Raw genomic sequence first — 71481 nt, 5'->3', positions numbered from 1 at the left:
AAACAAAGAAATTTTTTTTTTTTTTGAAAGGAAGAAAAACAAGGGAAATCAGATCAAGACAAACTGGGTCCAATCTGGTTTTGGTCCAGTGGGGTATTTAGGCATTAACTTGGGTTTAATTGTAATTTGTAAGTTCTTTTTTTCAGGGTTAGGTACGTAGGCTACTGGACTGGGAATTAAGTTTCCTTGTTAATTATCTTACTTGAGAGGTTTGGAAAGCTTGCTCTTTCCACTAGATAATTATCTTATTTGAGTGAACTGGTAGTAAGGATCGCAGATGGAATGAGCACCAAAAGAGAAAGGATCTTACATTGAAAATCAGATAGGTTTCCCCCGGTTTTCTATCATGAAGAAGAAGGTGGTCAGTCCTCTTAATGAATTTGCATTGCTTCTTATATTTGGAACTTTTCCACCAGAGGTCATAGGCTCATAGCATCCCAAAATTTAGGGATTTGGAACAGGAATTGCATTAAACTCTCTTTCATTAAATCATTAGAATAATAATAAAAAAAAGACCCTTTAACTTCATGATTTGAAAACAAGAAATCCCAACAGGAGATAAATTTCTCCACCCCAATAACATGCTATAGCCTAATCGAGCAGTACATTAATATATCAGCTGAAACTTGCACGCAAACTGTGGGACTGTCTCCACAAGTTCTTCAACTCCTCTTACCCTAAGAAGGAACTTTAGGTCATATTATACAAATTCTCAACATCCTTAAACCAAAGAGACCAAGAAATCATGTCTACACCATAAGGATCAAATTGCAGCTCTTTCTGCTGTAAACTGTCTAGAGTGATAACCTTATAAGAATCGGGATCCATGCAAAGGTGGCAATTTTTTGAACAGTGCTACTTCCAGACTTTGCTGATTCCAGAGATCTTCTTCCACTTAACCATTGAGCAGCTTAGTGAGAAACCGAAACAAGCAACTGTGGAACAATCTCTAGAACCAACAAACCAAATCCTGGTCCCCAATCTGAATTTCACCACAGTAAAGTAAGACCCTCTAGAACCAACAAACCAAATCCTGGTCCCCAATCTGAATTTCACCACAGTAAAGTAAGACCAGTAGGTTCTAAAATTCCAGAATCTCCCTGGATAATAAAATCCCTTAAACCATAAAGACCCAAAATGACCTTTACCTCTCTAATTTCAAAACAACCAGCAATTCTACTGTTTTAGATACCTTTCCATAAACTCCCATAACCTAACAACCTTTACTCCCGAAATTCCACTTCATCTCTTATTCCTAACCTCTTAGAGGTGTTTCCTATGAAATCATTCATGCCCAACATCTACCCTCTGATTTTCTTCTTTTCTAGCAAGCCAAGCAAATATGCATTCTTTCTTTCGGAAAATGATATCCCATCTCACTTAGGGTTACACTTACTTACATAACAATTTTAGTAGGTTTACTCAATGAAATATTCACCCATTACAAGAGGCTAAATATAGAGTATCATAATTCTTGTGGATCAACATAATCATGACTCCTTTTCCTGCATCAGCCTTTACACTGATGGAATCAAACGAAATAAACCATTACCATTCTCATGTCATCTAACCCTCTCCCATTCTGGAAAGGTAATAGCCAGGATCCGCTGAACTATATTATAATTCCTTCCAACACTAACTACTTTGCATCACCAAACCCCCCCCCCCCCCAAAAAAAAATAAATAATAATAACAATAATAATAAAATAAAATAAAATGAAAAGAGAGAGAAAGAAACAGAAGAAAGAAAACAACCCACATATTACGTCAATAAACTACATTAAATAGTTATTACCGAACCTCCCATTGCCACTATAAAGAAGTGCCATATAAAAAAGCTCAACATCCCTAACAACATACAGTGCAGGGTTAATTAAGTGAGGCATGTACATGAGTTAAAATCCACAAACTTGAATTGACTTAACATGGATAGACATTCACCACAGGTAAAGAACCAAATCAATTCGTTGGGATGCATCTTGAGAAATAGATATGGAATGGAATATCTCCCTCTATTATAAGTGAGCCTTAAAAAAAAAAAAAAAAAAAAAAAAAAAAACCCCACAAGCACACACCTCATGGAATTACATAGCATCAGCTCCACCAGAAATTCAAATCAAGGAGGTGTAGAATATGTGTAATATGTATACCTTAATTTCTGTTCCTGAGTACAGAAAAAGGTAGCCATTTTTACCTGGCTTGTGGTTGTACCAACAGCTAGCAGAACAATAGCCATCCACTGCAGATTAGACAGTTTCCTCTTCAGGAACAGCCTAAAAGAATAAACAAAAAATTCTGCTAGTTTATAAAAGCATAGATCAACTTCAAGAAGTAAGAACATGGAAGTACTACAACAGAGACCTTAGATACAGTGGTTGAAAATTTTAAAAACAAAACTATCAGATATATTATGGTCCAGAGAGAGGCATCACCTGAATAATATCCCAGTTGTGACAATCTTCAGATTACCCATTATTTGATATGTCGATGTATCCACATATGTAAGCGTAGCAAATTGAACATTGTTGTGGACTAAGTATATAATGGAAGGAATTGGGAATAAACGCATGCTTTTCCATTCCGTGGTCATCCTTGGAAGAGATGATGACTTGCACTCCCTCCAAAGAAGAAAAGAAGAAACCAGTAGCTGTATTTTTTTTACAATGATATAGAAATGTCAGTCAGGTTGAGGGGATTTTTTTATTTTTTTATTTTTTTTTTGTAGTATAGCTGCTAAGGCATTCAGGCCCCTAGGTCACCTAGGCTCCCTTCTTGGTATGGGCCTTCCATTAAGGCCCCTTCCAACATCTTGGATTGCCTAGACAGTGTGAAAACTATACTTTTTAGTACTAAGCACACCAACTCTTTTATTTGACACATTTGTCATGAAGTCAAGTTAGTACATAAACAAGCTAAGGAGAACAGCAACGGCAGTCCTGTTTACCTGATTAATGCATGGCAGATTGACAGGAGATGTACCTTAAAAACTTCAGCAAGAAAAGGAACAGTCGCATAGTCATACTTGTATCCCCCATCACTTTGTGAGAGTGTAGTCAAAATTCCCTGCAGTAATCCAGGGGGAGTAAACAAAAATAAATGTAAACATCGAGAATAATATGTCCAAGTGGAAAACAAATACTTTATTTTCCCCCCTGCCTTTACCATCAATCACACAATTCCCATTGTACAGACTATAAGATTTTATATTGGTTCTTCAGAGAATATCGCTCAACTCTTTTCAGGTTATAGATTTCTAGTTCTTAGCCAACCCCATTAATTTGGGCCAAGGCTGAATTTGTCATTGCTTCTGCATTATAGTTCTTTTTCTTAATTTATCCCTTGATTGCCAGCAATTTCAATCAAATCAGCTGCAAGTTTCCTCCTAAAAAAGATAAATTCTAGTTCTATTCCTTAGTAAGTATTGGCACATGCTAGGACAACTCAAATCACAAATATCCTCTTACTTGGGATCACTACATTTATCCATGTTAATGTAAAGGCCAATAATTGCAGTTATAGCCTCAACTGCACACCTGGTAATGGTGGCAGTATGTTATCCATTCTGTTTGAAGAACTTTGAAACTGGCCACAGCCATCATGGAACCAAATGTCAAGTATTTTGGTCACAGTTAACTAATATCTGTGTTTTAACCAGGGGCAAACATTTTAGTGATTTCAGTCATAATTAACTAAAGAAAAATTATAAATTACAGAATAGGATAGGAAGTGTGATTAATTACTTAAAGTTCATCTTCCTTTCTAAGACCAAAATTTTGCCTCCTTGGACGTTCAGCATCTGCATCCCAATAGTAGGGGAAAAAAAAAAGAAAGAAAGAAGAAGGAGGATTCTCGTTCTTGTCCTGGAATGTAGTGCGAAACTATGGAATGTTGATCAGTTTTCCATATTTTGTGCTCTCAGTGATCAATAGACTGACCTCAACATATAGAATGCGCATTTCACAATCAAGAATAAGTAAATTAACTATGAACTTTATTGAAAATATCCATGATAGATTAAATTAGATGAACTGCTTAAATAAAGAGGATTGCATACAATTTAACGGAAAATAGGTTAGAAAACAGAGATAAAGTTCAGAGATTAATGTTCGAGCGCTCAACTCTCGCGTACGATACATCAAATAGAAAAACAACATCGTCCGCGTTTACAGTAACTTTGAAATTAAGAAAACAATGAAACAACGATTTTCACTATAAAATAGCCATAAATCAACTGAAACGATGAATTATTCCATAAATTTTCACGGAAATGTGGCGATCTAAACAGTCACATGAGCAAGACAACAAAGATCTAAAGGAAACAAAAGTCCTGATCAGGTGAACGCCGTAAAAAATTCTACTGGCAATAGATATCAGAACTTGCTTGGAAGTGCATCACTGACCTGAGAACTTGTAAGGATGGTGAGAAGCCCAGCAACGAAGTACCAGTGCATTTTGCTTGCTCAAGCTGCATCTCACAGTCTCGAATGAGACATTTCCGATTTATTATTAGTTCGCAATTTTAAAATATTGATTGATTGATCGATCGATGAACTAGCAGATCTCAGGCTTCGGGTGGAAATAGCCGTCGATATAGCATCGCAGCTATGGAAAGGATCAAAAGGTTACATGACCACATGATCGCATGACTAGTGGTCGCGTGCGGGTCCTCTTTTCAATGTAACAAGTAACAACATTTTTACCAAAATAAAAAGTAACAACATTGAGCCATTTCTACAAAAAAAAAAAAAAAATTTGAGAGATAAGATCGATTCTTTTCCGTCATGGGCTGGGCCAATCATGCCCCCAAAGAAAAAATAGGCCCATTGTGGGGAGAAACCCAAGAAAGCCCACTATCAAGAAATCTATGCTCATCTACTGAGATTGTGGGCTGGTTCATTCATAAAAGAGCACGTTTGGGTTCTATGAGGCCCAAACTGTCAAACCCAATAGCCCAACCGAACTTTATCAAATTAAGCCCAAAATCAAGGTCAACTTAATTGGACTTATAGTCGTAGGGACCATTTATTTCTAACCAGGTGGTCCAACTTCAGATTTTGACCGGTCAGTTCCTGAACCGATTTATACGGACCGGCATTTTGGCAAGGATTTAACTGCCGGTCCTTCACCGTTATCTGCCTTAGCAATATAGCATGGTTCTTGGCCACTTGTTTTTAAATAGCCAAAACGGCAAACCAAGTTCATGCTGTCTTTTATCATTTCATGGTAGCCACTCAAAAAAAAGATCAAATAAACAAAGCCAGTTTCATGCTTACCAATACTTCGTGCAGGGATTCCACGAATCTGAAACCGACCAAATTAGATTTGATCCTCCTATGTGCTTGTGACTTGTCTCGTATTTTTTTCACCATATAAAATATAATAGAGGTGTGTAACTCGTAACCCACCTATGAATGCTAATAAAATGAATTAGAAATGAGATTCTCATTAAATCGTATGTGGGCCCCATTTTTATTTCATAGTGAAAAAGCTCGAGGTAAACATATACATCTCTCTTGATAGATAGAAAATCCAGACTCAAACACCCACATCCAAAGTGAACCAAGTAACGCTAATGCAGTTGGTTGGGTGGGCTTCATGAGGGTGTCATTGGTCAGTTTCGGTCGGTTCATTGACGATTTGATGCAAAAACTAAGTCCAATTAAAACCGGATCAAGAACCAGTTCATCTTCGTTGTGGTTTTTCCATCACTTTGATGAACCATAGAGAAAAATAATGCCCTTAAGTCCATACAAAAAGTCAGAAATTGCGAATAAAAGAAAGATTTCACCAAAAAGAGAATAAAAGAAGTGGATTAAAAGTTGAAACTCTTTATTACAGTATTATTGACAAATTCTTGAGAATGACGCGTTGGACGACGAAACGCGTAGAGTCTGGTCGTTACAAGACTGGAAGATGAGTAGACGTTACGGTTTAAAAACTGAAATTCCAAACTCGTAACTCGCGGGAACTTCTTTAAAGACCAAAACCATGTAAAAACAGAGAATAGTTCAACAACCATCCCTGCAAATAGTGCAATGTGATGAAAGTGACACGTGTTTTTTTTTTCAGATTCTTGGAACTGAAATTCCCAGAACAAGGGAGAGAGAAAACCCTCCATCCATTAGGAAATCTATTGGTTCTGTAGTTTATTGATTCATTAACTTCAGAGATCAAATTACCTTCTCTTTTTGATCGTTTCAGGAGTCTCTGGTCGCGTCTTTTGGGTCTCCCTGGTGGGTTCTTGATGGTCTTCCACTCTTCGCAAGAATTTGAAGGTGGGTTCCATTTTTTGTTTTCTATGTTGGCAAAGCACCATTGCAATTGTATGATCAGATTGACGTCGTGGTGTTTTCTTCATTATCAATTATTGGGCTTTCACTTGCTATCTCTCTTCTTAATCCTCTGTTCCATTCAAGGATCCATATATTAGAAATTCGTGTAACTATCTGGTTTTCCTGTTCTGGGTATGGATCAATTCAAGCAGATCGGGAAGGTTTTAGGGAGTATGAACGCTCTCATGGTATTTCAAAATGACATCCGGATTAACCAGCGACAGTGCTTTTTGCTGTTTGATATCTTCACTCTTGCGTTCCAAGCGATTGCAGAGGAGATCAAGCAAAACCTCAGATTTGAAGAGAAGCATACCAAATGGAAGGCCCTTGAGAACCCACTGAGAGAGCTTCACCGTGTCTTCAAAGAAGGGGAACTCTATGTTCAGCAGTGCATGGACAACAAGGATCGCCTGTCCAGAGTCATCTCTCTGTCACAAAACACTGAATGCGTTGAATACCATATCCACAACCTGCTCTGCTGCATCCCAATTGTCATTGAAGCTATAGAAACTGCAGGAGAAATCTCAGGGTGTGATCAGGATGACATCCTGAAGAAGAAGGTTGTCTTGACAAAGAAGTATGGGAGGGAATGGATGGACCCAAAACTCTTCAAATGGAATTTTGGGAAGCTTTACCTGGTTTCTCAAGATATATGCACTAGATTGGATACAGTTTGGAAGGAGGATAGGTGGCTTCTATTAGAAGCCATCAGAGAAAGGAGAAGGTCAGAGTCTGTAGCCAAGCAAGAGCAACGTTTCATGGAACTTCTACTCAAGAACTTCGATACGAACAAAGCCTCCAATGGGAATCTCTACCCAAGCTCAATATTGGTGGGTTCAAAGGACTACCAAGTTAGGAGAAGACTAGGGAGTGGGAGCCAATTCAAGGAAGTCCTGTGGTTTGGTGAAAGCTTCGCTGTAAGACAATTCTTCGGAGAGATTGAGCCAGCAATTCCAGAGATATCTCTTCTCTCATCCCTCTGCCACCCTAACATATTGCAATACCTTTGTGGGTTCACAGACGAGGAAAAGAAAGAGTGTTACCTAGTTATGGAGCTGATGAATAAGGACCTCAATGGCTACATCAAAGAGCTTAGTGGCCCAAGGAAGAGGGTTCCCTTTTCTGTTCCTGTAGCAGTCGATCTAATGCTTCAGATAGCTAGGGGAATGGAGTATCTCCACTCTCACAAGATATACCACGGAGATTTAAATCCGTCCAACATCCTAGTTCGATCAAGGAATTCACCAGATGGATACGTGCAGGCAAAAATCTCAGGATTTGGCCTATCCTCTTTTAAGAATTTCAACCATCGATCCTCCTCAAATCAAAATGAGGCACCATTCATCTGGTATGCCCCAGAGGTTCTATCAGACCAAGAACAACAAGAGGGAACCTCCAGTACCAAGTATGCTGAAAAGGCCGATGTTTACAGCTTTGGGATGGTTTGCTTTGAGCTTTTAACAGGGAAGGTTCCATTTGAAGATGCACATCTCCAGGGAGACAAGATGAGCAGAAACATAAGGGCAGGGGAGAGGCCACTCTTCCCATTCTCTTCACCAAGATATCTCACTAACTTGACCAAAAAATGTTGGCATACCGACCCAACTCAGCGTCTAAGTTTCTCATCCATCTGTAGGATCCTCCGCTACATCAAGCGGTTTTTAGTGTTGAACCCTGACCATAGCCAGCCTGACCCTCCAATGCCACCTGTTGAATACTGTGATATAGAAGCCTGGTTCTCCAAGAAGTTTTCTGTAGAAGGGAACTCTGACCCACCATCGGTATCACATATCCCATTTGAGATTTTTGCTTATAAGGCGATGGAGAAGGAGAGAATCAGTGTGAATCTTAGAGACAGAAGTTCAGAATCTGGCAGTGAGGGCACTTCAGTTTGTGGAGATGAGAATGCAGCTTTGGTGGATGATCCACTACCAGCAGCTCCAGAGAAAAAAAACCCAGTTGGTTCTGAGCATACCAACAAGAAACTCTCACTGGTAAAGAAGACTACTGATGCGAAGGCCAACAAACTACCAGGTTATCTTCACCTTCCTTAATTTAATTCAATTTCCTGCCTCTCTCCTAGCATTCTATATTATGATGGTTTTCTCCAATTATCTCAGATAATACCTTAAACCAAATTATTGGATTTGAAGGTAACTATGTCAATCACTAGAATTCACAAAATATTTCACACCAGAAACGAAGGGAAATTGCAAAAATATTTGATTTTGGTCAGCAACTTCTTTATGGAATGTGGAATTCTACACATTATAATATTGAATGGGAATGAAGAAATTACACCATAAATGAGAATGTATGATGCCACAAAATGTATAGTCTCAGTTGAACCACCTGAGTCACTGTCTATTTTAAATTCTGAAAATGTGCATTTACAACATGAAGGTAGATGATTACAAACAAAGATTATCTCAACTTGTCTTGTCTTTGTTGGAATTTGTACTCGTGACAAAGTTGAGGACATACTGATAAGATCATTATAATGAACTAAGCAATGAAAATTATGACACTAATACTCTACTCTACAAATGCCAAGGATATATAGGCAAATTTCTCAAGATATTTCTGAATTCCAGAGAACTTCATTATCATCTTGTCTAACACCATAGTTTGTGCATTTTACTTTTCTATCAGGAACACCAAAAAGGCGTGCACTAAGACTACCTCCACAAATGACCCTTAGTCGCAGTCTGAGGATAAATTCTGAGGGCCAGCTTTCAGCAGTGGTGAGTCCAAACAGGCGGAGAATATGCGGTCATGCTTCAGATTCTGAGTTAGTTTAGGTCCACATGGCACCATCCTTCCCCTTCTAGCACATCTTCACACAGGGTGGTGGTTTGCCAGCGTCTAGCACAGATGAGCTTGAAAATGGTGTAACTTTCAAGCTGGGCTGCTAACGTTGGTATTCCTGTCAAAAAGTTCAGTATGGTCACACTACTGTACCTGAAAGCAGAAGGGATTCATCAAGGCCTTGATTGTGGCTTGTTTTGCATCCCCCCTCCTTTAAAACACACACACGCACACACACACAGAGGCCCCAGAAAGGAGGACATACTGATAGTCAATGTTCTGGAATCTTCTACCTACTCTGTATGAGTCTTGGTTTCCTTTTCACCCGGGGGAAGTTGTGGATTTGGATTTGGCCTGAAACTCTTGTTATGATCAGTTAGCAGGGGAGGATTTTGTAGCCACATCCACAATACAGATTAGGAAGACTTTTTTCTTCTTTCTTTCTTTCTTTCTTTCTTTTTTTTTTTTTTTATTTTTTATTTATTTATTTATTTTAATTTATCACTCTTTGCTTGATAAGATCAAAATTTTTACACTCTGTAAAATTAGATGTAATATGCAGTATACTTCCAATACTCTGCTTGTGTCCAAGTAAGATCATGTGTAATATGGATCATACTTCCAATGCTCTGCTTGTGTCCAAGTAAGATCATTTAAAAGGAAAAGTTTTAGTAATACCCCTTTTTATATTGATTTTACATTATTGATTTTACATTACAGCATTCCATATACATTGGTTTTTCCCCAATCAGGAACATGTAGATGCCCATAATAGTGTCGATCTCATGCAAACCCAAGAACCCACCTGTGTGCATGGAACTGCACATTTGAATGATATAGTCTATCTAAAGAAATGCGAATAATAACATTACGGATCAAATGCGAATAATAACATTACGGATCAAATGGAAATACATTTAGATGAACTTTAAATTTGGAAGCACTAACAATGAATATAGAAACTGAGGAAAGCAATAATATCAGAGTACAATGTACAATATGAAGAATTATCAACTAATCCCCACTCCCTTCTTTCAAAACCCCAACCCTACTCCACAAAAAGAAAATGTGATTGTATAGTACAGATACTCTTGACAAGGGATTATTAGTTCAGCAATAATTTACATTGGTATACTTTATATTGTAACGTACTGTTACAGGTGAAAACTTGTTAGATAAGCTTTTCTTTCTCAGAGAAATGGAATACCATAAGAATACTGATTAGGAAGATTGGCCATGTACTCATCACAACACCTTAAACTCCAACCATGCACCATTGAGCAATACAGAAACAAAAAAGATTTTGGAATTATTCAGTGATCTTTTCCCGGTTCCACCACTAGACCTGTTCTCCAAGCCTCAACAGAATCTTGGGAATCCTCTCTGGTTTCAGCAGCAATTGTTTTTGGTCTGTGAGACTCAAGTACTTCCTGGTGGTTGAAGATACTTATCAATCATGCATCTCTCTTCGTAGTTCCTTCAAATTCTTTATTTTCTTACAAAGCTCATCAAAAGGTGTTCAACTAAATCAGCAGCCCTTTTTGCATGATGAGGAAGAGAAGCCTTACACCTCATTCTGTTGACAGTTAACTGCTGGAGTTAATCAACCGTCCATGGCTTCAGGTGAAGTCGGAGAGACAAATTCCAGGGCTCAGTCTCTCCTGATTGGGGTCTTCATCTTACGATGACTTCTTTCAGTCCACTAATATTTACACCCACTCAATGATCCAACGAATCTTTGAGACCACAAATCTGTGCACCTTCAGCTTCAGAACGGCAAATCTTTCCTTGGTTGAACATACATTGTTAACCACTTCTCACACCATTTGTAACAGTTTTATACTTCCACTGGAGCTTGCAGCTACAACCGTATTAGACTTTCCTCTCCAACAGACACTGGAAACAAACTGTCCACTGTCATCAGCAGTCTCTTTCCCAGTGATGGGATCAAAGGAGCCAAACTTGTGAGAAGTGATGGGCATAGACAAAGATCTATGATAAGCATAGACCTAAACAAGAAGAAAAATCAAAGGGTCAAAGTCCTCAAAGTATGAATTTGTCAACGCTGCCCCCCTCCCCTCGGGGGTTCAAAAAACACACACAAAAGGGAAAAAAGAACACCAAAAATCTAGTCCACAGCCAGAAAAAGAACACATTTTAGGAATTCACTGTTGACTTATCCAACTGAAGCAACCTTTTTGGCTTCCAATGCTTGAAATCAGGACCACATAGTGAGGGTCAACACTTCACATAGCTTACTCATTGTAAGTACTGCTTTTAAAGGTTCTTCAAGGAGCACACAAGGGTCAGTCCAAAAATAAAGCATTTTGTGCATGAAGTCGCCACCCAACCTTAAACTTGTGTCTACAATCTGGCAGCAAGCTTTTAGCTTTGGGCCACATGATTGCCCCCAAATTTTAAATACCAAATATTAAAACTGATGCTGAGATTCAAACTAATATACCTCGTTTGTTTCTGAACCACATGCTATATATCCGTCAGATACAGTTAAGCCCACAAAGTTCTGAAGAAACAAAAGGGAAAAAGTTGATAGATCGTCCAGCATTTAAAGTGACAAATGCAAGTTATATCTGAAATAGAGGAATTAACCTTCTCATTAGTATGACCTCTAAAGGTTAGGCCGCAGGCAGTTGCTGATAACCCACTAGAACTTGTCTTTTTGAGATCCCAAAGCTTTAGGGTGCTATCAGTGGATGCAGAAACAAGGGTTTCCGGGTCTAAGAACTTCACATAGCTAACAGCTTTCCTGTGCCCGGTCAATGTACACCAAGGTATTCTTGTATGCCGAAGATCATAGCAGAAGGTCTTGTAGTCAGCAGAACCAAAGGCCAACAAATGGGTAGAATAAGCAGAGAACTGAACGCAGCAGACATTAGCAGCATTCCTAATCGTCCCAATACAGTTCTTCTGCAGGATTGTGAAAATTCAGCATTACAGATTAAATTTTTATAAGGAAGCAACAGAAATCACTTAAAGCATAACTTAGCTTAAAACACACACACAAAAAGAGTACAGGAAATCCAGAAAGTACAGAGTTATTGCACCTGCCGGCAACATGATGCACCATCAATGGGCCTCCCAAAAACTAAAAACCAGGGCATCTATCACTAACCTCAAATCTTTGCTGTATGAGGAGATTAAACCTGAATCTCATGCATCTAATTGAATGCAAAAGGAAAATTATCATTGGATCATCCAATCCAGTTGATTTGATCATGAATCCCTCCCATAAGGATCCAGTGAATTGTGATAACACACACACTGGGATTCAAATGTGGTTACAAGCAAGAGAGTTATGGGTCCCTCATCCTATCCAAACATGAACACTCCATCCTGGCAGATATATGAATTTTCAGAAATAGAAGCATCACATGTATAAAATCTTCTGTGTTTCCCTTCATCCGAATAGGGTATCAGAAGTACAGGACCACAACTGATGATTCAGGAGATTTTAATCATCTAAAACACAAAAAGGAAAAAGGGGAATTTTTTGAGCACAGTGTAGTTAACTAAATTTAACAAAAGATGAGGGAAAGGTGTCAATCCACAAGTTCAAGGGAGATCCATGCTACTCAGCAATACACAAGGATGTACAATTCATCACAAGTAATCGGAGAAAGGGAAAAGATAGTCGGGACAACATTCTCTGATAAAAAAATTCAGAAAAGCAGATAAATTCGATTCATTCTGTCTTCAAATACTCAAGGTTTCGCAAATTCCATTGCTCTCCAAACAATGAGCTTATAATTTCTACTTCTCTTTATTCACAATTAGTTGATCCACCGGTCAGCTTGAAAATTCATGGTTCTTAAATTTCTTCTGTGCAAGTAAGCTTCTCAAACAATTACTTGCTTCCACCTTTTCCCTACTAGAATTTCCATGTGTTTTTGTAGTTCACATGAGGCTTAAAGCTGAGCTGAACGTCATGGCATTATTTCACCTTCTTCCATTAAAAAAAAAAAAATTAAAAAAAAACAAAAAAAAAAACAGAGGAAATGGATAAATAGTTCACAACGATTTCAACACAGGTTTTTCCAGTGAGTTCCTCACTTGTAAAGGCAATAAATAAATGATTAAAGAGGAGTGAAAGCATGCCTCATTTATGCTCCATATTTTCACAGAAAAATCATCACTTCCACTGGCTAATTTTTTGGGGTCCAACTGAGAGAAATCAACAGACCAGGCTCTCTTTTCATGATCTGTAAATTGAGAAAAACCTTGACCGGTGCTTGCATCCCATAGCTGCACTCCATCCATGCAAATCAAAATTATGATACATGAAAAAAATAACTGTTTATACAACAAAATCAACTAAGAGTAACAGTTATTTGCAAAAAAAGATGAAAGGGTTAATAAACATGGTAATGCTATTTGAGGATCCATGGCAAGATCAGTTCACCATAACATTATTTAAGTTTTTGTGAAAAAAAATCACTTCTCATCATTCTGGAGAACTGTTGCACAGTAGAACCACCTTACCTAATTTACCTGTCCATAGTTTTTTTTATCTTTTAAAACTCAAAGTTAGCCAGAAGCTATTTTGAGAATATAACACCTTTGGAGAGGTAAAGAAAATAAAATCAAAGTCTTGATAGGATGTATATAGGCTTTGAATTCCAACGGTGGGTTCCTAAACTAAACAGATCCTCCTCTTAAGTCATTCTCCAAAGCTCTCAAAGTTTCCTATTTGCAGTTAGGTTTGGAAGATAAATTTCCAGTTGAGTCCAACTGAAGTGGGTTCTCTCCTCTTCTTTTTTTCTTTTTTGTTTGGGTGGGGTGGGGGGGGGGGAGCAAGGTGGCGTGTTTGGGTGCGGGGGGATATCTAGTAGGCAAAAACTAAGCATCATCCAGGGAATAATGGCATACTTAGTGTTAAGGCAACCTAGATGGGGTGCATAGGCTGCAACTAGTGGTCTTGCCTAATTTTTCAATTTAATTGCAAATACAAAGTAAATTGTAAATTTTAATGATAATAAAGTAATGCAATCAATCCACAAGACAAGTGTTTTATAGTGGTTTGACTTTGCAAGTCTACGTCCACTCCTCTCTTAGTTTCAAGAGAGTATTCCATTAGTGATTCTCTTTTAATACAATGGGTAGAGATCAAACCCTTTACAATCTATGTTCAATAGGGCAAGAGCACCCTTTACAATCTTTATTCTAAGTATGGCAAGAACACCCTTTACAATCTTTGTTGTTAGTAAGGCAAGAGCACCCTCTACCAATTCTAATCAACCTAAACTAGAATTCAACAATCAATACAATTTGAGGAATTTCAAGATATTACCTAACAAGGAGTGTGACACTTTACTCCTTGTGTGAGTGTGACGCAATGATGAATGAATGCTTAAGAAGTGAGATGCACTACTAATGAAGTTTCAATGACCTTCAATCACTCCAAGCTTTACTTCAATGAGCTTGCTTGACAACTTTTGAATGTCCTTCAAAGTTGAGTGAAGTTGGAAGGCAAGTGACAAATGTTTGTTCACCAATTTGAGAGCTTTAAGAGTTGTGAGATAGTAAATGCTCAATAGGCAAGGTAGAGCCTCTCAAACGGGGGTGGCTGGGCTTATAAAGATAGCATTCAATTGCTTGGCCCAACCTCCCAACAGAGTCCAGACGGACGTCCGTCTAGATCAAACGGAGATTCGTCTAAAAAATAGCCGTTTAAAAAATAGTCGTTGGGCTTAAGTCAGGACCAGACAAACGTCCGCCTGCAACATAGAGTGCACAAGTGAGTTGAGACAGGGACTTGATTGGTTTTTTGATATTTCTAGTCAACCCTAAGCCATATACACTCTCCTAATATGTCATAGGTCAGTCTAATGACATGATATGCATATAATTTAATGCGATTACATATGAGTGCGCATGTGTATGTGTCCTAAGTCCTGAATTCATCTAAGTCTTGAACTTGACTTGATTTTCACATCTTCTTGTGCTTTAATCTTGATGTTCATCTTGACCTTGATTCCTTGTCCAAGATTACTTGATCTTGACTTGGGCTTGAGCATCCGGTGAGTTTGGTCCACTTGTTTTAGTAAGGAGCTGGATAATCACAACTTAATGTAGACATTAGTGATCAATATTTGTTATCATCAAAACTAATGGAGGTTGATGTGGCAATACTGACATGGCATTTCCCAACACTTACGGTAGCTTTTCACACCTATGTTATGTCAAGGAACTGCTTCAGGACTGGTGCTTCAGCTTTTCTCAGAATACAGCTTCTAGATGAAACTGGTACACCCGCTAAGGTGATTTTATTCTGAATATTTGTGTTATGTGCCATTTTCTTCAGATGCAAGGGACAGGGCTGTTTCTCCAGCTTCTAATGCTAAAAATCCCAATCAAAATAATCTTATTGAATGACCTCTTTCTTAAACCTCTATTTCACCAGAATCTGGCTTCTAGAATCCAAAAGCAGATGCTGGGGAGGCACTCTCAACCATGTGCTAAATAAGAAAAAGTGTGGCTGTCGAACTTTATCCTTGTTCTTTGCTTTCATTATTTATCTTAATGTGTCAAAAAAAAAAAAAAAAAACAAAAAAAAAAGGAAGAAGAAGAAGAAATAATTCAAGATATGCATGGTTCAGGACATACGGAATTCCAGGATGGGTAGGCCTATTGGGTCACCACTGATCTCATACTTCTTTATACAAATCTGGATAGAGATGCAAATTGACCAATTGTTAATAGAAGGAGCCCACTATCAATTAACTTTGAACAACAAACAATTTCTCCAAGTTGGAACTGAAGGAAATATGTAATGCCAATCAGCATTTCTAACATGTAGAGAAGGTTGGATTAGTGGGGACCTGAAAGGCCAACCCTTCCTGACTCAAGTACTTTTGCCCCAACAAAAAAGAATAACCAGTTAATGCAAAAGAAATACACACCTGAACTACACCTTCATAATCAGTCGAGGCCAAATAATTCTTAATATAGCTGTTCCAGCAAACCCAAGTGAGCTTAGATTTGCTTGCCATCTCGATAAGAGGGTAATGGATATCAACAGAATCATCAAGAAGTGCTTGGAACTCAAATATCTTAATTTTCTTTGATACCCCAGCAGTAGCAAAGTATTCCTCATCTCGATCAAAACTCAATGAAAATATCACATTTGCTGGCTGGAGAATATCCCTATTTCTTAGTGTCCCACAAACTTCAAACTTACTATAGCGAGCATACTTGCATAAGCCACTAAAAAATGCACCAAGGTGATCATTACTTTGGTTAAGGCCCCCCTCTTCGTTTTCATTTTGAATTGGGATCCATCTATCTCGGTTCTTCAACAACTCTATATCTGAGCGTGTTATAGCATCAGTATCTTGCTGAACTTGAGATCTCATAGAAAAATATACATTTTCAAGCTGCTTTTTAATTTTCACCAACCTCTCTTCCTCATTCTTGGATGTGGGAGCTAACCTATAATGTGCATCTAAGCATAAAGGGTCCTTACGGAACCCTAATCCTCTTGCACTGGTGGACTCCTTGAACTTTTGATAAAGAGCATCTGCTGTTCTTGATAGGTTCCTTTTCTCAACTTCCTTTATATCTGCTTCTAAGCATCCAATGTCTTCAGCTAACTTGGATACCTGATTTTCCTTTTGTTCCTTCAGAGATATAAGAAAATGTAGTAACAGCTCTGATTCAGCATCATCTTCTTCAACAGATGATGCCAAATCACCTCCATATGACAATTCTTGAGATTGGCGTACCAATGCATCTTGCAAGATTCTCCTGTAAGCACAACAAATAACAGATTTTCAACAACTTCCTGTCGGACCAGGAACACAATTAGATTCAATTCACTGTTCAATCTCTAAAATACAGTACAACTACTCCGATAAACTTGACAAGTTAGCCAAAGATAAATATTAAAAAACAGACACATGCAAAAGTTGGCTCTTGAAAAGCAAGTAGAATAAAAGAGAACTGCCAGATCCGAAATTGATGGACAAGATTACCGGCTCCTGGGGTCTAGGTTCCTCTCTTGCCAACTAGTAGGCTGTGATCGCTCCCCCCCCCCTGCGGGGTACATTCTTCACCCTTGTGGGCTATTGGTTAATGATTATTTCATTCATTCCACACAAAGAGAGAGAGAGAGAGAGAGAGAGAGATTATGATCAAGGTAGGGTTTTGTTAGATCAGAGAGATTAGAGTCGAAGAAAATGTCAGTGGACATATTCTAGCTGGATACATCAAATAAACAATAGATGATAATGTCTCACCTCAATGATTGCTCCCCCCCCCCACCGCGGGGTACATTCTTCACCCTTGTGGGCTATTGGTTAATGATTATTTCATTCATTCCACAATAAAAAAAATTAAAAAAAAATTAAGAGAGAGAGAGAGAGAGAGAGAGAGAGAGAGAGAGAGAGAGAGAGTGATGCAGAATTGGCAGCAGATACAAAAGAGAGAAAAGCCCAAAGCTCAAGCCCATTAAAGCCTAAGGACATGACCCAAAACAGTCCATGGCTTGCATGGGCTAGGACTATTGGAGTGGGTTAAAATGAGCCCATGGTTTCATGGGCTTGGATCACTTTAGTGGAAGAAGAATATCAGCCTACTATTTTGAACTAAGCCCAAGTCTAGCTTTGAAAAGTCAACAAAAGGAGCTAGTAGGTGGTGTTGGCTAGTGGTGGGGTATAGTTGGTGGATATTTCCATTATTGTTTTGACTAGTGGTGTTGGGTAGTAGTTGGATGTTTCCATTAATGTTTGTAGTAGGTTGTGTTAGCTAGTGGTTGGATGTTACCATTAATGTTTTGTCTCTTGAGAATGCTATATAAAGAGACTTATGTAAATGGTGAAAAAACAACTTATGAATTGAAATCAAATTGCTTGCTAGCATTCCTCCTCTTTGGAGAACCCTTGTGTTCAAGGTAGATTGGTGTTCGATCCAATCGATCCACCTTGCGGTGAGAAGCCCGGTGTTAAGACTCCTTGTGTTTGATCAAGGAAGGTTGGTGTTTGATCCACCTTGCGGTGAGAAGCCCGGGTGTTACATGTTACTTTGTTGTCCTTATTGTTCTCTTAATTCTCTTATATTGTTCCATCCATTCTTCTTTATAGCATACTGCTGTTTTGAAGACCTAGTTAGTCCTTGTTCTTAAACCAATATCCTTGTTCTACCACTTCGGTTTTCAGCCTTCTATTATATCTGAATTTTATCTATCTTAACTCTATCAAATCTGAAGTTGATTCCTTGTGAAAGGTCCCATTTGGCTACTGTTTTGATCATTCAAATACAGTACTACATTAGAGAGAGAGAGGGTTTTGTTAGATCACAGAGATTAGAGTCGAAGAAAATTTCAGTGGACATATTCTCAGCTGTTACAATTTCAAGGGTAAAAGCTGGATACATCAATATAAACAATAGATGATAATGTCTCACCTCAAGCATTAGATCGCATAATGGTAATCACTCAACCACTCTCACCAGAAATACCGGGTTGGTGGCTGTAAATGTGGGCCCATCTTTAGATGGCTGGAAAATGGTAATCAGAAAGCATATGGATAATCTGCCTATTCCCAAAACAGTAGGGGCGACTAGCAATTATTCTTCCTATTCTGATTTCTAAAGAAATGGAAAATATAAAAAGAGGGGACATTCATCATTAATAATGTGTTTTTTCCATCCCTTGATGCACGAAGACCTAGGGGAGGAAGAATTTGATCTTCCGAATCCTAAGACTCAGAAATGGTGGTTAGGGTAGTAGCTGAAGTCTAATTAGGGAAAAATAATATCCCCTTTTTAATTTGTTTTAATTCAACAATCTAGAGTCAAACCCTAATATCTAAATCTTCATTATTTTTTATTGTAATTGTGCGCCGCTAGTTCTCTTTACTAGTTTATTCTTATCTAATATATCAAACCACTTTTGCAGGTTTGAACCAGGTTCAATAAAATTAACTGGAATATCCCTTTCTAGTTGTCCTCGTATTTAATACATCTCCTCATGCAAATCATAAACAAAGTGAATTTGGCTTCCCCTTTTTTTTTTTTTTTTTTTTTTTTTTTTTTTTTTTTTTCTTTTTCTTTTCTTTCTTTTATTTATTTCTGTGTGTATTGGGGGGGGGGGGGGAAGACACCTCTCAATTTTAAAAATTTGCTGCTCTGCAGCTCTGTTCTCTCTTTCGATGTCTTATGTTTCCTTAAGAATGGTGGGATCAGCGTTTGTTCTGATTGCCACTTTGTGGTACATAAACAAAACAGATTCGGATAGTGGTAATACCATATCCATATCCTATTATATTCAGACAGATTCGGATAATATCTTATCGGTTTTCAAATGGATTCACTCAGATTTGGATGATATTCCGATAATTATTTTTTGTTAATAGATTGTTGGAATTTGAAGAAATTATTGATCAGAAGGTATTTTTCATTCATACGCCCCAATGGGATATTTATAGTTACAACCTGAGTAAATCCTACTCTGAGTAGGATAAGGAAATACAAAGCAAATAGAATAAAAAAACAAATCCTAGATATTAGGAAACCTAGTCTAACACAAAATATGAAAATAATATAAAGAATATAAGAAAACACAAGATATAACTAAAAGAGGAGTCTACTCCAATTAGGAAGCCTCAATCATACTTCCAACATAGATTCTTCTAAATGGAGATGAATACAAGATTGAATACAGGTTTTGAACTACTTGTGACATCTTTACCATTCTATTTGGGTGGATTAGGTTTGAAATTTAAGAATTTAGTAACCTTCCTTTTTACTACTCATTTTAGTCTTTGATTTTCTTAAATTTCTTCACTATTAATTTACCTTCGCATTTATTTTAGTAAAAAATCCAGAAAAGTATTCACTTATCTAAAGTAAAAGTTATATAAAAATAAGAAAACAAATCCAGAAAAGTAACTTAAACGGATAATTTTATCGAACGGATAATAATCAGATGGAAATGGGTATACCATATCTGCATACTATTAGTAATCGGATGGAGTCAGAAACCCCTAAAAGGATACGAATGCGAATTCGAAAGCAGATTTCGGCTATCCATTTGCACCCCTACTTTGTGGTGCAAAGCCTTGGGTGGTCCATTGTTGGGATTAGCATTCAATCCAATCAACATCTTGCAGAGCAAAGACTGGGCAGTTCTTTGAAGTTTTCTCTCAAGTCTTTGAAGATCTTCTTCAAGTCAAAATCAAGATTCGATCTTTACTCATATTCTTTACCCACACAAGCTGCTGCAAAAATGTACCGGAAAAAACATTGAGTTGGATCCATCCCAACCCTAATCCTTCTCTAATCTTCAGAACCACACAAACCCTAATTTCCCAAACATCCCCTGACATCATTCCAAATTCTTCACAGAACCTTCCAACTGTCTCAACCTTAGGTTTCCACACGTCTTGGGGAATCATTTCTAGATGCCAACACCCTAAATCTGGCCCAAACTGAACCAACCATCCAGATCACTTCATTCTTGGATTGGATTTCATACTTCAGCCCCGAGGAGCACTCAACCCAAAGCCCAGCCCAAGATCCAAACACAAACCCTAGATTCTCTGTTCAAAAACACAAAATACTAATCCTAAGTTTGCTATGAGTAAATTCCAACACTATTTCACCACTAAGAAACCTTCACTGTTAGACTTCCTAACATCAACAAACCTACATATTTTTATCCCTATGAACCTACCGATTCATAGCAAATCCTGGAATATGACTTCTAGTTGAGCTTCTATCAATCTATAACTACATCAGTGCTACCACAAATGGATCATGATACATAGATTTCTAAATTTACAACATAAATGGAGCTACTGGCTGACGTGGTCTGTTATTACCTTGCTGTTGGCCTCGAAGAAGGTTCAGGATGAAGAAGCCAAAGACAGAAACCAGCTTCTGTTGGGTTTCCTGACAGAAAACTTGGAGGGAGAATTCGATGGCGTAGACCCGACATTGCTGCAGCACGAACTTCCCATGATTCAAAGCAGCTAAGTAACTGATTAAAACTGGCCAAATTAGTCACAAGGATCATGCCTTCAACCCAAATTTTAAGAGGAAAAAATTATGAATAAAAAACAAACTAATTAATTCGATAATGAGGTAATAGGCTAAGTGACAAGCACAAGCAGCAAAGGGAAGTTTTGCTGGCTACTGTATATGACATTGTCTACTGCTGGTTTGGCTACTGGAAACTACAGTTTTCATAACAGTTGTAGGTAACTGACAAGCCAATACATGTCAAGGCAGATATATGCAACAAAGCTGGACACCCAATTGAAGAAAACTCGTCTTGCATAGGGATAATAGATGGATGTTATGCTGTCATTATGGTTCTAGTTCAATGTTTACTTCTTGTCATCAAGTTCTTTAATCAAATCCCTTTTACTTGCTTGCTCGGATTGCCATATATATAATGCACCTAACAATATGCATATATACTAGGTGACTAGGTGTTACCATTTAATTTCCTTTATATTTGCATGCTTTCAACCTCAATGCATAATACATCAACACAAATAGGAAAATCATAAATAAAAACCCTCGCAGTATAAGAAAGATAAGTCAGAAAATACCACAGTTCCTTTCCCCTTCCAAATGGAACTTCTTTGAGCAAATAGCATATTCCAATTTCTGGATTGCAACGCAGAAACATCAGGATAAATAACACCCGCATACGTTTCCACATATCATATCCTCAAAAACTCATGCATAAAGCCATACCGGTGCACAAGGCTCCGGCCACTTGGGGGTCAGGGGAGGGTCACATGTATATGCATGCTTGACCCCCATTTCACATAGAGGCTGTTTCCTGACTCAAGCCTGCGACCACTAGGTCACAATAAAGTGACTTTCCTATGGCATCAAGGCCCAAACTCACTCTACAAGAATCATGCGAACCAGAAAAATATGGTAGGAGTCTTCCTAAATTGTACAGTGATAGAAATTATGGATGAAGTTTAGGAAAAACACTCTGATCTCCTATCAAAAAAATTCCCAGCTCTCCTTCTGGGGCTTCCACTCTTACATAAAGTTTTTGTTTCGACAATTCAAAAGTAGGAGAAGGTTTTTTATTAATGAATTCATATTCAAAATCCTTTGTTCTATCAAAGTGTCGGACTTTAAATTTACATATGGTCCTCCCGGAATTCACAGTGCCCAGACACAAAATGAAGCAAATGTCAAAGAACAGTCACATTTTCTTTTTTTCAGCTTCACATATATGTAATATGTGCCAAATATATATGATCCAAGGACTGACATCTTCAATGAATACTTGTACAGTAACATATCATTCTTCACAAGGATGTAACAGTGACAATGCATAATGGTATCATGTCTTTTATGTCCCCATGCCTGACAAGCAACCCATATGCATTTCCTTAAGGCCAGACATGAAAAAAATGTGTCCAAGTATTAGACTTCAGACCATGTCTTAGCTATATTATTATACAAGAAAAAAGGTAGTAACTAAATTAAATTCAAAACTAAAACAATAAGCAGCCAACTTAACATAAAACTTGCATGCAGAAAGAGAGCCAAATTAGATTATATTTGCACCTCAAATAGAAGAACACCCAGACTGTAGATATTTGATGAAAATGTGCACTCTCTGTTATTCAGTTCCTCTGGACTAGTATACCACTTCTCTTCCAAGTGAAGATGCCTAGATGTCATCAGTTGTTGAGTGGTACTAGATATAACTCGTGCTCCATACTTATTTATGGTATTGTATTCTAAGTTTGAGTTGTATCGGTCATTAAGACCATTCTCTGACTCCTGTACTGCCATATTGTTAATACCACTCTCTTTTACTGTTGTATACTTCAAGCTAGATATAGTGGGAAATTGAGGCTGTTGTCCAGCAAAGATCATCTGCTTGCTATATTTATTATGATGCATTATGGGGTTATAAGCATGCATACCCTGTCCAAAGGGTCGCTTCCTGCTCAAATGATGTTCCAAGTAGGGAATATCTTGATTTATGACACACACTAATTTTTGGGCCAGTGAACCAACATATTTAACCCGATGTGATGCCAACAGCACAAAACAAGATGGATTTAGATCTGGCAAAGCAATTCCTTGAGAATGTGACAGATTCACCAGCTCCACAATCTGCCTAAAGATACAGAAGCTCTCAACTTTATTTATTTTATGACTCCTAGATTTCAGCCACTCCCTTAAACTGACTTCACCAATGCCAGCCACAGTTTGTACAGGAGGATCTTCTGCTTTTGCACTAGCATCAAGAGATGCATCAGAAGTCTTCACAGTATTCTTGCCAGTGACTGCAACATCAGCGCCATCTTGAGCTGCAGGATATCCAGATAGAACTCCCTTCCCTTTCAATGTATTCTTCAGAAAAAATTGAGAAAAGCCGGATGATGATAAAACCTTACTCCTAACACCTGCAGGTGATAATGCATTGCTTGGGATGGTATCTCTGTTAGAAGTGGTTAATTGTTTGGAGATATCAGTATGATCCTGATTAGAATGCGTGTTGAGTGTAGGTTTCTGAGACACAGCCTCAGAGGGATACATACTCCTCAACTGAACTTTGTCGCTTGGCATTGGTGAGTCCATGTTCCTAGTAGCCATGCCACCAGGCAAACTCTCATTTCTATGGCCACCTGCCAACTGATAAAAATCTTCCCACTCCTGGTCCCAACGCTGTACTTCTTCTCTACTGTTTGAGCTGCCAACCATGGCAAGGTTTGGATCCTTGTAATTTTTCACAGTTAACTCTTCAACCGTGACCCCAGCATGATTCACCGAAGAAGGGCAAGAAGTAGCAGGTTCAGATCCAGCTACAGAGTTTACAAATCGCTTCAGACTCTGACCCTCTACGGTATCTCTAGACATCTGTGGTGAAGCCCCAGGCCAATCACCACCAGGAGGTAAAAACATAGTTGAAGATTCCAACATATTGAATCCGTCTGGTTTCAAGGGTTCATTATTGTATTTCCTTCTGAGATGCTCACTCTCTGCCGCATCATGTGCGGTCACCCCTTCATCAGCTCCCTCCATGCATGCACATCTACTTCATTCAACCAACATAAAGATGTGACCATCCAATTGACTGGTTTGATCGAACTCTGCAGTGAACATTGACGAAGGAAACAATGGCATCGACCCCTTGAATAAGCGAGTGCATTTGGGGTAAAATAACATAAAACCCATAGCTAACGCCGAAGAAACAACCAAAATTTGCTCAAATCAGTCTCAACTCTAGAAATGACATAGATAACAAATCAATCCAACCATCCATCCAGTGAATAAAATCCTTACAAGTCTGGAACTAACTGAAAAAAAATCACAAAATCTATCAGAATACACAAAACTATATAGCTTAAAGAAGCTGGAAAGTAGTTCGGGAAAGCAACAACGAATCTAATTCGCAAAACCAGCTCGCAAGAACCCAAGAAAAATAGTGCATAAAGCAATCTAATTTCACTAATTTGAACCGAATATGCCACAGATTAATCGCCCTTACAAACGCAAAGCCCCATCAAAGATCGCAAATGCAACAACGAAAACCCTAAAAGCCTGAAGAAGTGGAGTGTCGATAAAGGAGAGGTCAGAACTGACAACCATAAACTTACCTCCCCTGGAAGATAAGTCTTCCTCCCTCTGACTCACTTAGCATTTTATCCATCAGAAAACTACAAAAAAAACAGAGAACAAGAAACAAAGCTAAAAATGGAAAAGGGTGAAAATTCCGTTTTTGGTGAAAAAGGAAGGAGATTAGTTGAGAAATCGAACCCAGATTAAGAACAAAAGTGTCTCACCGCCTCCTCGAGGATTCTGATGTTACATATTCTACCGCTTGAAATTGAATCGTTGTTAATTTTTTGTTTTATAATCAATAACATCTACCTATGTATGTTCCTCGTCACCGCAGAGAGAGAGAAGGAATTTACCATTAATTTGAAAATATCTGTACAGATGTGGAAGTACTCAAAAGTAGGCAAAACAGTACCACCGTTCTAGTTTGTCTTTCGACCAGATATCTGGAATCTTGAAACGCAAAGAAAGAGTGACCAGATATTTATGTTATTTTATTGGCTGTTATCCATATTCCATGTCACCTACATTTGCCAGTGAGGTTTCCAAATCTAAGTAACGTTAGAGATCTCCGTTTTCTTTTTTATTTTTGTGGACGGTAATCACATTAGAGATCTTGACCGTTCATTTTTATAATGTTTTTCTTTTATATATCGGCATTCGTGCTCAGAGTTGGGGAAATCGTAGATTAAAAATATCTGAGCATATCGATACAAATACATTTTATGGACATAAATGCATGCAGCATGGGCAAGCAGCAGACTTTTTTTTTTTTTTTTTTTTTGGGTCAATAAGGGCAACCAACAGGTACAGGGACGTGAATTAAATATGAGAGAAAACTCCGCCCTTCTGATCTTTTACTTGGAGGTGGTATTTTCTATTGACTAAACCCCCTTGACTTGAGACTCTATTGTTTGATGATGTATATCAGCGTTGAGATCATATTTTTCAATTTAATTTTGCATAATATGATCCACTGTGTTCATTGTTTTACCATCATTAAAATACTCCCCTCTCAACCGTATGTGAAAAATCACCGGGATTGTTCGATGCACCAAATAGCTTATTGTGAAGGAATTGATCTTCGTATTAGTTGGATACTACAAGTACCTTATTGTATAGTGATCTCCATAAGGCGGTGATTTATATATATTCAACGGCTATTAGGCATGGAAATATTGCAAGAATAAGGGATTAAGAAACTAGAAAAGGTTCGTACCAGAAAAATAATACAATCTTGCAAACGGTGACTCGCCAAATAGGTTGTTAGTAACATTTGGGATTTAAATTTGATTTCAAAAAGCATTCAAGTGAATTCTATGCAATCAATCAAACCTATTAAAATCCGTTCTCCATTTTCTTATATAAGACTTAGAGCAACCTCCTCATGAAGATAGTTAGTTTTACTTTAATAAATAAAACATAAATATCAGTGAACGGCTATGTAAATAAATATTACCATTAAATCTATTGAATTAAATTTGAACTCAAGTTAAATCTAAACCGTTTATGATAGACGATTCAGATTTAGTTCTAACAGATTTAATCGCAGGGTACTATTCTAGCATGCACGAACCTCTCTTCCTCCAACAACTTCTTCTCCTCCTCCCCAGTTAGGTCCTTTGGCTAGTTGCACGGACTTGGATTCTTACACTAACAATAGGAATCCATGATAGAATCAATTAATATAAATAAAAAATCAAGGAAATTTGCATTGCTTTCTTAACCATGAATAGTTAATTAGTCTTGGAAAAAAAAAAAAACCGAAAAACTGTGCACCATGAATAGTGCCTTGGGGTCTCATTAAGCACGGAAATACGGAATGGAGTTCAAGACCCAATAATACATATTTGCAATTTGAACAATTAAAAAAAAAACCCAATAATTAATTAACAGTTATAAATATTAAAAAAATAACCTATGTTGTTAGTCTAGATCGGACCTAACCGTAGATCTAACCACTCAAATTCCGACATATCGCCGACACACGCGATATGTCCCATGTCGCGATCCACCCCCCCCCTCCAATCGGTCGATAATCCCGCCCCGTCCATTTCCTTTCTCATTTTTTATTTCTCTCTCTTCTCTCTCTTCTCCGGCTTCTCTCTCTCTTTTTCGCCTTTCCTTTTTTCGTCCGTCTTCGCTCTCGGTCTCTTGCTTCCTTGTTGGGTTCTTTTGTCTTTCCTTTTTTTCACAGCAGGTAACCATTCTTATCCAGTAAATTTTCACAAATGCATGCTATATGATGTTGGATGATTTTGAAATTAATATATGTTGAATACCATGTCATCTACGATTTCCATCAATTTTTTCCAAAGTATTTAATTTTTTATTTTTGTGGGTAAAAAATGATATTTTGATTATCTTGTATGATTACTTTTTAAGTGATCGTGGTTGTATGATGATAGAAAAACATATGTGAACTCCGTGAGCCGATCTATGGACTCACGAGTCAAATATTTTTTGACCGAAAAATAAGTTATTTTATTTTTCAAAAAATATCCCGATATTAATAAAAATATCAATAATTATGAAAAATGCAAATAGGAATGGGGGAAATGTTTTGAAAATTATGGAATAATTATATAGTATTTTTCAACTGTTGTTGTTTCCCATGTGGCTTCATCGCTTTTGATATGCCTATTTTTATAATTATATCATACATGCAATATTCATAATTTCATATATGATTGTTTATATGTGTATAAAGTATAAACAATTATAATGATGTTGTTATTTGTTAATGTTATTTGAATGCACTCATCATGTCTCTGTGGGAGTCGAGGGGACGGTCTTCCCGTGGTGCGGGCGGGCGGGCGTCGCGTCACACCCAAGATCGCGGAGGAGCCCCCCTGCATATTGTCCTTTGTGGGCATCCGGTGTAATTTTTGTCACTTCTCGTGGCTCTATTCGGTCACATCCTGAGTTCAGGATGTGACTATGCCGAGCCCATCCGTGTATCTTCTCGTTTACAAACGGGAAAGATGATCAAGTCATGCCTAGTGATGCTCGGGCCTCTCTTGTGTGATTCATGATGATAGGGATGTTGTCCCTTGTTGGCGTCAGGAGAGGGATTCGCGGCCTCCCTTCCCATCCTTGGCCGCTGAGCTCGCTGTCCTCTGGCCTCCTCCTCTCGGGAGGGTGGTGTTTTGGCATGTTTCTCCGTCCGGCCCCTCTCTCGTTCCCTCCCCTCCCCACCATCCATTATCCCGCCGTCCGCCCCCATGGAGCAAGATCCCGTCTTCGCCCCCCTTCCTCTGTTGCATAGAGGCAATGTCTGGATTTTTACATCCTCCCCCCCCGTCCTCTTCTTTTGATCTTTCCCTCGTATAGTTCCCCCCTCGTTTACCCCCTCCTTCGGGAGGCAGTCGGTATTTATGTATACCCTTTTGGATCTTTGGATCACCATCTGTCCGTGTGCCGCCCCGGAGTCCATCATCCTTCTGTATCTTTTGGAGCCTTCTTGAATCGTGATGCTCCGGTCTCGACCACGTATTCTGGTCTCCGCTGTATCCCTTGGTGGAGTGTTCTTTCCCCTGGCTCCCTTGGCCGGTGGTTTGTCTTCCCTTTCCTTTTGACCCTTGTCCCTTCTTGACCTCGGACATTGAATCCATTTCCCCCCTGTCGCTCCCTTCATCTCATCTCGTTCTTTGCTGATCAGTCTTGGTGTTTCCCTTCCCATTTCCATTTCTCCCTTGGCTCGATTCGCCTCTCCTTTTGCTCCGGTGGTTTGATTGGTGATCCGTTCTTCTACTATTTCTCTTTTTATTTATTTTTTTGATTTTGTTTCTTGTTGATATTTTTGTCTTTGACTTATGTTTGTGATATTCCCCCTCCCCCCCCTTCTCCTGTTTCGGAGATGTGTTCTTTTCCCTTCCTTGTTCTTCGTTGGTGCTCTTCTTGGGGCCCACTTCCCCTTGTTGCTCCCTGCGTTATGCTTGCCCCTGCTCCTTTCTTGTTTTCTCCTGCTCCTGCTCCTCTTCTGGGCCTGTTTTCTTGTTTTTGTTTGTGCTTTTCTTTGCTTGTGGCTTTTTGTGGTTTGTCTTTTGTTTCTATTTTCTTTTTTATTATCTTTTTCTACCCTGTATCATTGTCACTTTGGTTGGCCCCTTTGGTGCCCCGTCTTCGTTGGAGCCTGTGGTCCTCTTTTCCCTGAGGTGAGACTTGGATTTCCTTGTGTTGTTTATTGTTTATATTTGATAACCATCTCTATGTTGTATTTTGCATCTTGTTTGGTGCTTTGTCTTTTGTCTCTCCAACCTGGATCCTTGTCTTTATGTTAGATCCTTGCTTAGTCTTGTTTTGGTCTTTTCTTTTGGTTTCTAACTTAATGTTTTTGTGATAATCCTGTTATCTCTTGCTGTTCATCACTTACAGTTGCCTCCTCTCCTTGCTCCTCTCGATGTGGGGATTGGAGTACATTCCTGATCCCTCCCGGAGGCCTTGCCCTCTTCCTCGTTTTATTCCTTTTGAGTTCCTTGCCGCCTCTCTCTCTCTCTTTTTTGTGTTCCGATGACCGTCCCCTCCTCTTGTTCGGCCTTTCCCGGGGAGGCCCGACCCCGCTCCTCGGTTTGTGGGTGGTTTGCCCCGGGGTCCCTCCCTCCCCCTGGTTGGTGTCCCCCGGAGCCCCCCTCCCTGCCCTCTCGCCTGTCCGTGGGTGTGTGTGTTGTGGTGGTGGTGTGGTGTTGGTGTGTGGTGTTGGAGACGTATCTGTTCCACTCCAGCCCCCCCCCCGGTCCGGAGGTCTTTTGATCTGCCCTCTTTCTGGTGGTGGTCCGTTCCTTCCCGTCCCGCCCCTCGCCCCTCTTTTTCCTTGGGATGCCTTCCTGGGGTCCTGGCTTGGTGGTCGGCTCCCCCTTTTCCTCGGTTTTGGTGTCCCTCCCCTCCTTCGTGGCTGTTTTGTCCCCTCTTTCTTCGTTCTGGGCTTGTCCCCTCCTTCTTCTTCTCTTGTCCCTCTCTCTCTTCCTCGGTCTCGTCCCGCTCCTCCTCCGTTCCTTGGCCCTTTCCCTTCCCTCTTGTTCTCCCCGTGCCCTTGCCTTGTTCTGCTTTTCTTCGTTGGTTGGTTGTATTTGTGGGCCTGCGGCGTCCACCTGGCCGCTTCGCCGTTTTTTTTTGGTTGGTGACTTTTGTTTCTTTGTCTTTGTGCTTTTTTTTGGTTTTGGTTTTGGTTTTGTTTGGCTTCTCCCGTCTGTCTTGCTTGTTTGGTTGTTTGTCTCCTCCTGTGTTTTTGCCTCTTGCTCCTCTTTCTCTGCCCCCTCCGGTCTTTCTCCCCCTCCTCCCCCCCCGTGTCGCCGCCCCCCTCTCCTTGGTCTCATTGCTAAAAGGCCTGACCAATGATACTTCTACTTTTACCTTTTGTTTTGTCACGGAGAGAAACAGGCAAACGACAATGTCGACATAAACCACATTCCTTGGACAGAGAAACACTTTCCTTAAAATTATTAAATTATAAAATTTCTGCATCGGTAGAAACGACCACATGAGGAGTCGTGGGCAAAAAACTAGGGCTTCATGTTTCAAATTATGAAACAGGTCACCAAATTTACCACATTCAATTAATTAGGGGGAAAGCTACTGATTAGAAAAAAACTAGGTGGAGCAGATAATGAACCAATGGAGGAGATCTAAGGTTACAACTTACAATCTGATTAATAATATTTTAATTAACACATCAAAGAGTTATGATTTAAAATTAACATTAGATGTTGGAAGTTGGAATTCTAACTCTCGAACCTGAAACCCAACTTGCTTAAAGTACTCCAACTTCACAAACCCCCATGCAATTCATACCTGGTCGACACCAAAATTTCACTTAACCTATTTTTTAAATCCCATGATGGCTTATCTTCTTAAAAAGAGAGAGGCCCATACTCTGGCCTAACTTCTAAAGGGAGAGAAGGAGAGATAAGATTGAAGATGAGATTTCTACTCTTCCATGGGTACAGAATGGTCATTTTATGCTCTGAATAATATAGACAGACACAGCAAGCTGCACAAGTTGTTGTATTAATTGGCACTTTCTGATGTGAATTAGTTTTAAAATGGTGGCAATTCGAAATTCTAACATACACTCATTCTGTGCTCTGAAAAATATAGGCACAGCAAGCTGCACAAGAAGTTGTATTAATTGTGACACTTTCTAATGTGAGTTAGTTCTAAAATGGTGGGAATTCAAAACTCTAACATGCACAAGGAAAACACAAGTGCACATATAAGACGGCCATTAACACAAGCTGAGTCAGCAGCTGGTCGGGTCTCTCTAATAAAGAATGCATGATTAAGGATTTTTGTCAAATCAGAGTCCATGATCCTGAATCTCGATACTCAATAGCCCCTTCCCTGTTTTACCCCAAAATAAAAATAATAAGTCATTTCAGTCTGCCCATGTCTTGAACTCTTAACCCTATCCTAGGAGTCCTTTTGAACCACCAGAACTGTGGGTTGGGAGAGATTTACCTGTCAACCAAACATAATAGCAACAAAACACCAACCATAGACCAAAGAGGCAAAGATGGTAAAAGGACAAATTCCAGCACCAAAAATAGAATGGCAGAACCTACTATAAGATGGGTAATAACAGCAAAAAGAAACCATCTAAATCCCCCTGTACATAGAAACAGAAAACTAGGGATAGGATCATTTACATGCATTAGAAGCGGGTCTGAAGACATCGGAACTATTTAATGAGCTAAGGGAAAACTTACAGGAACATGAGAGGAACAATTGAAAGCCGGCATTATGTGCTTCCCAAGCTCTCATTCAAGCTTTCTACTGTCAACTATGGAAAGTATGGGTCCTCTTTGTTCTGGTATATCCTGAACAATTGCTTGGAGTAGTGGCTTGCTAGTTTACTGCACTCATCTAGTCCTCTGGGCATGTGCTTCTCCAGCTCTGCAACAGTCTTCTTGAGCTCCCCGCGTGGGTCCCCGTCCAGAAGAAACTCGGCCAAATTAGTTCCTCTAGAACAAACACAAATAAACATGGTAAGGTAGAGCAAAGCCAATCATGTACCGTATATAAATCTTGACCAAGTAATTAAGGGTACTAGCAGCAAGAAGGCAAGCCAGATCAGTATTATAAGATACACGCTAGTCTAAGAATTATAAAACAATTCATACTGATAGTCGTATTATTATAATCCAAAAGATATGAGAAGTCTCACTGTTTGCAAGATGGGTCATGATAAGTGTCATTACACTAGCTAGTAGCTACCATCCCATCATGCCCTATGGTTTAGGTGAAGAGGCAAGATTGATGACTATACACCCATTAAAAACTGAGTCTGAAATTTCATGAAATTACTAAAAGGCAAAAGTTTTGCTGCACACTGGGTACAAAAAAGTATACCCATCAAAGATCATAAATGTCCCCTGCAGAAGGTGCCAGGACATAGTCAATAATACCCCCACACTGTTCCCTCGTATGGCTTTTATATTCAATTAACACAATCCGATCACATTGGTCAAGGGATTTTCCCCAAACCATGGGTGTCAGAAAATTCAATCCTAACAAAAATTCCATTCAGTTTAACAAAATGTAGTGGCAATTTTGTAAAACTATTTTTATTATTCTCCAGCAAGCACTCAAAGCTGATAACAGAAAAAGCTAGCCTATGAGCTCATAAATTCCAGCAGCGCCTCAAATGTTTGTCAGCATGGGCCCTTCTATCCGTCCAGGTACAGCAGTGGGATACACTATTGAATCAAGGCATCACCCATACCTAAGGGGCAAAATGGGAATATATTATGGACAAACGCAGTCTGGGTAGGGAAAAAAAACAAGAGGACATTAAAAGTATTGAATGGGAGATAAATATAAGAGCAACCATATGTGAAGCACAATAAGTCTGGCATATTTGCCCCTTCCAGACCCTGAGGTAGCAGGAGCCTCATGCACTAGGAAGCTCATTTAGCAACCTCAGAATACAAGCAAATAGGTCCGGCATTGAAATGTGATGGAAATGGGACCTGGAATCATTTCCATACATTAAGGGGGGGGGGGGGAAATGCAACGGTTTTTCTTGCTACTCACTTAGAAAGGGTCCCAATAGCTCTGCCATTTGGGCACAAAAGGTAGCTGTTCTAATGGCTAGGCAGAGAGAACATGGTCTTGGATAAGCCATATCATATTTCAGAGCCTAAGTCAATCAGCTACCAGTCCTTGTATCACAAGTATCTCATATATATCCATGCATGCCTACTGGTACCCTGAATTTCTGACCTGCACACTGTAGTTTTAAACTTTTCAACATTCAAGTTGCCACTACAGCAACACACTTCGGCTGAAATTTGGCACAGCCAGGCGCTCTCGGGTCCAAAAGTCCATAAAATTTGGTCCCATCTAAGGGAATCCCTTTCTAGGCAGGCCATGCAGGCACCAGAATTTATAAAGAGATGAGGTAATTTCATGGATTTCAAGGGACATAATGGCAAGTTAGGAGGAGTCAAAGAGGAAGAAATCAAACAAAAATTGTTACATGTATTTCAACTATTCAACCATCATGTGTGGAACAGAAACGATATAAGATACCCTATCTAAAACATTAGATATCTCCCATAAGGGGCTTGAAAGACGTTTCCAACCTTAGTTGTTCAACAATAATTTTGCAAGGTAGAATATAGTAAAATCAATCACAAAAGTCAGTAAAGAACTATTAAATCAAAGATTCCTATCCATACCTGATTGCATCGAATTTGCTAAATCCCCGGTTGTTCGTATACAAAGATCCCTTCAATGATTTCTCCTCAGCAGTTTGCTGCCTATAGAGAGTACAAACGGCCTTCATGCAGAGCTCAGGATCCTTCTGAAAGGAAGAGAGCATGTCTGCCTCAAATTTCCATCCTGTTTTATTTTTTTTCTCTCTTCGTATCATTGATATTACCTGATGGTAGTCCATATCGTCATCCCCTACATCTTCTGATTCATTAGTAGTATCTTCATCATCTGAGCCATCCACAATGAATGCATCCAAACTTTCACCCTCAGTATCAGAACCAACATCTTCCCCCTCAAGATCTTGAGTGTCTTCAGCAGCAAGGCCAGCCATCACTTGATTCTCAGTATCAGTCTCATTCCTCCCCAAATGACCTTGGGAGATGCTTTCCAACGCATTCTTCCTTTCTTCGGTTTGCCTTAGTGTCACCAGCCGCCGTCTTGGAGTAAATGATTCTTCAACATTTCTATCCTCAGAAGACACTATAGGAGGCATAGAACACAGATTCACAGGAGAGCTAGTGGGTTCATTAGGTAAATCCTGAAGCTTCTTCAACTTAAGTTTACTAATTGGAATTTTATCTTCATCATTGTCACCCTCACTGTCACTACAAATTACATTGGAAGCACGTTTTCTTTTGGGAGTTGAAGTCAATTCATAAGGCTTCTTGGAGCTGCGTACATGTTCATCCCCTCTCTGGTTGGCATGCAATGTCTTCAAACGATCCTCAGAAGTAATTTCCTTTTCATCTTTTGAAACACCTTTCAAGGATTTATCAACTGAAGCAGGTGCCTTTCCCTTGTCCCGAATGCTAGGAGTACCCACTGCAATAATGTTCACTCCACCAATTTCATCATCACTATCAACAACCTCAATGACACCTGCAGACAAAGGTCTTCCACTACCAGCATTGGATTCAACCATATTTTTGTTGGTGCTCCCATCTTGTTCAAACTCCAAATGCCTCCTAACTTGCAACCCGTGTTGCAACTCAGTTTCTGAAGAGATGCTTTCCTCTTCCTTAGCTTTGAACAGAGGCTCATGTGGCATGCAAACACCAGGTGGACTTAGACCTGATTATAGAATGAAGAAGGAAAGAGACTTCAGCACCTTGCCTTCACTAAGTATATGAGAAATCAAGTATAAAGAGTTACTCATTTGCTTTGGACTGGGATCAGTTCAAGAATAGTAGATATAATGCATGGCAAGAACCAAACAAGACCACAATGGCATACAGATTTACCAGTAAAATGAACGCATGATGAATATCAGTAAACCAGTCTAAACACAAAATAGGAATCAAAATTGCTAAAAACGATTATCACAGCAAAAGATCCATGATTTGGTTTTTATTATGAATGGCATTAGTTAGTCCATCCTTCCACAGCATTGGGTTTGCCTGCAAATGCAACAAATCCTAACAGACCAAGTCCTACTAATAGTTGTAAAACTGATATAATGGGTGAGAGATTGGCAGTCAAGATGTGAAGTTTGATCAGGAAACTAGAACAATAGAATCATCAATGCAGACAAATTCACTAAGCAAAGATCAATATCTTGTTAACGTGTCATCATAAACCTGGTACAATCATCTCCAAGAATTTACAAAATCTGTGGAAGTTGAGAATTATCTTCAGATAATAATTAATGATACAGGCCAACTGGGATGTGAAGAGTGTTTAGACCATTTTTGAAATCAATGCTAAAAACACTGGCCATGGATTTTTATGACGTGTGCTGCTAAAATAATGCATCAAACCTCCTTTATCAGGATGAACAATGCTGAGAGAGATTAATTGAGATGATTAAGGCAGGTTCAATAATGGTTTCTGAATGCACCAATGACGAGAGAGTCAGAGCATGATACAGTTAGAATAACAAGGGGAAGATTGAAAGGCCCTTAGTCAAAAGTGGTAAAAACATATAATTATACCTTAGTGTCAACAAAAAGTATAAAACAAGGGGTGGATTGAAAATGGCCTGGCGAGAAGTGGTAAAAACAGATAATGACACCTTTTGGGACAAGAACAAAACCTCAGGAAAATAGTGAAAGATGATTCATGAATACCCTGTGGAGAAATAAATGATGGGTTAGGAAACAACCTAAAACAAAAATTTCCTGAATTGGTGACCCTTAGTTTAATGTCTAATGTCAAAGATCTCATGTAAGCACACAACAATTAAACCTGGCGCATTACTAAACCCTAATATTAATAGTCATGAGAAAATAATCATGGTGGCTGTTACCCTACAAATACTAATGTTACTAAGAAGTCCGTCTAATCCAGGTAAAGATCATTCAATGAACAGGGAAAATCGATACACAAAAACTAATTGCACTACAAAGTAAAGAATAACTATTAGTTATAATACCTGTTTTTTTTTTTTTTTGAACAAAGAGTTATAATACCTGTTGCATGCATATCTCTGCTTTCTTTGTCCAATGAAAGGCCTGGAGGGCATGGAGACCCCACATTCACATGTAAATCAGTTCCTGCATCACAATTCAACTTTTGGTTGTTTACTAGCGGACGAACCAAACTGGCACAGTTGCCCTCACCATTTGCTTCTTCTAGGCTTTTGGATGTATTACTTGCATCCTTCTTCTCCTTGTCTATATTAGAAATGGTGTTTATTATATCTCTGGGTCCCATGATGGATGAGGACAATGATGGACCCTTAACTCCTTGGGACATCTTCTTCCAACCTATTCACACGAGACTCTAACTCCACAAACATCCTCTTCCAAGTCTCAATCTTATCCTCCGCTCTCTTCTTTGCAAGCATCAACTCTATATTCTCAGCCTTCAGCTGGACATACTTATCTCTTGTTTCATCCTCCGTCCTCTTAATCTCGTTTTCCAAATTGGTGACCCTTTCTTGTGCCCTCTCCTCTCTTTGGCGTACAGCTTTGTAATCTTCTTGGAGACAAGTAAACTTCTCTTTGAGCTCATCAACCAAACTCTTGTACTGCTGGAGTTCATCTTCAATAGAAATCTTATCGATTTCTAACCTGGCTAACTTATCTCCAAAAGAGATGCAATCTTTCTTCACACACTCAAGCTCAACTGACACAGCTCTACCGTTTTGTTCAGCATTCCTACTTTCCTCCTCTTCCAACTCTCTAGTTCGACAACGACAAGCCTTCAAATCTTCTCCTAATTCAACTTCTGCATGTTCCATATTGGCTTCCAAAGCGTCCATATCAAGCTTCAACTGTTGCTCCCCCACCATCAGGTTCCCTTCCACCACATCAAAATCTCACATGTTTGGATTTTCCAAAACTCTTGTCCCAGAAAGCCGTCTTCAAAACATGAAATTAGACCCGGAGTTCCAGATTCTAAACCCTAGTTTCAACCATTTTACAGCAGCAATTTTAGTTAGAAATTCAAGTAGAAACGAACACTAAGCAGAAGCTCTGCAAGACAGGGAATATCAAAGCGAATGATGAGACAAGAAAACCCTAACTCCACATGTTTCAATCCCAGTTCGGTAGAATCGAGTATTGCCAAGAAGAAGAAAAAACTACCTGGATTACACAGCTTCTACATCTAGCAACCGCTAATATACATAAAGAGAAGGGCAGAGCCGCAGGGATGAACCAGATAAATGCTTGGGAGAAGGAACTGGTTACGAACAACGCACTCTCGAAATTCCTCGTGACTTATCATCAGAATCGCGACGGAAAATCAGTGGACTCCACATTTAATGGAATTCCTTGCAGAATTGGGAGACGAACGGTCACCTACTTAGCGCGAAAACCCGACGAGGAACGGTTGAGTGTCACTGAAGAGTAAAGATCACCACTCCCAGTCTCGTAAATGATCATCCGTTAATTTGAACCGTTAATTTCTATCAATGACCAGAGCGATTTGAGGATCAGGGTAGAGGTCCCATGTGGGACCCATTTGGGTGCGAGCTCTCTTAGAGAATAATATCCTATTCAATTTTGACATTTCCTTATAAATGTATAACATGTGTTCTAAAATCAAAAGATTGTGATTTATATTATATTACTTTTTTTTTAATTTAATCACAACTCTTTGATGTAATTTATAAATGAATTTCAACCATTTGATGTGATATTGAGACACATGTTATACATCTATAAGAAAATGAATAGTCTATTTCTGATAAGGAAATGAACTAAATAAATGACCGCTCTTCTAGAAAGTTGATAGAGACTTAGAGACTATGCTTCCCTCTTATTTTTTTACCCGACATTACTTTCGAGTATTGACAAAATAAATCAGTGGTAGAACCCAAATGAGGGATTTTTATTTGCGGCAGCAGATGGTTAGAACCCAAATGAGGGATTTTTATTTGCGGCAGCAGCTGTCTGCTGCCGCCAAGGGTGAGGATTAAGCCACGTCATCATATATGAATCAAATGGTTGTAAACTAATTGGTGGGGATATGTATGTAAATACTAAATTTTGCTTTTACATTTGAGGTTTGAAAATTCTGGAATTTACAGAATTACATCCCTACATCTATTCGACGAATTCTCAAATTCCCATTGTTACTAATCTACTCTTCATCAAATTGGGACTGGATTTCTCTACTAGCTCCCATGGTTACTAATCTGCTCTTCATCAAATTGGGATTGAATTTCTCTACTAACTCCCATGGGTGTTTTCACTGAAATATGAAATAAAACAGCTATGGGAAGTGAAGCAAATCTGGGCATTATGTAACAAGAAAACAAAAAATAATTGTACCGGATTCGGGTGAGTTGTTGTTGGGAAATATATTTCATTTATTGAAGCATCACCACCAAGAGATTGCGCCACCCCTTGAGGAAGAGAAGGAAGATGAAGGAAGATGAAGGATCGAAAAGAAAATCCATCGAACCATATTCCACAAAATGAGTTTTGCATATTGGATAGTTTAGGGTTTGAAAAGCATAAAGATAAAGAAATTAAACCTATAAAAGAGGGAAAGGGAATAAGATTACAGATCCACAACATTCCAACAAAGAGACGATCGCAGCATTCGTAAACCTAACAACACCCTCTTGGAATTCCACACCATCACATAAACCTAACATCGATCACCATTTTGGAATTTAAGGCTTCAACACCCTCTTGGAATTCCACACCATCACATAAACCTAACATCGATCACCATTTTGGAATTTAAGGCTTCGCAAAGGAACAGCACAAACAAGAACCACCGCTACCCTCCACCACAGTACCGAATAAGAAGCTTCTTAACTTTGATTTTGAGAAGAAAAAAACCCTAGGGTTCAGACACTCAGAACTCGAGTTTGGGATTCATCGGTAAAGTTAGGGATGTAATTTTGTAAATTCTAGAATTTTCAAACCTTCACATGTAAAAGCAAATTTTAGTTTTTACATACATACCCCCGCCCTTTAGTTTACAACCATTTGATTCATATGTGATGACGTGGCTTAATCCTCACCCTTGGCAGCAGCAGCTGCCGCAAATAAAAATCCCCAAATAAGCCCCATGTAAATCCCTCGATTCTAGATCCTCTATGTGTAGCAATGATGAGACCTAAGGGGGCCCATGTAAATCTGAAAGATCCAAATCCTCTATGCCAAGCACTTTGTGTGTCCATTCATCCACATAGAGCTGGAACGTCTAAACTATTTAAATATCCGACGGTTCACTTCTTTGAGCGTCAAAATGTTATCTAGATTGGACACACAAAGTGCTAGACACATAGGATTTGTAATAGAGAAATGTGAGGATCCAAAACTCCGACTTGAGCATCTATTGAATTATATAAAAAATAAAAATGAAAGATAAATTCTTGTTTTTGTAAGCTTAAACCCTAAACAGGATTTTTTTTTTTTTTTTTTTTAGGTCAACAATGACGATTTATCTTGATGCTTGAAGATGTATTCTCATTGATTCCAATGAACATCAACTGTCAAATTTTTCAGCATCATAAAAACATTAATTTCGATCTGGATGCAAAACTATGCCAAGCCACACAATCATTAACGTTTACTTACCATTTAATTGTTGGGTTCTTTTTTTTTTTTTTATTCCAGCCATGTCGTTTGTTGAACTAACTTAACGGGTGGCCTTGAATCAAGAACCCCAAAAAAAATTACAGACAATATTTAGTCTTTGCAAGAAATCGTAGTTTTTTTTTACAATTCTGCATTAGAAATTTGGAGATGTTCTGAAGCTGTTGTTATGGCAGATCTCTTTGTGGGTGTTGATTCAATGGGTGAGTTTTCTTTTGCTCTTAAAAGTTTCTATTTTTGGGTCAATTTGGTGATATTTTGTTGCAGTATAACATATGGTACTTAATGGCATTCTATTTGTATAAATCTCTAAATGGTTTCAACATTTTTCTTGTTGCAGACCATGGTGTAGAAGCAATGGAACCAAAAGAAAATTTCGAACAAACACATAAAGGGGAAGATGCAGAAGAAGGATGTGCTAATGGAACTCATAGATCAACGCATGGCCATCCTGTTCTTTCTGAACTAAACTTATTACTGATTCTTTATGCCGTGTCATCGGCTCCAGGAGATTTCTTAGAAGAAAAGAATGAAGAGACAAAAACTAATGGTAGATGCAAAGGAGATGCTTCAATAAAAGAAACATCATTGATCAGGAGGCGTGAGAAAAATGAATTCAAAGTTGTTGGACAAAATAACCCAAGGTTTCAGCTAAAAATGAAAAACATGAAGTAGGTTTTCTTTTGTCCTCATGCTTCTTTTCCTTTGTTTACATATGACAAAAGAAAATTTTGTAACAAACAAAATGTTTTGTTTTGTAAAAGCGATTTGTCAAATAATTAATATGGATTTTTTTTTGGTAAATAATAATTAATATGAATTTACAACATTGATTGCAGGCATTGTAGAAGAATGTGAGAAAGAATATACATGAATACTGATCGAATCAAAGAAGAGCAGAGATGGACAAAGAACAAGGACAATGTAGTCCTAATGCTATTCAAAATACTTATAAATCATCATCGTGTTTTTTTTTTCTTCTTTTCTTAAAAGAAATTTTGCCCGAGATTTTTTTTTTCTTTGTGAGTATTATATATATTTATTACCATCAAAGAGTTGCGGATAATTCAAGAAGAGAAATAGGGAGAGGTTGCAAGATTACAGGTCGAGCTCAAGAAAGTGGAAGAGAGCAAGGATATAAAGGTGGAGAACCTGTTGAAGGATGTACAATTTTGATATAGCAGCAATAGAATGAAGACACTCGAAAGAAAGAAAGATGAGATGCTCAAGATAAAAATAGAGAGTGAGCAGTTTTGCATACAGATTTGCACCTACATTGAAGAAATTGAACAATCTGAAGATGATTGAGTTTTTCATTTCTCCAAATTGGTTGATTAATCCAGTAAGTTTGTCGTCTCAATTTTTTTTTTTTTTTTTCTTTCCCCCTAAATGTATGGCCCCAAGGGGGAAAGCCGAGTGAGAAAAAATAGCAACTTCAGCTTTCGTTTGATTCTATGTAGTTAAAAATAGAAAATGCCTCTGGTGGCTGTAAAACAATGCAATAATTAGTTGAAGGAATTAAAAAAAAAAAATTCTGTTTTTTTTTTGTTCTGTTCAAAGGTAGCTTAACCATGTTTGTTACTTTTCATATGCTAACTCTGTTGTAATTGCTGATGAATGGCTTTTAACTACTTTAAAAGTTCAGTTCACATTGGGTGGTCTATGATTTTTCAGACTTTTCAAATGGATGGTCAAAGAGATTTTATCAAAATATTGGATATATTCTTTGGAATTTAGAAGCATTTAATCTTCTGCATGTTGGGGGGAATGAATTTAATTTTTTTGTTTTTAGTTTTTTTGGTGAAAAAATAAAAGCTTAATTGAAATAAGCTATCCTAATATTGGAATACCTCATTATCCATGCTAGAGGGGAATGACATCTCCTCTGATGGTATGAGAATAAAAAATTGGCATGTTTGAGTTCCATCAAATCGATAACTTGATGGTTTTTCTTGTATAAATAAAAGCATCATCAAATAGTTATTTTTCATCTTAGGAAGATAAAAGATAAAGATCCTTCACTGATAACAAAACTAATAGATATTGGGAATAAATTTTTATCTCCAAAAAAGCCCAACCTAAATGAAAAATAAAGGAATATAAAAAGAAGATTCAATCTTCCTCTGCACATACCTTGATGTGCTAGTGGAAACCCTAACAAGTCTTCCATTTCATCTAACCCCGTTAAATTGATTACAAACTAAAATCCACCTTTTGTGTCTCCATTGATTCCTATTCTCTACTCAATTGATCCTTTTGTTCTCCATTTTTTACCCCTTCAGTGGATCCAGAATAATCTTAAGGTGGTTGTTCTTCCTACCACTACGTATAGCATGCAGAAACTTCCTTGGTAGGATGTGGAAATTGGAAACAAAATAAGAAATTCGTGTCTCAGATTGGATAATCTTCTCCCCACTCTTGAGGGCTCCAATGCATTTTTGGTGTTCAATTTGTTGAAATCCTTTTTTATGCTTGTTTGATTGTCATTAATTATCTAGAATGTGGCTGAGTTGCTAACATGTATGGAGCAGCATCGGGGCAGCATTGCAGGGAAGGATCACAACAGCAGAGGGGGAAAGTTGTTGTAAAACTGTCAAACATGTTAGAAGATGAAGAAAGGAAACCATTGATAAGAGAAGAGACCCATTACTTTGCCTTTGTTGCACCATTTTGTAACTGCTCTTGAAGAATGTAAACACAACTGCTGCTCAATCTTCTTCTGTAGGTCGGGAGAAGAATCAACCATGACCACTGGAAACTGGCAATGGGATGAAAAAACGGAAATTAAGGAACTTGAAACTGCAAATAAAGAAGTTGCTGACCTAATTAAAGCAGAAACTTGAAGTTTGCTATTTCCTGAGTAGTCTGATCAAGAGTGAGTTCCACCAGTCGACGGCCCAAGGGCCAGTATATTAACCGCTTCGCTTCAGCCTCCACCTCCCGGTGGCCTGCCTGTCTCGGGCCTTGGGCCCCTTGGCGCTTCCTCCTTGTCGGTGTCCCCCCGCCTGTCTGTTTTCCGTGCCTGTTTGTCGCGTTTTCAGTCTCGATCGGCATCTCCAATTGTAGAGTTCCAACACAGTGCTAAGCTCTCCACTCTCCAGGTTTGGGAGATACTTAGCCAGCATGTACAAACTCAAATAAGTAATGTTCACATGCATTAGAAACAATTCCTCAAGTTTAGGGCATCCTATGGCAATAGCAGTGATGCCCTCGTCCCCTATTGTATCAAGTTCCGGCTTATTCCGGCTTTAAATAATCCAAAGCTTCCTATTATACGTACATTAGTTTCCAAACAATGCAATACCACAATTAGATATGGAAGGTACGGATATTTATAATATTGGATTTTTTTTTTTAAATTGATGGCCAATATTTGAGCTTTCAAAATTAAAAATAAAAGTTTAAGTTAAAGATGATAGATATAAATGTCATTTTCAATCATTATCGGATAGTTATTAGTAAACCCTAGTTTTAAGGAAGAGAAAATTAAATCCTAATTAAAAACTAACTCACAATGCATGAATTTCTCCCTATTTATTCTCTCATATTTTTGTTCATATTTATTCTCTCTTAAATTAAATCTTCTCTTTTATTCTCTATTTTTTCTATTTTTTTATCTCACTCAGTCTCACAAAATATTAGAGTAGTTAGTAGATATTGGAGTTTTCCTAAATCTTCTCCACAATTATCAGGTATTCACTATCTCTTTCTCAAATTATTCCTCTCTCTTTTCGCTCAAGATTTGTCGTTCCGCAAGATCTACTCTTTTGAGAAGGGAAAGGAAGCAAAGAAAAGGCCTTACTAAACCAACCTCATAGGGGGGGCTAATGCCCGCTACGGAGTTGCTTGGTGGATCAGTCTTGCTTATTAGTTAAAGCGACCTCTACTCTACAATTAGACTATTCGTAAGGGCTTCTGTAAGGGTATATGTGTTAGAATTTAGCCATTAATTTTATCAAATTTTCGCTCAAGATTTGCCGTGCAAGGGTCAACCCGTAATCTTGTATTCCTTTCGGTACTTCTTTTTTAACCCGCTTTTGCACTCTTTTTTGCCTGCGGTGTCTGTGCTTGTTTCTTCGTTGTTTTAATTTAAATTCTCGGTCACCCCTCTTTCCCCCTATTGAGTTAGTTTGGTAAGCCGCTTCTAATGGGTTTTGTCCGCAATCCTCTCTTAGAATTTAGCTATTAATTTTATTCCGTCTCATTGCCATAAATTAAGCTTCTCTCATGGAAAGTGTCGAATCTTTAGAAGAGGACGCTTCTGACGTCTTTCTGATCATGCAAAAGAGCAAATTGTACATTTATGTGTGTGTTTTTAGTGTTTTTCATGCATGAACAAGTTTTTGTTGTTTTGTTTTCTTTTATTGTTAAGTTGGGCATGGATTAATATTGGAGTCCAGGAATCCAGATCACCCTATTAACAGTTTATCATCAGATTCATCTTCCATCTTTCATCCATGAAGATGGTTGCCATACCCAACATGTTGTTCAATGAAAGATCGGGAAGCCACAATTACAGAAACCAAGCAATTACAAATACATTATACCAGACGTAATGAGACGGAAGCCATATTAGAAAACCACTTCAAAAGAAGAGAGTTCTTAAAAACCAAAAAAATGGGTTAGGCTCAGAAGCCACACAAGATGCTCAGGTTTAGGTAGAAGATAAGGACGGCTTTTTGGAAAATGAAATATCAACTATGATTTAGACTGGTTTACCAACAAAAACAGAGAAAACTCTACTTTAGACTGTTTCTGATCGTTTAAAAAATAAATGAAAAAACAAAAGAAACACAAGAAACAGACCGAACTAGACATATATGATTCAAGCTATTTTTGATCATACACTCCTTCATGCTTTAGACCAGATATTTTGGTTTTAACATTTGAGTTTTGTTGGTTTCATGGTAGCTTTACATTGCACTAAGCTTAATATATGATGAACAGGAGATCCTTGTGGGCTTGTCCTGTTCTAATCTACAGATTAAATGTTACCCAATGTTGGCTGAGTTATGAGCTACCAAGAATTAAGCTTGATTAATTTGAGCATACATGGGAGAGTCCACCGAAACATGGAAGAATTGATTAAAATTCAACTGGTACTGTTTCTTTCTCTGAAAATAAAAATTTAGGTTTCATGGATTGAACTACTACTACTACTACAGGGTGGGTGGCTTGCCTTGTATTGAATTTCCCTGCCTGTAAATCAATGCTTCCAATGTTTATCATGTCTATGTTAGTTTATGCTAGCGAAAAAAGCTAAGCAGATCCATCTTCTTTGCTACGTGCATGTCTTCTTTCAGTAGACTGATCAAGTGTCAACGCCACCAGTATCATCATCGGCCCAAGTGAATAAGCAGTGTGGCATCCGCCCAAAGGGGCCATATATATAGTATGCATGGACGGCTGGTAGTTATTGATATTACTATCAAGGAATTCCGCTTCGCCTTCAACCGTTTCAATCCACCCCGAGTTGTTGCCTTGCAATCTGCGATCACAGCACGGATCAAATTAGGGCAACCACTTGAAAGCTCTATCAGTCCTTCATCAGTGATCCCACCACAGCCATTGATAATAAGATTTTTCAATGCCATGAATTTAGCGATTAATTTCATGTCGGCATCTCGAATTGTACGGTTCCCACAAAGTGCTACGCCCTCCAGGTTTGGGCAATTCTCAGCCAACATGTTCAAACTCAAACAAGTAGTGTTCACATACATTAGAAACAATTCCTGAAGTTTAGGGCACCTTTTGGCAATAGCGGAGATGCCCTCGTCCCCTAATTTGCGAGATTCCGAAGAATTTTGGATGTGGAGTCTTGTCAGACGCTTGCAGCGATTAGCAATGTACGTGAGCCCCGCATTCGTACAATTTATGGTTTCAGCAAGGTGCAACGTCTCCAAATCGGAAAAATTAGAGATAGAAGCCAGAGCGGCATCGCTTATTCCGACTAGTTTCCTCAGTTGGATCTCCACCAGACCTGTTACTTGTTGTTCCACCATGCCTTTGAACACCTTATCCCAATCCTCCACCCTCCCATAAGACCCGCAGATCTTCAAAGTCCTGAGATTCTTCGAAGCGATTATCAAAGGTGCAAACCATTGGGCGTTTTGCATCTCTGGGTAATATTCGCCGTCTTCAATCTGAGTAGGTGTAAGATATTGACCGATGCAGATAGTCTTGAGAGAGGAAGCAGCCAGGCCTGGACCTATAGACGAAGACGAAGACGACGTGGCAGCAGCAGCGGCATTCCCAGCAAGGCCGCCGAGAGTCAGGGCGGAGAGCTCTTCAAGGAAGGAAGAATTATCGACGATAGCATTGATGGCCACGGCTCCAAATTCGCACCATTCAGCATGGAATTCTTTTAAACCCTTGCAGTTAGCCGCAAAACCGACTACGCCCGCATCGGTTAAAGCTCTACAACCATGAAGCTTTAGGCGGGTTAGGTTGTGACAGCGAAGAGAGATGAGGACAAGAGCATCGTCCTCGATGAATTTTAAGTATTCGAGTGCGAGGGAGGTAAGGAAATCGAAGCGACTCAACAGAGAGAGGATCTCCTTATCGGGGAGAAGCTCATCGGCGTAGGATTTCTGGGGCCACGGCCGCCGTTTGACACCAAGACAGAGGCGGCGACGGTTCTGACCCTCGATGCAGGACCAACGATGGCAGACTAGAGAACAGTTCTGGCGGTCGATCAACTTCAGAAACTCGAACACATTGGCCAGGCAGTCATCGGGAAGGTCGTCCACGTTTAGAAGACGTGAACGATGGATTTCTTCTTCTTCTTCTTCTTCTTCGAAACAGTCGTGATTTATCCACGTCGATCCTCCTAGTCCAGAACAGTCGGCCAAGTGCAGAGGCGAAGAAGAAGAAGAAGAATCCTCTCTCCCTCTCCCTCTGCAAATCCTGTTTCGAAGAAAATTAAGAATTTTCCCCATGTTTCTCCTGGCCTGGTTTCTTGTTCAAAACAGTGTGATTTGTGAAGAATCCTCTCTCCCTCTCTAAAGTAAATCCTGTTCGCCCCCACGATCAGATTTATTCGATCTCGTAATTCCCAAACAGATTACCGAAATGCAATAGCACTAATCCCAAATGGATACGTGTTTTTTATTTACCTTCCATGAATGGAGGTACGGGATTTATAATGGAGGATTTTTAAAAAAATTGACTAATTATATATTTTTTTTACTTACTTCTCTTACTTCACAAAGCCAAGAGATTTCAAAATTAAAAATAAAAATTTAAGATAAAGATGATGGACATAAATATCATTGATAGTTATCATTAAACCCTAGTTCTAAGAAATAGAAAATTAAATCCTAATTAAAAATCATGAATTTCTTCCTATTTATTCTCTCATATTTATTTTCCTATTTATTCTATCTTGAATCACAAAACATCAGAGTAGTTTAGGGGTTTCAAAACCTAATCCGAACCGTTAAAACTGGACGAAATCGGCCAGTTATAGCCTGGACCGGCCCGAACCGAAGCTTAATGGGCTGTGTTTGGGTTGAACAACTTCAGCCCGCAATGGTCCGGGTTGGGCCGGGCCAGCCCGTGTGTGACCCGCTAGCCCGAACCGTTTGGCCCGAAACTAACCCGAACCAACCCGTTAAACCCATTATAAATAAATGAAATAAATTAAATTTAAATGTAAAAGACAAGAAAACCCCCACGTGTTCATTTATTTTCCTTAAATTTAAATGCATAATTAAGCATAACTATCATGACTACTTCATGGGTTCTGGCCTAACAAAATCGGAGAAGTATGTCACCGTTGTATAACAAATTCTGATCAATTTCTCAATTTAGAATTTTCTAGGTCTTAGCGACGAGAAATCTTCTCCCTAGATTTGGGATCTCCCAAGGGATTTTGGTGTTGGAAATGTTTGTTAAGATCCTTTTTTTCATGTTTATTTGGTCTTAATAGGTTTGGTAGTTGATCTCGGCTTCTCAAAAGTAATAATCAGGCTCCGCTGACCTTTCTCACCCAGTTTGCATCTTGCCCTACATGGAAAGGAGTGTCTCCCTCCTGGTAAGGAAAATGCTTCATCTGGCTTTCATCCTTTACATATTGTATTTTTCATCCATATCCATCATGAAGCCAATTTCGCAGTAGATGTTACTGCTAAAGAAACAGCTAAGTCTCAAGAATGGTTCAACTATATAAATCCCCTCCCCCTTCTTATCTCCACATGAGAAGAACCCATCAGAGCTCTGACTCGGATGGAAATCATGGAATAACAGATTAACAAAGTGAGCAACAAACGGGGCCAATTGGCACCCATTTCAAAAGCTCACTTCATGTATTTCTAGAAAAAATGGAATTAATAGCTACTTCACATGCTTCATATGAACTTCCTCCAAAGCAGTTAAAAATCTGCAGACCATTTAACCTTCAGACACCGATAAGGTGGATGTGAATCATTGATGAAATTTTATCCTAAATGTGTGACAAAGGTGTGCAAAAATGGTTTTATCCACCATGCACAAGATACAAGTCTATGAATACAAAGTCATCCAATCACATATTCACGAAAGGCCAATTAACTGGTAAAAGCAAATGGATTGCTCCTTCATGTTAATGAGAAAAGCCCCCAACATTTGACATTTCTTACAAACCTTTATTTTCACAGTATTATAAATGAGAAGGCTTACAACACACTAAATAAATAGAGCATTAGTTGACAGGGGACAGAAAAGGAGCGAAGGGATAGGGACAGGAGGGGAAAATGGAATTTAAATCATTATAATTCATTAAATGGGGTCCATCACTATCCACATTCTCTAGGGGGGAAATAATGCCTATCTGCCGTTCACCATTCTCCGTTTCCGTCAACTACAAAAATAGCACAACCGTTCAAGAGGTATCCCTAGGATCCTTGCTTCAATCTGATATTCTCATCTCAACTCCAAGAACATCCTTCACCACTTCATATGTTACAAACGCAATTGCAATGGATGGAACCACCTGAGCAAAACAGCAATGTGTTGACATAACTTCCAAGACAATGAAATTAAAATACAAGTAGATGCCTCAAACCCCCAGCAAGGTACCAGTACGATGGAAGCAGTAGGCCCACTTTAACAAAATAATATAAATGCATTGGTGATATTTGATATTGAACACATTGATTCTGAAACGGGCAGGCTCGTAGCCCCAAAGCCCTGACATACAAGTTGAAGTTTCAGCCCAATCTAAGTTTGCTACATGACAAACCATAGCACTGAATCATTCACGAGCACAAAGAGGGTGCACGGGAGAACTATGGGGTTGTACATACATGGGAGAGTCCACCATGACATGGAAGAATTGATTAATTTGAGACTGAAATTCAACATTGCATAATGTGTTCATTTGTATTTCTTTGTATTAAACCAACAGGTTCATTTGTATTAAGGAGCCAACTAGAATCAGTCAAGACTAAAAAGGATGCATGGATGCATATATTCATTGTCAACGCACTACTTAGCCCTACTCATTTACTGTATTCTGGATCATCAAATCAAAGTAAGCATATAGCAGGTACAAGACCCAAGCAGAACCACAAGGTCCAGGATTTTTATTTTTTTCCAACTGAGCCACTGAGGGTAGGGAAGGGCCGGGTGAACAATATCTAGCAAGACACATTAAAGTTGTGATAATACTGACCTTCACCGAGTTCGGGACTAAACCCTTATACAGTGCTCCAAAGCCATCATTCCGAACTGTCTTTTTAAATGCATCAACCATGCCTGAATATTCAACTGGCTTCCCATCACCAGTGACAACTGAACTAGCATCCTTCCACCCTCCCATCTGCATTCTTCGGCGAATAACATCAAGTGGGTAAGCAACTGTCTGGCCAACAGTTCCTGCAGCAGCTCCACAAGCAAGCTTTGTTGTCACACTCAACTCTGCACCATCAACTAGGCCAAATGGTCTACTTGTGACTAGCCATTCCTTTAGGGATTCATAAACAGAAAAGTTGAGGCCCACGTACGGAATCTACAAAATGCAAGGAACAGTATGAGCCAGTGAGAATATAAACTTCCAGCTTGGACTTTGCAAAGGAAAGAGACTTAGAAAATCAGAGACGAAACAATGGTTAGATCCAGTTTCAGGAATGCTATATTTCAAACTACTCATTCCCCTGAATGAAGCTGTAGTATGACAAAAATCTAATATTCTCATCTATAGAGTACCTTATTTTACCTTCTCAATTATATTCAAATAGCTAAAGAAGACACCAAGATCATCAAAGAAATTATGGATTCATAGAAGTCAGACAGAGAATGCAATAACTTGGCAACAGTTTACCACATGTTGATATACTTTATGATGTCATAAAAGCAAAGACGGCAGGTTATCTATGCACAGCAGCATACACCTCTCAAGTCTAAAACCCCAATTTCAGTTTAGAATAATGTTACGTCAATATTTTTCTTTCTTTTTTTTAAGGGAAAAAAAAAAGAAGAAAGGCTGTGGGAGGAGGGTTATCAATTAGAAAGATTCCACTTACAACTCCAATGACAGAAGGAAGCCAACCTTTGTACAGAGCCCGTGGGCCTTCTTCCACGAGGACAGTTCTTAGGGCATGGAACAATCCCCTATACTGGAAAGGGGAGTTTTCTGTCTGCAAAAAATCAAAAAGAAGAAACAACGGAAATGAGATGGGTTACCATAAAATGACACTAAAATCAACATTGCAACGTTCAAATCAAATTCAAGGCAGTACCACAGACATGAATTCTTGGGAGCAGATAAAAGATGATACCTGCACAGTAAGCCTGCCTCGTGCCAAGTCCATAGGGTAAGTTGCTGACATGGCAATTATTCCAGCAACTGCCCCAGCTCCAAGGCGTAAGACAGGAGTTAGCTGCGCATCCTCTGCCAAAAAAAAAAAAGGTAAGAAATAAAAACCATCCAGATCAATCCACAAGAACCTAATAGAACTACATTAGTAAATGAGGAAGAAAAATGTTTAAAAATCAAATATAATAAAACCATGAGAACTAAGCACTTTGGAGATCTCAACATTTTCCTCCATAGTCCTTAAATCTATTGGGTCTTTCTCAAACCTAGCTTTTAAACTTAAAACCCTAGTTCGCAAGGCTTCTGCTTGCTAGTTGCTCTGCTTAGTTTTGGATCTGCTGGAAAGATAACATCGACTTGACCATCCTGCCCAAAGTTCTTTGCAAGAAAATACTCTATTCTTTGCTTCTGTACTCTTTAGTTTTAAATCTTACATTGAGTCCCAAAACAATCTATCTAGGATTCTAGGTTATGCCATAAGAATCAAGTAATGAATCCCAGTAGACTAAAACGTAATTACGCATCCAAAAACAAAAATCTCCACATTGAGATTCACTATGATGGATAGAATCCAACCATCCCCCCCCCCTTCCCCCTCTTTTTGTTCTCTCTTTCTTTCTTTGGTTGGATTCACTAGCGGTCATTCTGTAGTTTATACTGACGACAAGTACAATGGAGTGGCTTAAACCAAAGCCTATGCAATCCATATTATAGGCACAGGAACCTGATTATCCTTTCTTTTCTAAGTCGCAATTTGAGTTACACCTTAAGGTTTTGCCATGCAATATTAGAGAAAAAAGAAATTGGGGATAAACACTTGACTATTTCCTCACTGGGGAAAAAATTATGTATAAAAAAAAAACTAATAATAAATCCAAGCAAAGTTCTGATATCTAAAACAAAATTTTCAGAACAATATATAGTTGTTGATTTTGATTCCTTCAACAAAACGTCATAAGTACACAAACAACAGCTATGCTTTCTATCTCTCAACAAGGACTTCAGGTTGATAAGTTGCAACAGATTCATCAAGGTCTAACAAGTTTCAGAATTGATACAGGATGCCATCTGATTGAGTTATGGTACATCATATAATATTGGAATAAGTAGTAGACATGGAATTAGAGGTCTGAACTGGAAACATTAGTTCCCGATCCCCACCCTAAGAGGAGAGAAAAAAATAATGTCATAGGTTTCTATCTACTTCAGAACAATATGTGACTCCTGTGCTTTGGATATGCATATGTTTGGCTATCATCTAATGTATGGAATGTTAAGCATTAAGAAGTATCAAATAGATAAACTTAGTATAGTGAAGATGAGGATGTTGAGATGGATAAACCACAAAACTAGGAAGCATAAAGTAAGGAATGATAATTTCAGAGCTGTTCTGGGGGTAGCTCTGATACATCATTAATTACAAGATAGTTGTCAGAGGTAGCAAGGTATTGTTCAGCGAAGACCTTTGGATGCTTCAGTATGGAGGACTGATTTAAATCAAATTGAAATAATCAGAAGTGCCAAAGGTTGGCCAAAATTGATACATCCCTACAGCCTTGTATCAAGTATGATCTCAAATAGATGTGATTGGAGCCCATAAATCCACGTAGCCCACCCCAATTAGTTGGCGGTAAGGCTGAGTTGTTGTGGTCTAAATGGGCACAATGTCTTTACTAATCCTAGAGATTCTTATAAATACAACTATAAAACTTTATTAAAATGACAGTAAAATTAATAGTGGACATAACTCGAGCAAAATTACAGATTTTTAGTAATGAAAATACCATTGCCAGTTTGTTGTCGATAAAACCACAGAATGCCCCTGTTGGAAAAAGAAAGGAACAACGAGTGAGGAGAGGACAACGGTTTACTAGATAATGCCAAACCAAAACTCCTAGCAGCCATAAATCATATTATGTTGTAATTAAGAAGGTAGTGGAGAGCCATAACACCAAAGAGTAGCAAAAGATTTTAAATGTATATTGTAGCCATGGAAATAAGTAACACCGCAGGAGCATGAGATTTGCCACCATGAACAGAGATGACTGAGTACAAAGAGCAATGTGATAGCTCAAACCAAACCCAACATATTAGTATTGATGCACCATGAAAAGATCTCAAAGATTACTAGTGTTGATAAAGTAAAAAAGTTGCAAAACAAATGACGACGTGTCACCACGATATAAACCAGATGGGAAATCTCATATCCACATTTTTACACTACAATGAAGCAAGATACTATGATTTTGACCATAGTTGTCAAGGTGTCACACAGAAGCAACCTTCATGTCACAAATTTTTTTTTTTCTTTCCTCAAGCCTAGGTGACCTGTCAACTAAGTGTCAAGGCATTTTGTTAAATTTGTATTTTACTCCATTTCTCAAATTCTCTATTTTCTTCTGTACAAGGCATCATTATTCAACTTCTATTTTTTGTTTTTTATTCATTTATAAGTTTCTATTTGCTAGGGTACATAATTCAAATACACGGCAAAACAACAAATTACTTGAAGGCAAAACAACAAATTACTTGAAAGCAAAACAAATAAAATGTAACAAGCACTTGACTTTGACTGCTCACCCCTTGGGTCAGTAAGAAAATGAAAATCCTTCACTCCAGTGACTTTGGCAACCATGAACCTGCCTCCAATGATGGACAGAGACCACAACTTTTCTTCTCTATTGCATTTTTTTCCCTCTGTTCTTCTCTTCCTTTGTTCTGAACTTGGCTCTTCTCCATTGGCTCCCTTTCCCCACTTTTTTCTGTTCCACATCCATCTTCTTCTCCAGATACTTTCTTATTGTTATTTTTCCTTTTAATTCACTCTTTTTCCCAACTCTCTCTCCTATTCTCTTCTCCAGTCTTTCTGTGTTTTCCTTTTCTTCTTCTTTGGCTAACAAGGACCTTAAAAAAGTTATGGAGACCACTTCCCAGGATCATAGGGATAACAATGAAAATCTGTACTACAACAGAAGGTAAGTGTAGAATGATGAAGAAGATCCTGACAAACTGAGTTCATGTGCCAAATGATAAAGAGGATCAACTATCTTTTATTTGGTATTACATTGGAACTGGAAGGGAGGGCCTTGGTGCAATGGTCGGTGGATTATAGTTGTAGCCCAAGGTCAGCAAAAATGACAGAGGTAAGGTTGCATAGGAAAATTGCCCCCTACCTGCCACTCTGCTTGTGCAGAAGCCTTCGGCACCTAGTTCGAACTTTTATATATCTAAAACTGGATTGATTCCTCAGTTAGTAAGACTTGATAATTGTCCAGTTCACATGTTTGACTAATAATGAAACCAAACCACTTCCATGTGCACATATCATTTCAGCAGTGCTTATTGAGAAAAATAACTGTTCCCTGTGCAATGCCTTCTTGCTTGTTAAGATTGAAAACTATAAGCAAGACTCATGAGCTTGTTTGTGCTTGCTTCTTCAGTTCTGTTATCTTCTGGTTTTTTGTTCATTATTTTTATAAATTAAAGTGGCCGAAGTGTTCACTTTCGATGATATAAGGTAATGTCATAGCATGGAAAACGGCGCTAGAAATGAGGGGAAATAAAAACAATATACACTTGGGCACCCGGGTTACGCCTAGGAAGATGCTTTATGGCACTTTGTTTGCCCTCCACTGCCTTGGTCACCTTGTCTCTTTGACAACTATGTTTTTTATGTGAACCCACATTCCTCACAGAATTGCCTCAGCTATTCCTCCATATCAATTGCTGTTTCCCAGATAACAAAGTAGCGACCTCTAACAAACTGGTTTATCATAATATATGCCATTCCTTAAAATCTTTCCAACATTCTTTTCAAATGCTAAAATACCTGATACAACAAAGTCAACCTTCACCTACTCAATGAATTGCTGCTACATAATATTTTCATATTTACAATCAACATACATACGAAATGCAGTATACAAACAGTCATTGCAATTCCTGTAGAAAAGTAAAAGAATGAATGCAATAAAAACTTACATGAGATAATAATGCCAGTGAAGGAACATACCTAGATGCTTCTTCATAACTGAAAAACTTGACGGCTGAGTTTGGGACAATACGAGCACAATTGCTACCATTGCCTCTGAAAAGTCCTCGAAGACCTTCCGTTCTCCATATAAATTTCAAGCCTTGAATTGTTCCATTATATTTTATATTATGAGAATTTTGAACCTGCATTATTTTAATCAGTAAATTGACAAGAAGGAAAAAACCCTGCAATAATGTCTTACATTGTAAATGGATAATGGGCAATTAAATTTTCAATGGGAAACAATAACAACAAATGCAAGAAAACAATGCTATTCACAATGGGGTGGAACATGAAATATATGAATAGGCCAAATGTGTAGAAATGGCACTTCAGATGTCCAACCAGAATTTTGGGTTCAAGCATAAATTTAATATTCAGTATTTCACCATGCCCAGGAATGAGTATTCCATATACACATAACAAAATATGAACTAAGATTGAAGGGGCCCTACTCAGTAGTAAAGAAGGATATAATGTGCACGTATTCCTGCCACAGAGAAGTCAAATGCAGCCAAAATTCTAAAAGCTACTTTGGACAAGTATTTAGTATCTCAAACCTCAGATTTAGTTAAATATAGGCAGTTGATCAAACATATACAAACTGAAGTTAAGAGTTTGACTGCCTGAATTCTGATCCTGCCTTCAATAATTTTGTTCATGCGCTACAAGGACTCCAAGGAGAATGTAGGTTCTTACTCCAGTATCCAACAAATAAAGAGAGATTGTGAATATAGCATTTAAAAACTTCACCTCCTCAACAAAATTATTTCATTTGGATATAAACCTCACATAAACATCTTTGCAACTTTTATGTTCAACTGACATACATATAAAACATTCAGAAAATTTTGTCAGACACTTCACTCATTTATTATATTGAGGAGTTTTAAGGATCAAATAACAGAACAGAGTCCATGCACAGAAAATGAGAAGTATATTAAGAAAAAAACAAAAATTGATTGGTTTAAGGAAAAAAGAATACCTGGAGCAAGATCTTCAATCGTTCCAACGGGGCAACAGCAGTGCGTGACCTGCAACAGCAAAGAAAACATCCATAGAATAACATAAAGAATAGAGGACTAAATAATACTTAGCTATTCTTGCTAAATTGTAACAACAGGTTAAAATAGACGAACAAGACAGAGGTTGAACAACAACAACAAGAAGCCTTGTCACAACTAAATGGGGTCGGCTACAGGGATTTTTGCCTTTCACTCAACCCTGTTTGAGGCTATGCTACTGCTAGATACAAGGCCTAAGCTATGCATATCCTTTCTCAACACCATAATTCCAAATGTCAAAGGAAAATAAACTATGTCTGAACGAAACCAACTTATGATTTCTTATGTAATAATAATAAATAAATTAAAAAGGAGAATCTACTGCCGGCTCCTCAGAAAACTCTTAATGAGAACATGCATTAAAAAAATTAAAAATCGGTCAGGGAAAAGAAATTACATGAACAAAAAACAGTCCAACATAAACATCCCCTAGCTTATGAAAAATCATAACCAACAGACAAGTTACCATGGATGGGACTCTAAAGAGGTCATCATTGTATATCGCCATTTCTTTTGGAAGAGTATCATGAAGAATCATGATAAGTTGTTAATAGACACATTGTTAAGTCATGATTGTTGGATGCACCTCTGGAAGATAACAGGACAGGATAAGGTAAGGTAAATTAGCTTCGCCTAAAACTGCAAACATACAGGAAGACCCAGCAAATCTTTTTCTAACATTTGGAATGATAAATTCTTAAGGAGCCATATTCTCTAGGAAAAGGGTTGTGAGGGTCATATTTGGGTTGATTCACAATTTTAAATAGTACTGTCTCAGGGAGAGGTACATCTGGATTCTGAATTTATTCTGGATTTTTCTTTGTAGTTTTATGACCATAAAAGTAAACAGAATGATCCTTTATTAATTAAAAGGGAATGTGAAGCAATGGTATCCTAAATCGAACATTTGTGGAACCATTTACTTGCATGGTTGTTCTTGCCAGGGCCACGCATATAAAAGGTTGTACCCAATGCACAAGGCTCCCACATTTAGCCAGGTCTGGTGAGGATCAAATGTATGCAAGGTGTATTTATACATTTTTTAATTTTGAGTAATACACAATGCCATCTAATAGAAAATCCAAAAGAGTGTATATCCATTTTGCCAACTAGTGTGTCCTAGCCAAAAAAGAGAAGTAAGGAGGTCTTTATTTAGGTATCGCTTGTTTGAAAGAATTAGAAGAAGCGTGGGAAAAGGTAAAGTTTTCCAAAAAATTCCAAAGCATGGCTTGTTTGGTTCAATGAGGTGAGAAAGTCAGTAAACAAGCTTCCTGGATTGAAGGAACCCTATCTGTGACATGGCACCAGGACTTTTCCCACCCCCTCCCCTTTTAAAGTCTTACTTAGGCTGCGTTGTTTGCAAAGGTGGGGTGGGGGAAAAAAAACATATGGGCCCCATGTGTAATGGGGTGAGGGAGAAGGAAATGAAGGAATTTTGTGGAAAAGTGTTAAATGTGGGTCCCCCCACTTTTTGGTTTTCCACACTTTTCTACAAAATCTCACATATTTTGTGGGGTTTTGAAAAGGCATGGGGTGAGAAAGTTAGCATACCACCTCACCTTTTTCCCACCCCCATCAAACAAACAAACCACACTTTTGGGATTTAATGGAAAAGTTTGCTTTTTCAAAATTTTTCACTTCCCACCCCACCTTTTTTCCAGCAAACAAATGCAGCCTTAGGCTTTGTGGAAAAGTGAGGGATATGTTAAATATAGGACTCACATTTGTAATTTTTCCACAAAATCTTTTTCTTTCATTTTCTACACCCCACCACACTACATGTAAGTCCCACATGTTTATTTCCCACCAAACAAACCATGCCTTATGCATTTTGAAATGAAAAGGATTTTAACCATCCCAAGAAGCAAGCTGGCTCTTTAGCCGTAAGTGGGAAAGGCTTTAGGAAATGCTCCCCTTTGCAGTGTATTGGAGAAATGAGTAGGAAAGGAAGGATATTAATGGGCATTCTTTTCAAGGCTTTTCTTAAACCAAATATGGACTGTGCTCATCCTTGAAGGAGCTGGAAGAGGTTGACAAAATACAGTCTGCAGAAGGACAGTATTCCACGATTGGGGTAATTAAACTACTGTACCCCCAATGAATAATGTAAGCTGCCCCTGGATCATGTTGTACAACATTCATTCACATGACATTTGAGGCATCACGTTTGTTTTGTGATAACTCAAAACAACATCTGAATAACAATGAAGTAATTACCTACCTAGGTAAAACTCAACACTGAAGAGAGGGAAGACTTCAGAAGCAAAAGTAAAACAAACTAAGAGAGGAGGGGGGAAGCATTTTCATTATGTAAACGGTAAAGCTTTCAAAAGAATAATCCGAATTGGATACAAGGAAGGCCTAGTTAGGGTTTAAGAAAAGGATTTCAATTACAGGAAAGGGAAGAAAAAAAAGCACTCATTCCATATTCGTGACAAGATTAATTCGATCATCTGCAAAATCACAACAGAGAAACAAAATGGTGGTATTTACTTGTTTAGTTTTTGTGCAAGAAGATAAAAGTAACACGATAAGAAGAATACTAGCCCATAACAGTTCCAAAGAGATTGGAAGCTCTCTAGTAAGGCTTCAAACACCTGAACCGACCACGGAATGAATAAAAAAGTTGAACAAAAAACGATCGAACCAGTGATCCAAATTCCAAATAAACTTAAAACCACGCAACCAAAAAGAACATATAACAGTAATTTGACAAAAATGTAAACTACACGAGAAACTCACACTCCTCCCGCGATTCCTCCAGCAGCAAGAGACTTGCAAATACTAAGAAAAGCAGGACCTTGCGTCTTAACTCCTTCGCTCGCTAGCTTCGCCTCTTCAGCGAGATTGACTATCGTCGAAACGGCAGACTCACCCGTAGTTTTCCCGACCACATCCTCAGAAGCCATTGAAGTTAACAAGGAAAATCCTCCTTCACCTAAAACGAGAAACTTCGTCAACGTTTATTTCTTCGAGGATCGATCGATCGATCGCCTTTGCAGGCGAAGCGATTTCTCGCTCTCTGTATTTGGAGAATCTGCGAAAGCTGCTCTGCAACCTTGGAGAGAGCAAGCAATGGAGGAAGAGATAGAGATGAGAATCCTTTCTCTTTCGATCAAAGACGCCGCGAAATGTGCCTCATTAGTTAAGTTTCCGTGACGGCGTTAAGAATTTCCTCAAATACACACTTGGCGTCACACACAGAGAGAGAGAGGGAGAGAGGTACTTCGGATTGGTTAGCTCCTCTCTCTGTGTGTCGCCTGCCGTACGCCTATCGGATCCAGGTTTCGGTCGTTTTGCAAGAATAGGGGTTTGACAGTTTTAGGGTTTTCTTCATTTCGGATTTTTGAAGTCGGGTCATGGACTCGTGGACTCACGGGTGGGTAAAAGCAGAATTGGTTCCACGTGGCACGTGTGTTAAGGAGTGGCTAAGATTGATTGGTTCGTTACCCATACGTCCAGGTTTATTGGGTTATTACAATCATTTGAAACGGATTTGTTGGACTTTGAACTGGTCGGGCCCAATTGGTTATCCAGAGTTGGGCGATCCTCGTGGGCACCCATTGAGCTTCAACCAAGTGTTTCTAATGGTTGAATTGTAGATTTGACAACAGACTTTATCTTAGCCAATTAGTCCACTTATCTAATTAATTGGTTGATTTTGATCAGACTTGCCAAAGCATGCCTTTCTTTTTTTTCCTTTTTATTTTTTGTAAAAAGAAGAAAGGGATGCCTAAGGGGGTAAGTGTTGTTAGCCTTTTATAGTTCACAAAAGCGGATAACGATCTCCTACTAAGATCAAATAGCACACAACTATTCAATGCAACAAACTGAAAAATTGAAAGGATTCAAACCTAAGACATAGAGACTACCAAATTGCTTATAGAAGTGAGCTTGAAACTACTAAATCACCATCTCCATTCCAAAACATGTCCATGTTGAATGAAAATTTACTTGTATTTTTTTTCTTTCCAAACTTAGGTTCATTTAGTTTAACTTTCATGCATCTCAAGGGATAATTGTTACATATATTTAAACAAAAAAAAGAGACAAGAATCCATCAATCACCCTTGACATCTCATACCATGCGATGAAATCTACATATAATTAGACTTTAATCTTCATCTCGTTATATTGTATCATTAGTTACTCTCTTATAGAAAAGTTAAGCTTTTCACCAAAAAAAAAAAAGTTAAGCTTGTTTAAATTTATTGTATATATTTTTATTTCTACTTTAATTGTAAATGGCCACAGGTTAATTTGAAGGGGGTGGTCATTGAATGATGGACATCTGTCCTTTAGATTAAATCGATTGATAAAAAAAATTATTTTCTATAAAAAGGGATGGGAGTTAAAAAAAAAAAAGAAATTCGTTTGCTCTATAATTAAGTAAAATGAATAAATAATAATAAAATAATCACAGCCCTTGACCATTATATATAATTATTTTTGGGTTGGAACTTAGAAGAGGATGTTTTTGTTTTGATTTCGTACAATACAATCGTAAGCAATGATGAAATTCATTTGACAATAGTCAAACTTATAAGGTCACATAACATACATATTATTTTTATTTATTATTATTATTCCTTCTTTTTTTTTTTCAGGAAAAGATAGTGGATGAATCATGATAGGTGATAAGGTTCCAGATCAATTAGGCATGATTCTATATTTTAGAATGCAATGGATCTTTGCTATCGGAGAAACAAGATGATTGTTGCATAACTTGCATCATGCAAATGGCCCGTGCTTATGAGGTATCATTTCAAAGCCCAGCCCATATAACAATTGGACCAATTGTTGAACCTGAAAATAACCCATTTGTCCAACAAACTAGGCTTTATTCAATTAGTGATTGCAGATTTGGGTGGACTGAAGCTCTTCAAGAACTTTGCCTCATCGGCTCGAGATTGGCTCATATGTTTCATGACAATTTAGCCAATTCTTCTCTCTCTCTCTCCCATTTGGTTTTTTTGTTTTTTTTATAACAAGGTACATCGCTTACACTTAGCTCCACCACATCCTCAAGGTAGCTTTTATATATAATTTGAATAATATCAATCGAGAATTTAACCATAATTAGACCAAAATGGCACTAGGCATTATGGGAGATATCCGGACCATATGTAGTATGAGACCGTATAATTTTGCATTAAGCCTAGAGTTATCATTGACATGCGTCAAATTTCATGCCAAATGGTGATGTGAGAAAGTGGTGACTTACACTCTAACCATGGCTTTGATAGAACTTTACCCAACAACCGCATAAAACCCAATGGACGTCTCTTGTTTAAGGAGAGTGATTGAAATTGCCCAAAAGAGATTCGTGTTTACTTAATGAGTGTCTACTAGAAAGACTCCATGATAGAGTTAGGAGCACATTATCATAACCATGCAATTATCATATTTTGTCATTTACTATATTATCATCTTATGAATATGACGTGGGAATCGTGATCGAATGCATGACATGAATGTTTAGTTGACTTCGCTAAGTTATGTGGAATTCATTCATTTATATGTATATGTTTTCAATAGATTTTCCTACAAGCTATGAGGACCCCACTCTAATAGTCTAATGGATGATCCATTGTTGGTAGAGTACCATGAGGGAGCAACCGGAGAAGAAGTGGACGCGTATGACACTTATGCCCATGTCAGGATTGCTCTTATGGATTTGGCTCTCAGTGGATAAATTTTTAGATTATTTCGTTGTGAACAAACTATCTTCTTTATTTTCCAACTTTGATGTTGACTTTATTTGATCTTAAACAAGGATAATTGTAATCATAATATTTCAGATTTTATGATTTGATATTTAAACTTGATTTACTTTTGTCATTTGGTTGTGTTATATCATGTGTTGTATGAAATTGTTACTAAACCTTGGTCCTGTAGTGTATCAAGAAAATCAGATCACATTTTGACAGATCCGACTTGATGGGGTGTCCTCTCTGAATCAAGTTGATTGGTGCCATAGGGGAAGTATTTGGACTACATGTAGTATGTCATTGTATGATCTTGCATTGGATTAGAATCCCCGACATGCGCCAGTACTCATGCCAATGGTCGTGGTGAGAGTGTGTGGACTTAAACCCTAGTCATGGTTGTTGACGAGTCATGAATTTCATCCTCACCAAGATCCCACACAGAGGTATAACAATTCACGAAATATTCTAGTCATTATGACATACCAATCAGAGTGATTAAACATACCAAGATGAGGGTGATGTTATATCTTAAAGCATGTCTATCATATTAGAGACTTGCATAGTTGGTTATTATATGTATTCATACTTATGCATATCATATTTCACTTATATTACTTATCATGATAAGATGTTGACATGCATTTGAGATATGTTTCCAATTAATGAGAATGCTAAAAGGATTTCAAAGATTATTGTGAAACTAAGCACGATGGCGATTTGGGATGGGGAGAACTTCCACAAGACTTGGATAACGCTTGTGAAAACACTTTGGAGGCGTCAGTGGGAGGTAGCAATGTATACCACGAAGCCTAACTTGTTCATCCTAGTTAGGCTAATATCCCTTAATCTAGCATGCCACAACACAGTATTTTGACACTCAAAAGCACTACTAAAATGAGATAAATAATCAATTGTATTTAATACAAAAAAAGAACAAAAAAACGCATACACAAGACAGGATTCATGAATTTCATCATCATCATCTCTTACACGCACATATATAACAATTCACGCAAATTATTCTATTTTATTATGAGATAGTATTATTTGGATTAAAAGAAAAAAAAGGAAGAAAAATCATAAGAATTCTCTCATTTGGATCTCAATAAAAAATAAAATCAACAGAATCTAGTTCAATACTAATTTAGGGTTCAAATTAAACCCTAAATCCTCCCATTAGATCTAATTCAAAATCAAATTAACAGAATCTGAAATGAACAAAAAACCGTGGGAACCGTGGCTCTGATACCAATGTAGGTTATTACTTCCACAAAATCCTCAACGACATCCATAAAATGCTCCATCGGATTCCTATTTTTGGAATCTATATGAAAAGCTAATTGTCGTTACTAATGAAAGACAGATGGACAAAAAACATGTATTAAGTTTACACAAACAACTCAATGATGTAAATCATGGCTACAATACATATTTAAAAGAGCATAACGACTTTTTAGAAAGAACAAAAAATCGTGGGAGTCAAATCAATAATGATATACAGAATCTAATTCAATAATGATTTAGAGTTTCAATTAATCCTTAGATCCTCCCATTGGATCCAATTCAAAATCAAATCAACAAAATCGGTTAAAACAAATAAGACTGGGATCTTTTGAGCTCAAATCAATGTAGGTCTTACATGACCACAACTTCCTCAGTCATTCTTCCATAAAATGCTTCTGGGGGATTTCTAAACCCCCATCGGATTCCTAGAATTGTAATTAAATACTAAGGCCGTTGACGATGACAAAGACGAAAGAACAGAAAACATTATTAAGTTTGCACATACAACTCAATTATGTAAATCATGGTTACAATGCATATTTGAAAGAGCATGACAACTTTTTAAAAATATCATTGAATGTCACGGACCTACGTACATGGATGATATGCTACATGAAAAGGTTAACTAATGCTACCACTAAATTTAAACTAAAGTTTGGTTTTGCAAATGAAGACTGGTCTTTTGAACTTAAATCAGATCAAAAGGACCACAATGTTGTAGTCATTCTGTATAAAAAGATTCTGATGGGATTTAAACCATAGAAAATTTAAAAAAAAATTTGTACTAAATAGAGAAGTAGGTTCGACAACATCCTCAACAAATGTTACCAAATTTTCTGAACCCTCATCGGATGCTTACTTTTGGAGTCTATAATTGATGTTCCCAGGTCTCAATTCATGTTCTCATTAAGTGATTAACTCATATAATTTATCAAGTTTGAATCAAAAAACTTAATAATGTAAATCATGGTCACAATACATATTTGAAAGAGCATTAATGACTTTTTAAAAAGATCACTGAACGTTACGGACTTATGAAAGTTTGGTTCTGCAAATGAAGACTGGTCTTTTGAGCTAAATCAAGATCAAAATGACCACAATGTTGTAGTCATTATTCATAAAAGAATTCTGATGGGATTCAAACCATAAAGAATTAAAAAAAAAATTGTACTAGATAGAGAAGTTGACGTTAAGAATTGAAAGGAGCACAATGTTCAGTAATACACCACTAAAAATGATAAATATAGAATCAAAAAACCGATACTAGTGGACGCCTTACTAGGAGAAAGCTCTCAACAGACGATCATCAAGATCCACCATGGACATTGATTTTTATTTGCGATGATGATCGCCAACAACTATGCTCCATTAGAAACCCTTCAAGAGATCTCCAAGAATGGTTGAGATTGAAATCCCCAAAATTTGATGGAAATCGATTTGAATCTCAGGGAGTTGGTCCGACCCCAAAGCCTCTCATATAAAATTAACCTTAAAATGTAAAATAAAAAACCGGTTAATATTTACAGCTTGAAGTAAATCTTTCAGAGTTTCAATCTCAACCATTCGAAAAATTGATATAAATGGATATGAATAGGAGAAGCTCGGTAGAGGAATTAGTCACCATGGACACAACTGACTAGACAAGGCCCAAGTTTAAAGGTAATGAAATTTCTGCAGAAACATAAACGGAACAACAATTTATAAACCTGATCAACATTCAAGCAAATAATAAAGCAGAGATCACAAAGTTAGAGATTGAGATGAAAAATAATCTGTAAGGAACAAAGAACCATGGCTCTGATACCAATGTAGGTTCTTACCTCCACAACATCCTCAACAAAATGCTACCAAATTTTCTTGAACCCCCATCGGATATCTGGTTTTGGAGTATATATGAAAGACTAATTGACGTTACTAATGAAAGACTAATGGACAGAAAACATGTATTAATTTGCATAGACAACACTATGATGTAAATCATGACTACAATATATATTTGAAAGAGAATAACAACTTTTAAAAATATCACTGAACGTCACGGACCTATGTGCAATGGGTGATATGCTACATGAAAATGTTAACTAATGCTACCACTAAATTTAAACTAAAGTTTGGTTATGCAAATGAAGACTGATCTTTTGAGCTTAAATCAAATCAAAAAAGACCACAATGTTGTAGTCATTCTTCATAAAATGATTATGATGGGATTCAAACCATAGGGAGTTAAAAAAATTGTACTAAATAGAGGGGTTAACGATGACAAAGAGACAGAGCTGGAGCACAATGTCAGTAAACTGACTGGAAATGATAAATATAGAGACAAATGGAGATGAGTAGGAGAAGCTAGGTAGAGGAATTAGCCACCATGAACACAAATTGATTGTTCATTGCCAAAGTCTAAAAGTAATGAAGTTTTTGCAGACGAATAAACGGAACGACAATTCATAAACCTGCTCAACATTCAAACAAGTAATAAGGCAGAGATCGCAAAGTTATAGATTGAGGTGAAAAATAATATGTAAGGAACAAAGAACCGTGGGAACCGTGGCTCTGATATCAACATAGGTTCTTAACTCCACAATATCCTCAACATACCTCCACAAAATGCCCGCTCTTCGAACTCCCATCGGATGCCGCTTTGGTGGGCATAAAGGCTAATATTGTTACTAATGAAAGAGACGAAGCATAAATTTGCACAGACAACTCAATGATGTAAACCATGGCTACAATATATATTTGAAAGAGCATAACGATTTTTTAAAAATATCACTGAATATTACGGACCTATGTGCAGGGATGATATGCTATATGAAAATGTTTAAATAATCTACCACTAAATTTAAACTAAAATTTAGTTCTGTAAATGAATACTGGTCTTTTGAGCTTAAATCAGATCAAAATGATCAAAATGTTGTAGTCATTCTTCATAAAAGGATTCGATGATGGGCGATTCAAATTACAGGGAGTTAAAAAAAAATTGTATTAAATAGAGGGGTTCACGATGACAAAGAGAGAGAATTAGGAGCACAATGTTATTAAACTGACTGTAAATGATAAATATAGAATAAAAAAATTGATACAAATGGAGATGAATAGGAGAAGGTAGATAGAGGAATTAGTCGTCATAGACACAGAGCTGACCGTTCAAGGTCAAAATCTAAAATAAATGAAATTTTTGCAGACAAATAAATAGAAAAACAATTCATAAACCTGCTCAACATTCATATAGAGGGGTTTGGATTGCAGATTGTTACTTGTTTCAGTTTTATAGTCCATCTAATATACGTTTGTTGTTGTTGTTGTGTTTTTCTTTTCTTCTTTTTTTTTTTTTTTAATAGTTAAATCTAGCAAATAATGTGCATAATTAATGCGGAACATATTACCCAAAAAAAAAAATATTAATGCTGAACAGAAATTGTTGGTTTGCATTCTTAGATTTCCCTTATCCACCCCCAGTCCCCACCAAATATTTTGGGTTTTTTTTACTTTATCATTATTATTGGTGCAGCATGATTGGTGGCTGAAATGTTTTATTTCTTCTTCGTTCTTATGTAGATCCATCCCATTACCTCCCTACTGGTGAGTTGTTCTATTCTTCCCAGTCTACTTCTTCTCTTATATTTATTCTTTCCTTATATGCAAATATAGCACCAAATCAGGTTTTTCCCCTAGGAATTGGCCTAGGCCAAGGTTGGGCCATATTGGTATTGTTCCTTAATTGAATGGGCTTTCTTTTAATTGGCCAACTTAATAGACCTAAAACATGGGAAAACAAAAGTTCGATATACTTGTAGTAAATATGGTATGCAGGCCAAATTAGCCACTGGAATGCAATCAAATTTGAGCCGGGTAAAGAAGGGATAGATAGTTGAGTGGATTAGGCCCGGTTAGCCAGGCTCACTCAGCTCTAGGGGTTTTGGGCCTTTTGGCTTCATCAACGAGGATTCTTGACCCTTCATTGTCACGCAACTCTGATGAGGAAAATGGCAATGCTCTAGTTACACTCAGAATACAATTATACAAACTAACTTAAATGTCGAATATATAAAATAATAATAATTTAATTTTCTATAAAAAATAAGGATGGGAGTTAACAAAAGAAACTCGTTTGCTCTATGATCCAATAAAATGAATAAATAATAATAAAAGAATCACAACCATTCACCATTATATTTGGGTTAGAACTTAGAAGAGGATATTTTTGTTTTGATTTCGTACAAGAAGATCATAAGTAATGATGAAATTCATTCGACAGCAATCAAATTTATCAGGTCACATAATATACATTTTTTTTGTGTGGGGGTAATGATGTCAATTGTGTACCGAAACCGTTTAACTGTACTGAACCGCGCTGTCTAAAACTGTCCCGTACCGCACAATTCAAAATTCGATACGGTACATACATAATTTACTTTTGGTTTTAGGTACTCATTCTATTGGTATGTACCAAAATCATACCAAATTAAGGAATACAAATGTAATTTTACAATTAAAACACTTTATCTTTAACTTATCCTTAATTTATTGTTTCAGTTTATGTTAATATCATTTGCTATCGATTGTTTGATTGCAATTTCATTAAGATCTTATTGAACTAATAACAAAAGTGACATGGGTTCGTTCGTATTAAAATTGTACGGCACTAGATACTGTGTTTAAGGGTCTGTTTGGTTACATGAGTCTGGAGATTTCAAATATCTAGAGATTTCAAATCTATAGACTTCAAATCTATGGAGTTATAATTTATAAAATTAAGTGTTTGGTTGTGGAATGAAATCTGTGAATTCATCCTAAAAATTTATTTGATCGACATGATTTTTGTGAATGTACAATTGTATAGCTTTTTGAAATCTCGGATTTCACACCTTACCCATAAATCTGCGTGCATTCACCTTTTACACTAAAACGTGGAATCGGAGATTTCATGAATCTAGAGATTTTTCCAACCAAACGGGTATACCATTCCGTGATTCATGATTCCGGTGGATTTGAAATCTCTAGATTCTGCCTCAAACAGACTGCTCTAAACCATTTTTCCGTACCGGTTTAATCTTCCCCATGTACGGAACCAATTTTGTAAATCCGTAACCGATCGAACCATTTTTGTAAATATCGAAACCGTATTGTACAATGTAAATTCAGTACGGTATGATTTTAGTTTTCGGTATTCAAAATTGGTACCGCACCGAATTACCAAACAGTATTGGTTGACACCCTTAGGTTTGTGTGGGGGGGAATAGTGGATGAATCATGATAGGTGATATGGTCCCAGATCAATTAGGCATGATTTTACATTTTACAATGCAATGCATCTTTGCTATAGGAGAAACTAGATGATCGTTGCATCACCCAAATGGCCCATTGGCCCGTGCTTATGAGGTGTCATTTCAAAGCCCAGCCCATATAACAATTGGGCCAATTGTTGAACCTGAAAATAACCCATTTGTCCAACAAACTAGACTTTATCCAGTTAGTGATTGCAGATTTGGGTGGACTGAAACTCTTCAAGAACTTTGCCTCATGGGCTTGAGACTGGCTCATAAGTTTCATGACAATTTACCCAATTCTCTCTCTCTCTCCCCATTTGTTTTTCTTTTTTCTTTTTTGGGATAATGAGGTACATCACATACACATACCTCCACAACATTCTCAAGGTAGCTTTTACAAATAATTTAAGTATATCAACAGGGAGAATTGAACCCTAACCTCTTCAATAAGAAGCATTGATCATTACTCATTACCAGCAAGCCAACCTTTAGTGATCTCTCTCTTTTTTTTTTTATTGTTGATGCAAATAAACACAATTGTGAGACACCACATTCATAGCTCTGAACTCCAATCAATCATGGACTCTGCCATGGGTCATGGTTTCAGGTGTTTCATGGCTGCAATGGAGTTGTATGTGCAATGGCTTATCTAGAATGTATCCCAAACGTAGCTTCAAGTGTTTTTCATTGATTTTGGGGTTTCTCAAAAGTCAAATTAACTATGCCCATGAGAAGCTCAAGCTGAGCTGACGCAAATAGGACAGAGAAGAGCATTTTTATTTGGGATTATCTACCTGTTGTGATGTTGTCCACTTGTGCTGAGAAAGAAATGGTTGGTTTTTCCTCATTTCTGCACGAGTTTTAAATGCCAAAATTTGGTTTTAAATGCCACTCAAGTGGATCGAAAGATATTGGAGCTTAGCGCATTGAGTCTCCAAATAACAAACTCAAACTCCTGTAAAAAGTGATCATGCAATATTCCTTTCTGCAAATGAAAACAAAACAAGGAAGAACTCATGGAGAAAAACAAAAGATTTATGGAACTCAAGTGGCCAAACTAACCTTCTTGTATGAAATACGAAAAAATCATCCAAATCTGCCGCTCGCAATCCAAGTCCCCACACCCCATTACAGTGACTAGAGAGGATTATTGCTTCCACTTTTAATTTCACTGAAATAATACATACCAGATGTCCGAAACCATGCAAAACCAACTAAAAGACTTGTCCCTATCAAGCTATGTTTAAAGTAGAAGTGGAGGAAGAGAGTATGGTTCAGCAAACCCAGGTCTCAGGTTTTTTTTTTTTCTTTTCCGGCGCCCATTATTGAAGTCGGCATCATAAAGAGTGGAAGACCCAGATGGGATTTTCTTCTCTCACTTCTCATGTTAGCACAAAAGGGTGGGGAGAAAGGTTAAAGTGAGAACCTCTACCCCGTCATTTCCGTGCTTTTAAAAGTTTCTCTCACAATCCACATGACACAGACTATTCTAAGCCCACATACATATGTCAGGTGAGCTGAGAGAGAAAAAATTTGAGGACATGATGGTAATGGGGGCAGAGGATTTCGACACAAAAAGATTATCATGTGAAATTTGAAAAGACTACTGCAATTTAGTAACGGTGGAAGTAGCACTAAATAAACCTTCTCATACATGACTTCCAATTGGATTATCGTTGATGAGTGGTGGGGCTCATGGATCCATGAATTGTTGTTTGTCTCGAGTTTCGTCTCTTTGCTTTTGGGTTCTTTAGCAGTTGTGAAATTGGTGGAGGATAAAGTGAGAAATATCTTTCTTCTCAAAGTCTCGAACTCTAGAGTCAATAACGACCCCAAAGACTCTCAAGTAGATTAAGATTTAAGCATCAAAGAATTAACGGTCACTTGTTTGGCTATCCTTTTTCAAGTGATATAATTATTGAATTACCCTATTTTCTGTTATCTTTGGACAGGGAAGAAATCCAATTGTTACTTGTTTGACAAAATTAATATTATTAATATGATAATGCATGAACATTAACAAGAAGTTACAGGGAGACTCTTCAGCTAATCCAGACGAAAAGGTAAGACCGATAAGTTCCAAAGAAGTTAAGGATAACAACAAAGCTAAAATGGGCCCTGCATGGTGATTATATCATGACTCAGCAAGCTAAAAGTGACTAGGCGTCACTTGACCCTAGTTAGAAAGAAGGGTTTGATGATTGAGAGAGATTGAATGAAAACATAAACTAGCCAAATGGAAACATGACAACCAGGGACATGTCATTTACTAGCCAGCTGGAATATGGCGAGAAATATCTAATCCTCATCAGTGATGGAATGGATGGTCGATGGTAAAATCTCGACCACCCAATTTCCATGTACCTCAGTTATTTTTAGTGACTCTTGTCTGCTTAATTACTTTTTGCTTGCCAGTTTTTTTGAGTTGCAACAGATAAGTGCGTATATGTAGGTATACATACGAATCTGTATATATATATTTTTTAAATAAATTATAAGAATCTGTATACGTCTTGAAAACTATCGTATTAATATTTTTAAGAGTGAGGTAATCTATCTAATCTAATTTGATATGGTCAATCTATATCGGTATCAAATGAGAATCGATATAGGACCACGAATATTAAACAAAACCTTGACAAAGAGATTAATACAGTTGTAAATATTCTACTTTGGTACAAGTATAAAGTCTCAGCCGCCTAACGTTTGTCTTTTCTGGTTTGTGTGTGAAAAAATTTTCAACTATATAAATAAAAAATATTCATACCTTATGAGGACATTTTTTCTGACTCTCCCTCTCTTAATCTGTGAATCTTTTATTGATACATTAATAAAAGATTATTTATTTATATAAACCGTTAGTAGTTTTATGATTGGTTTGGTTACTAAGATTCCTTTTGCATATGTCTTATAGAAAACTGAGAGATCCCTTAAAATCATTTATATTTTTTAAAATAATTATTAAATAAAAGGCTTGTATCTAATGTAAACAGAACTATTTGTATCTAATATGGTCATTCCTAACTAAGGGGCTTGACCATATTAAATTTAATTATGTTCTAAGAGAATCTAATAATGTGGTTGATCATGTGGTTTTTAAGACGGCTACAATTCAAATGGACTCTTTCATACTGCATTCTTCTCGTCAATGTATTTGTTGACATATGTTAATTAACAATGTAGGGTGTACGTTTCTTCAAGGTTTCAAATTTAACTAATTTTCTAATTTACCAAAAAAAACGTATAAAAAATTTGGTGACAGTGTAGCGACTTTATACAAGAGGATGCAAGATGCTTGACGTATTACAGATCATTTATCACCAGAGATATGCTTGACGTATTACAGATCATTTATCACCAGAGATAAAATGTAATTTTATGTGTTTACTTGATACCAAATGATCCATGCCATCATACAACGTTGTATTTACTCAGAAACATCTTTATTTGTGTTTGTTGTGGGGAAACATAATTGGATACAAGTGATTCACATGTATTAAGAAAAATATATCTCTCTATCGATGTTCAAGTGAGAAATCAAAAGCAAAAATATATATAAGACAATCTATGTTATTATATTGTCAAGACAAGGTATTTTAAATTACAATAATGTAATGTAACCTAAAAAAATAATTTTGTTAGAAGGAATATCGAAAATTATACAAAAAATATCAATGTGAACTTAGAAAAAAGGCTAGATGGAAATTAAACAAAAAATATCAATGTAAACTCAGAAAAAAGGCTAGATGGGACGATACATTCACCTAATAAAAGAAACACCAATATGAACCCAATTTTTTATACTCACATTATCATATAAAATGGTTGGTCTCAAACGAGTTATGCATTCTTCTTACTTTATTACCATAAAAAAAGAATGCGACGCATATTTGAATGAAGACAAAATGA

At 37.7% G+C, this 71481-nt stretch overlaps 6 protein-coding genes across 14 annotated transcripts in view; 1 reads left to right on the top strand and 5 right to left on the bottom strand.

Moving 5' to 3' along the window:
* The window catches only part of LOC149014167 (Nucleotide-sugar transporter family protein), a 10593-nt gene extending 6103 nt beyond the window's left edge, over positions 1–4490 (bottom strand). For all 3 annotated transcript variants that reach the window (XM_089158531.1, XM_089158530.1, XM_089158532.1), the window contains exons 1-4: positions 4401–4490; positions 2980–3063; positions 2433–2647; positions 2195–2273 (exon numbers count right to left, since the gene is read on the bottom strand). In XM_089158531.1, the coding sequence (XP_089014657.1) occupies positions 2195–2273; positions 2433–2647; positions 2980–3063; positions 4401–4451 (429 nt within the window). In that variant the 5' untranslated portion in view covers positions 4452–4490. The remainder of the gene's footprint in view (positions 1–2194; positions 2274–2432; positions 2648–2979; positions 3064–4400) is intronic.
* Positions 4491–6019: 1529 nt separating this feature from the next.
* On the top strand, positions 6020–9367 carry LOC149014166 (uncharacterized). The gene is made up of 2 exons (XM_089157820.1): positions 6020–8366; positions 8985–9367. Exons 1-2 carry the CDS (start codon positions 6467–6469, stop codon positions 9131–9133), a joined length of 2049 nt encoding a protein of 682 aa, XP_089013946.1. The 5' UTR covers positions 6020–6466; the 3' UTR covers positions 9134–9367.
* Positions 9368–9994: 627 nt separating this feature from the next.
* Positions 9995–25138, bottom strand: LOC149014165 (protein SPA1-RELATED 2-like). Of its 7 annotated transcripts, none has more exons than XM_089157817.1 (9): positions 24903–25138; positions 24634–24802; positions 22698–24442; positions 20978–21135; positions 16061–16904; positions 13257–13403; positions 11751–12068; positions 11605–11664; positions 9995–11149 (listed from the first exon to the last, which is right to left on the bottom strand). In XM_089157817.1, exons 3-9 carry the CDS (start codon positions 24165–24167, stop codon positions 10958–10960), a joined length of 3189 nt encoding a protein of 1062 aa, XP_089013943.1. In that variant the 5' UTR covers positions 24168–24442; positions 24634–24802; positions 24903–25138; the 3' UTR covers positions 9995–10957. The 7 variants fall into 7 exon arrangements, 6 of the variants coding, with proteins under 6 accessions (XP_089013943.1, XP_089013942.1, XP_089013944.1 ...); XM_089157816.1 differs by having other exon boundaries at positions 24743–24802; XM_089157818.1 differs by having other exon boundaries at positions 24743–24802; positions 24929–25138.
* Positions 25139–30033: 4895 nt separating this feature from the next.
* LOC149014164 (uncharacterized) lies at positions 30034–37370 on the bottom strand. Its single transcript, XM_089159478.1, has 4 exons — positions 36947–37370; positions 35828–36764; positions 33383–34490; positions 30034–31663 (listed from the first exon to the last, which is right to left on the bottom strand). Exons 2-4 carry the CDS (start codon positions 36111–36113, stop codon positions 31483–31485), a joined length of 1575 nt encoding a protein of 524 aa, XP_089015604.1. The 5' UTR covers positions 36114–36764; positions 36947–37370; the 3' UTR covers positions 30034–31482.
* Positions 37371–44754: 7384 nt separating this feature from the next.
* Positions 44755–46356, bottom strand: LOC149014163 (F-box protein At1g47056-like). The gene has a single exon (XM_089157777.1). The coding sequence runs from the start codon at positions 46354–46356 to the stop codon at positions 44755–44757; it is 1602 nt and encodes a 533-aa protein (XP_089013903.1).
* Positions 46357–47749: 1393 nt separating this feature from the next.
* LOC149014162 (mitochondrial adenine nucleotide transporter ADNT1-like) lies at positions 47750–58611 on the bottom strand. The gene is made up of 8 exons (XM_089158486.1): positions 58053–58611; positions 55232–55280; positions 54226–54389; positions 51998–52035; positions 50176–50288; positions 49921–50034; positions 49071–49406; positions 47750–48389 (listed from the first exon to the last, which is right to left on the bottom strand). The coding sequence occupies exons 1-8, from the start codon at positions 58217–58219 to the stop codon at positions 48306–48308; spliced, it is 1065 nt and encodes a 354-aa protein (XP_089014612.1). The 5' UTR covers positions 58220–58611; the 3' UTR covers positions 47750–48305.
* Positions 58612–71481: the final 12870 nt, after the last annotated feature.

This window comes from Hakea prostrata, chromosome 6, assembly GCF_041222555.1.
Source record: "Hakea prostrata isolate BN-2017 chromosome 6, UWA_Hpros_2, whole genome shotgun sequence".
Lineage (NCBI taxonomy): Eukaryota > Viridiplantae > Streptophyta > Magnoliopsida > Proteales > Proteaceae > Hakea > Hakea prostrata.
The sequence above is the reverse complement of the archived record's forward strand: the minus strand, read 5'-3'. Positions and strand labels throughout refer to the sequence as shown.

Excerpts from the sequence above, each read along its gene's own strand:
- LOC149014166 (XM_089157820.1), top strand. The coding sequence starts at position 6,467 with ATGGATCAATTCAAGCAGATCGGGAAGGTTTTAGGGAGTATGAACGCT. Across the intron at positions 8,367-8,984 it reads GAAGGCCAACAAACTACCAG|GAACACCAAAAAGGCGTGCA; the intron begins GTTATCTTCACC and ends CTTTTCTATCAG.
- LOC149014162 (XM_089158486.1), bottom strand. The coding sequence starts at position 58,219 with ATGGCTTCTGAGGATGTGGTCGGGAAAACTACGGGTGAGTCTGCCGTT. Across the intron at positions 55,281-58,052 it reads GGAGGAATCGCGGGAGGAGT|GTCACGCACTGCTGTTGCCC; the intron begins GTGAGTTTCTCG and ends TTGCTGTTGCAG. Across the intron at positions 48,390-49,070 it reads TAGTCCCGAACTCGGTGAAG|GTGGTTCCATCCATTGCAAT; the intron begins GTCAGTATTATC and ends TGTTTTGCTCAG.
- LOC149014163 (XM_089157777.1), bottom strand. The coding sequence starts at position 46,356 with ATGGGGAAAATTCTTAATTTTCTTCGAAACAGGATTTGCAGAGGGAGA.
- LOC149014165 (XM_089157814.1), bottom strand. The coding sequence starts at position 24,167 with ATGGAGGGAGCTGATGAAGGGGTGACCGCACATGATGCGGCAGAGAGT. Across the intron at positions 21,136-22,697 it reads TGGGTGTTCTTCTATTTGAG|TTACTTAGCTGCTTTGAATC; the intron begins GTGCAAATATAA and ends AGTTTTAATCAG. Across the intron at positions 16,905-20,977 it reads TCTTCGAGGCCAACAGCAAG|GAGAATCTTGCAAGATGCAT; the intron begins GTAATAACAGAC and ends TTGTGCTTACAG.
- LOC149014164 (XM_089159478.1), bottom strand. The coding sequence starts at position 36,113 with ATGTCCCAAGGAGTTAAGGGTCCATCATTGTCCTCATCCATCATGGGA. Across the intron at positions 34,491-35,827 it reads CAGAGATATGCATGCAACAG|GTCTAAGTCCACCTGGTGTT; the intron begins GTATTATAACTC and ends TTCTATAATCAG. Across the intron at positions 31,664-33,382 it reads AGCAAATTCGATGCAATCAG|AGGAACTAATTTGGCCGAGT; the intron begins GTATGGATAGGA and ends TGTTTGTTCTAG.